Source organism: Zingiber officinale, chromosome 8A (genome assembly GCF_018446385.1).
Source record: "Zingiber officinale cultivar Zhangliang chromosome 8A, Zo_v1.1, whole genome shotgun sequence".
In the NCBI taxonomy this organism is placed as follows: domain Eukaryota; kingdom Viridiplantae; phylum Streptophyta; class Magnoliopsida; order Zingiberales; family Zingiberaceae; genus Zingiber; species Zingiber officinale.
Genome location: NC_056000.1, coordinates 5,092,627 through 5,164,715, shown reverse-complemented (window position 1 = coordinate 5,164,715; position 72,089 = coordinate 5,092,627). Strand labels below are relative to the sequence as shown.

The 72,089-nt window shown below is 42.6% G+C and overlaps 1 protein-coding gene across 1 annotated transcript; it reads right to left on the bottom strand.

Moving 5' to 3' along the window:
* Positions 1-34,174: 34,174 nt before the first annotated feature.
* LOC122012054 (wall-associated receptor kinase 2-like) lies at positions 34,175-62,868 on the bottom strand. The gene is made up of 5 exons (XM_042568514.1): positions 62,731-62,868; positions 61,707-62,624; positions 61,165-61,599; positions 35,880-36,035; positions 34,175-35,658 (listed from the first exon to the last, which is right to left on the bottom strand). The coding sequence occupies exons 1-5, from the start codon at positions 62,768-62,770 to the stop codon at positions 34,427-34,429; spliced, it is 2,781 nt and encodes a 926-aa protein (XP_042424448.1). The 5' UTR covers positions 62,771-62,868; the 3' UTR covers positions 34,175-34,426.
* Positions 62,869-72,089: the final 9,221 nt, after the last annotated feature.

Below are 72,089 nucleotides of genomic sequence, written 5' to 3'. Positions count from 1 at the left end.
TCCTTATTTGTAGATTGAAAGGAAGATTTTAATTTTAGAGAAAAATTTCCTTTTTGTAAATCATCCACATATTTTAATAGAGAGATTTTAATTTATAAAAGTTTCCTTTTATAACTAACCATGAAGGGAAAAATTATTAGAAAAATTTTTATTTTAAAAATTTTCGGAAACAAATAGGAAGTTTTAATTTTGTGTTTAAAACTTGCCTTATTTGGAGCACATGAGGTGGTCGACCATGATAAGGGTTAAAATGAATTTTTAATTAAATTTTCCTTATTAACCAATGACAAGGAAAATAAGAGAATATTAATTATAATTAAATTTTCTTATATGCCAAGACCAAGGAATATAAAAGAGGGGGTAGAGGTGCCTCACCTCACACAACAATCTATCTTGTTTGGTTCCTTTCTTCCTTGGTTGGTGGCCAACCCCTCTCTTCCTCTCCATCTCCTATTCTTCTTCCTTGGCCGGCGATATCTTCATCTCAAGGGTGGTGGTTGGTGGCCGGATTTTGTTAAAGGAAGAAGGAGAGATAGGTGGCTTTGTTTCTAGCATCCCTTGGAGCTTGGTGGTGGTGACCGAACCTCATCTTCTCTTGGAGTTCTTGTGGTGGTCGAAACTTGCTTGGAGAAGAAAGAAGCTTGGGTGGTTCTCGTCTCGGTAGATCGTCGCCCACACGACGTCCGAGATAAGAAGAGAAATACGATAAAAGATCAAGAGGTTGTTGCTTACAAAGAAAGGTATAACTAGTAATTCTATTCCGCATCATACTAGTTTTCTTTGTATAGTTTTTGAAATACCAAACACAAGAGGCATATGATTCTAGGTTTCGAATTTGTGATTCGAGTTTGTGTTCTTTTGTTTTTTGTTCGATCTTGTGATTTGATTGTTCTTTTTGATTAAACCTAGGGTTACTATAAGGAGATTAAATATTGAATTTCATTGAAAGGCTTTATCGAGGCAGTGGTGGATGTTCCCATACCCAAGAAGGTCAAGTGCCTCACCATGTTTGACCTGGGAGCTGATCTCTGAAATAGGTATTTAATCGAATTTGTAACAGGGGTGAGTTTGGATCAATAATGCTAAGTATCGTTTGTGATCCAAGTCTAAACCTCTAAGAACAGATAAGTTAAATTTGGAATCAATAATGTTAAGTTATGTTTGCGATTCCATATTTAATTTATAAAGAACACAATAGGTTGTTAGGATAGGTTCAGGACTTGTATTAAATTTTTATACAGGGGAACCGGTACGACATTCCGAGTAGCAACCAACAATTGGTATCAGAGCTAGGGTTTGCCTCTGTGTGTTTGGTATATAGTTTAATTATGCACATGTCATACATAATTTAGGCAGAATAATAGTAGGATATGCTAACTCTGTGGTTGTAGGCTCCAACTATTATTACTTATGGTTATTGTGTGTGATTGGACCCATGGACATGTCAAGGGCATTTTATTATGTGTGCATGATTGTATTTAACTAATACAACAAGAGCTGTATTAGCCCTAGGATTTTACATTTATGTTCGATCTAGACTTGATGTACATTCTCTTGTAGAATATAGGATTCATGTATGTAAAATTTTATTTTTTCTGTCACGGATCGTATCCTTGCCAGGCGTGGTGCTATAGGAGGACCAGAGGCGCAGCGAAAAAGGAAGCTCGATGGACCCGACGGCATGAACCCTAGGGCTGGCAGCACGTGAAGGACAGTGATGGAAAAGGTCATAATAGTTGAAAAATTAATTTTCATATTTATTGCTTTTATTTACTGTGATGTATGTGATGTGTGCTTGCTAGGTTAAAATTCCTCACCTTAAATAACTAAGTGGGAGAGGAATTTTTAAAATAAATTTCACGGTCTCCATTACTAGTTTGTAAGTGATGCAAACAAACTTGTGCATTGTCTCTGAGTGCCTTCCTCCATATCAGATGAGTTTGTTTGCGGATCACTAAATCAAACTTCCATTTTGGATGATTATAGAAAATTAATTAGGAGCGTGTGATCTTCCCCATCAGAAGGAGCACAATCTTAATTAATGGACTAAGTATCAAGTAATGGTATACACTTAGGCACATTTAATAGTATCCTCCCCATTTGAGTCACTGCTATTATTTGTGTGACCGAAGGAAAACCAACTATTAATTTTATTTGTCATAAAGTTAGGTTGACAAGAATAAAATTAATGGGTAAAACCTCCTCTTACAAATGTTTGATTTTGTATACGTCCACACTATCGTGCCATGCAAAATTCACGGTGTTTGAGGTGTTGGTGAATTTAAATGATATTATTTTGAGGAATCAATATTATTTTAAATTCAAAATTTTGACCAAATATTTGATCAAAGTCAGACTAACTATTAATTTTATTTGTCATAAAGTTAGGTTGACGAGATAAAATTAATGGATAAAATCTCCTCTTAAAAGTTTGAATTTGTATACGTCCACACTAACGTGGCATACAAAATTCATGGGGATTTTGAGAAGTTGGTCTTAACCAAATATTTTGGGATTCTTAGGACTTCAAATATTTGTCAATCCCCTAGATATTATACTATAGAATAGACTTAGTAGTCCCAATTATAATAATTAGAAACAAAACTTGGACTCTAAGGTGAACTATCCTCTCAGAAATGAGAACAATAAAAGTGTATTTTATTCATTAGTTGTTGAAACATATTTAGAGGTGTTATCTACCGATACTTGGTGTGTAGATATGGGAGTCACTGATCATGTCTGTAATTCATTGCAGGGGTTCTAGGAAACCTGACAATTATATAAAAGGGAAAATACCGTCTACATGGGCACCACTACAAAAGTAGCAGCTATTGTAGTGGGAGATGTTTATCCTTTGAAAGGAATAAAACATTGATTGTCTTTACGTACCAAGTTTTAGAAAGAACTTGATTTCAGTTTCTACAACTATTTAAGGATAGATATTCTATCTATTTTGATAACAAAGTTGTTATCAAGAAAAATAGGGAAGTTATCAGTTCTGGTACGTTGATTGGCAATTTATAATCCAATAACTCTCACAATGCAACAAATGAAAATTAATAACACATCTTCTAACTCTAATAAGAGAAAGCTACCTTCAGAAATGAACCAATCATATCTTTGACATCTAAGGCTAGGTTATATTAACTTGAGTAGGATTCATTGGTAGCCGATGAACTTTTGGGTTCATTGGTAGTGGAAAATTTTTCAACCTGTGAGTCTTACTTGGAATAAAAAATAACCAAGAAGTCTTTAAGTCTAAGGGGTAAGGAACCAAAAATGTGTTGGAATTGGTTCATTTTGATTTGTGTGGACCTTTGACTATCCAGGCAAGAGGTGGTTTCGAATATTTCGTCTCTTTTATAGATGACTATTCGAGATACGGGTACATTTACTGTAGGACCGTTGGGCCGGCTAGAAGGGGGGTTGAATAGCCTGAAAAAAAAAACAAAGACCCTTCTCGAACTTTCAACAGAACACTTGCATAAAGTAAATTAGCAGTAAATAAAAAGCAGAAAGAAGAGGCTCACAACTTGACTTGGTTACAACCAAGGAGGTTGTTAATCCAAGGAATGAACGTGCACTAAAATATCTCCTTCAGGCGGAGAAGCCTCTTACAGCAGTGAAAGCACAAAAGACAGAAGCTTAACTAGAACAGAATCGCACAAGTGTTTGGAATGTAAATCTCTGAGATTGTTTGAAGCTTCTGGACCAAGGCTATATTTATAGCCTTAGTCGGGGCGCCTGGATGGGTTCCGGGTGCCTTGGGGGGATAAAACTTTATCCCCTAACGTCCAGAACGCGAAAGATGCGTTCTGGTCAAACTTCACGTTCCGGGCGCCCCGGACTGTTCCAGGGGGCCTCGGGCTGCTCCGGGCGCCCCGGAGCAAAAAGTCAACTCTGGTTGACTTTTGCGTCCGGGACCTCTGCTCCGTTTCAGTCCCGCCTCGGTCCGGGTCTTCTCCTCCGGATCCGCTCGCTTGGGTGATCTCTGCCATCCGGAATAGGGCTTACCCGAACCCAACTTCCGGTCTTCTCGAGCGTGCTTCCCTCCGGCTTCTCGTCCCTCGGAATTGCCGCATGTTTCTTTCTTGTCCGCCAGCGTACTCATCCGCAGTCTTCGTCCCTCGGTCGTCGGCCTTCTCACCAGCTGCGTCTCTTGCTCCCCGAGCAATCTTCCGCTCCGGCTTTCGTCCCTCGGAACCACCGCGCGCTTCCTTCTCGTCCGCCGGTGTACTCTTCCGCAGCGCCTCGTCCCTCGGACGCACAGCGTGCCGTCCTTCTCGCTAGCTGCGTCTTCCGCTCGAGTACCTGTGCTCCTAAGCTCCTGCATACTTAGACACAAGGTTAAATACACACAGGATCTAACTTAACTTGTTGATCACACCAAAACAACCTTGGGGTTCCAACATTTACTTGATGCACCACAAGTCTAAGTGTTTTGATAAGTTCAAAGAGTACAAAACTGATGTGGAGAAATGTCAAGGTAAAAGTATTAAGACATTACGGTAAGATCGTAGTGGCGAGTACCTCTTAGGAGAGTTTAGGAGCCACTTATCAGAAGTCGGGATTCAATCCCAACTATTTGCACCTGGTACATCCCAACAGAATGGTGTGACAGAACGAACGAATATGACTCTTATGAAAATGGTTAGATCAATGATGAGTTATTTAGAATTACCAAATTCATTTTAGGGATATACTCTGGAAACGGATGTGAACATAATACCTTCTAAATCAGAACCCTCTACTCCCATAGAATTGTAGAATTGGCGTAAGCATAGTCTGAAGTATATTCTGATTTGGGGTAGTCCAGTACATGTGCTGAAGGGAGACACTGATAAGTTGGGATTATGAACAGGAGTTCACTTGTTTATGGGTTATCCTAGAGAAACAAAAGAAAGTTTTATAGTCTTAAAAAAATCAGAAGGTCATTGTTAACATCAATGCCCGATTTTTAGAAGAGGACTATGTAATGAACCACAAGCCCATGAGTAAAATTATTCTTAAGGAAACAATAAAGAACACGTTTAAACTAGTACCAACTGTACAAGATGTGATACCACAAGAAACTGCAACACGTGTCACAAATGATGCACAATGCAGACAGTGCCTCATCGTAGTGGGAGGGTTTTTAGGCAACCTGAAAGATTCATGTTTTGGGAGAGTCTTTGGGCTTGATCCCTAGTGAACATGAACCTGATCCCTGGACATATGACGAAGCACTCCAAGATAAAGATGCAGCATCTTGACAAAGAGCAATGAATACAGAATTAGAATATATGTATTCTAATAAAGTCTGGGAGCTTGTAGAATCACCAAATGGTATAAAAGCCATGAGGTCTACAATAGAAAAAGAAGGACAAGCGGGAAGGTGGAAACTTTCAAAGTAAGGCTTGTTGAAAAAGAGTATCGATTATGAGGAAACCTTTTCACCGGTAGTCATGCTTAAGTCTATCCGGATACTCTTATCTATTGCTGCTCATATGGATTATGAGATTTGGCAAATGGATGTCAAGACAACTTTTCTTAATGGAAGTCTTGAAGAAAACATCCAGATGAAGCAACCAGAGGGGTTTATTGCAAAGGGTAAAGAGCATCTAGTATGTAAGCTCAATCGGTCTATTTATGGACTAAAGCAAGCTTCAAGGTCTTGGAACATCCGATTTAATGAAGTAATCCAGTCATATAGATTTATTAAGTGTCTGAATGAGTCTTGTGTATACAAGAAGTGTGATGAAAATGTGGTGGTATTTCTTGTACTATACGTAGATAACATTTTTGATAGTTGGAAATAATATCAAAGTGTTGTCGGAAGTAAGAGTATGGTTGTCCAAGTAATTCAATATGAAGGACTTGGAAGAATATGCACATATTTTCGGGATCAAAGTAATAAGGGATCGCAAGAAAAGAATATTGTGCTTATCTCAAGCTTCATATATCAATACGATCCTAGCTCGTTTTAGCATGCAAGACTCCAAGAAAGGTTTTCTACCATTTAGACATGAAGTAGCTTTATCTAAAAAGATGTCTCTAAAGACATCAAAGGAGATAGAAGACATGAAGGCAGTTCCTTATGCTATCCGAAGCCTAATGTATGCTATGCACGAGACCGGATATCTGCTTTGTCGTGGGCATGGTTAGCAGATATCAAAAATAACCCTAGATAGGGACATTGGACTGCTGTAAAGCATATATTAAAGTACCTGAGAAGGACTAGAGATTATATGCTGGTTTACCAAGCAGATAATTTGCTCCCTGGAGGTTACATAGATTTTTGACTTCCAATCAGATAGGGACAATAGTAAGTCGACCTCAGGGTTTTGCGTTTACTTTAGGAAGTGAAGCCATAACAATGGAGGAGTGTTAAGCATAGATGCTTTTCGGACTCCGCCATGGTAGCTGAGTATGTGGCAACCTCTGAGGTAGCCATAGAAGCTGTATGACTCATAAACTTCTTGATGAACTTAGACATGATTTCTGGTTTGCCCAAAAATTATTACAATTTATTGTAATAATAGTGGTGCAATAGCAAATTTGAAGAAACCATAAGTCCATAAGGCAAGTAAACACAATAGAGCGCAAGTACCACCCAATATGAGACATCGTATAACGATGAGAAGTTGTTGCCGCCTAGATTGCATCAGGTGATAACCTAGGAGATCTTTTCACTAAGGCCCTTAAGGCAAGAGCTTTTGATGGGCATGTTGAAGGGTTGGGAATCAGATGTATGGTAAGGTATATGGTAGCATAGTCTTTTAGTGTAAGTGGGAGATTGTTGGAATGTATACTAAAAGCCTAGCTTTTTGTATAAATATTTACTTAGAAATAAGAAACACATTGATCAAATTATCTACATTTATGCTAAGTGTAGTTGTTCAATTAATTTATATTGTAGATAACATGGTGTGTGGTGTCACACACAGAAGATAATGTTATCAATTCCTTATAAATTATAAACAGTAGCTCACGACTGAGATAGAAAGGAACAAACCATTGGAATAGTCGTAGTGTAATTAGGTATTAGTTTATCTTGACTGATAAATTACACTAATACACTCTGAGTGTATTGAGCAGGACCATTTAAAGTAAGTTCTTTTTATACTGCCTGAATAAAAGAACAAGACCTTTGTTATTATGGAAGTGTGTGCTCTTAATCATGATATAATAACAAGCACATATACTTAATATTCATTTCTTTGATTTATCAAAGGGTGCGATTTAGTTTGATAAATCAATAGGCCCGATAAGTTGGGAAATGATATTATTTATATGGTGTGTTGTTGATTATAGAATGAAACTGTGTCATAGTAATTTAGGTTGAGAATGACCCCAAGAGGAGCTCATAATGATTGTCATGTTAAATCCTGTAGGTGGACTTAGTCTGACACGACAATAAGGTTGAGTGATACTACTCTTGGACTAAGATATTAATTAAAGTGAGTTGTCAGTAACTCATTTAATTAGTGGACATTCGACATCTTAAACACAGGGAGATTAACACACTCATAATAAGAAGGAGCCCAAAATATAATTTGGGATTGGTGCGATAGTTCAATAATAATTCTTTAGTGGTATGAATTATTATTGATGAAATTAAGTTGGGTGTTCGGGGCGAACACGGGAAGCTTAATTTCATCGAGAGACCAAAATCAATTCCTCCTCTCGGTCCCTATCGTAGCCTCTCATTTATAAAGTGTTATACCCACCTTCCTACCCAACCTTAGGTGGCCGGCCAAGCAAGCTTGGAGTCCAAGCTTGGGCCGGCCAAGCCAAAGGTTGAGCCAAGTAAAGGTGGCCGGCCCTAGCTTAGAAAAAAAAATGTGGAACCGCCACATCAGCGGCCCCCCTAGAGCCGGTCCCACGGATATGGAGGGAGGTAAATGCAGGTACACAGTTGAAAGCGCATAGCCGGGACGTTAACCCCAGGCAATGACACCCCGAGGATCGAACCCTGGACCTTTCGACCACGAAACCATGCACCCCCAGCTGTGCTAAGCCGGCCCTAGCTTAGAGCCCAACCTTGGTGTGGCCAACCATATAAAAATAAAAGGGATTTTATTTAAAATCTTTCCTAATGTGGAAGCCATGATTTTAAAAGAGAGTTTAAAATTTAAATCTGTCCTTTTATAACTTTCTACAAAAGATTAAGAGAAAGGTTTGATATCTTTCCTTATTTGTAGTTAAAAGGAAGATTTTAATTTTTTATAAAACTTTCCTTTTATGAAACCATCCTCATGATTTTAAAAGAGAGTTTTAAAATTAAATCTTTCCTTTTATAGTTTCTACAAAAGATTAAGAAAAGATTTGATGTCTTTCCTTATTTGTAGATTGAAAGGAAGATTTTAATTTTAGAGAAAATTTTCCTTTTTTGTAAATCATTCACATGTTTTAATAGAGAGATTTTAATTTATAGAAGTTTCCTTTTATAACCAACCATGAAGGGAAAAATTATTAGAGAAATTTTTATTTTAAAAATTTCCGGAAACAAATAAGGAAGTTTTAATTTTGTGTTTAAAACTTGCCTTATTTGGAGCACATGAGGTGGCCGGCCATGATAAGAGTTAAAAGGAATTTTTAATTAAATTTTCCTTATTAACCAATGGTAAGGAAAATAAGGGAATATTAATTATAATTAAATTTCCTTATATGCCAAGACCAAGAAATATAAAAGAGGGGGTAGAGGTGCCTCACCTCACACAACAATCTATCTTGTTTGGTTCCTCTCTTCCTTGGTTGGTGGCCGACCCCTCTCTTCCTCTCCATCTCCTATTCTTCTTCCTTGGCCGGCGGTGTCTTCATCTCAAGGGTGGTGGTTGGTGGCCGGATTTTGTTAGAGGAAGAAGGAGAGATAGGTAGCTTTGTTTCTAGCATCCCTTGGAGCTTGGTAGTGGTGGCCGAACCTCATCTTCTCTTGGTGTTCTTGTGGTGACTGAAACTTGCTTGGAGAAGAAGAAAGCTTGGGTGGTTCTCGTCTTGGTAGATCATCGCCCACACGACGCCCGAGATAAGAAGAGGAATACGATAGAAGATCAAAAGGTTGTTGCTTACAAAAAAAGGTAAAACTAGTAATTCTATTCCGCATCATACTAGTTTTCTTTGTATAGTTTTTGAAATATCAAACACAAGAGACATATGATTCTAGGTTTCGAATTTGTGATTCGAGTTTTTGTTCTTTTTTTTTTGTTCGATCTTGTGATTTGATTGTTCCTTTTGGTTAAACCTAGGGTTGCTATAAGGAGATTAAATATTAAATTTCATTGAAAGGCTTTGTCGAGGCAGTGGTGGATGTTCCCATACCCAAGAAGGCCAAGTATTTTGCCATGTTTGACCTGGGAGCCTATCTCTGAAATAGGTATTTAATCGAATTTGTAACATGAGTGAGTTTGGATCAATAATGTTAAGTATAGTTTGCAATCCAAGTCTAAACCTCTAAGAACAGATAAGTTAAATTTGGAATCAATAATGTTAAGTTATGTTTGCGATTCCATATTTAATTTCTAAAGAACACAATAGGTTGTTAGGATAGGTTCAGGACTTGTACAAAATTTTTGTACAGGGGAATCAGTACGACATTTCGAGTAGCAACCAACAGTGGAGACTGCTCAGGTACTCACAAGACTCGAAGAAGCTGCTGAAGTTTGGTGGTTATCTCCTCCTGGAGTGAGGAGAATTTGGTGTTCATCTCTCCCCGAAGAGTGTTGAATCCATCCGAGACCGACTGCCAGAGTTATGCGGAAGACTCCTCAAGTCATGCTAGCGGTCCTCAATGGATAGTGAGGTCGAGGGCTGTTAGAGTGTATACTAAAAGTCTAACTTTTTGTATAAATATTTAAGAATCACATTGGTCAAATTATCTACATTTACTGCTAAGTGTAGTTGTTCAATTAATTTATATTGTAGATAACATCGTGTGTGGTGTCACACACAGAAGATCGTGTTATCGATTCTTTGTAAATTATAAACAGTAGCTCACGACTAAGATGGAAAGAAACAAACCATTGGAATAGTCGTAGTGTAATTAGGTATTAGTTTATCTTGACTAATAAATTACACTAAGTACACTCCAAGTGTATTGAGTATGACCATTTAAGGTAAATTTTTTTTATACTGATTTAATAAAAGAACAAGACCTTAGTTATTATGGAAGTGTGTGCTCTTAATCCTAATATAATAACAAGCACATATATTTAGTATTTATTTATTTGACTTATCAATGGGTGAGATTTAGCTCGATAAATCAATAAGTCCGATAAGTTGAGAAATGATATTACTTATAGTGTGTGTTGTTAATTATAGAAGGAAACTGTGTCCTAGTAATCTAGGTTGAGAATGCCCCCAAGAGGAGCTCATAAGGATTGTTATGTTAAACCCTGCAGGTGGACTTAATCCGACATGACGATGAGGTTGAGTGGTACTACTCTTGGACTAAGATATTAATTAAGTGAGTTGTCAGTAACTCATTTAATTAGTGGACATTTGACATCTTAAACACAAGGAGACTAACACACTCATAATAAGAAAGAGCCCAAAACATAATTTGGGATTGGTGTTGTAGTTCAATAATAATTCTTTAGTGGTATGAATTATTATTGATGAAATTAAGTTGAGTGTTCGGGGCGAACACGGGAAGCTTAATTTCATTCGGAGACCAAAACCAATTCCTCCTCTCAGTCTCTATCGTAGCCTCTTGTATATAAAGATTTATACCCACCCATACCCACTTTCTTACCCACCTTAAGGTGGCCGGCCAAGCCTAGCTTGGAGCCTAACCTAGGGCCGGCCAAACCAAGGTGTGAGGTGGTCGGCCCTAGCTTGAGTCCAAGCTTGGCGTGGCCGGCCATAATTAATTAAAAGGATTTTATTTTTTAAAATTTTTCTTATGTGGATTCCATGGTTTTAAAAGAGAGTTTAAAATTTAAATCTTTCCTTTTATAACTTTCTACAAAGGATTAAGAAAAAATTTAATATCTTTCCTTATTTGTAGATTGATAGGAAGATTTTAATTTTGATAAAACTTTCCTTTTTTTAACCATGTTCATGTTTTTGAAAGAGAGTTTAAAATTTAAATCTTTCCTTTTATAGCTTTCTACAAAGGATTAAGAAAAGATTTGATATCTTTCTTTATTTGTAGATTGATAGGAAGATTTTAATTTTGATAAAACTTTCTTTTTTTGTAACCATGTTCATTATTTTAAAAGAGAGTTTTAAAATTAAATATTTCCTTTTATAAGTTTCTATAAAAGATTAAGAAAAGATTTGATATCTTTCCTTATTTGTAGATTGAAAGGAGATTTTAATTTTAGAGAAAACTTTCTTTTTGGAAATCATCTACATGTTTAAAAGAAAGATTTTAATTTATAAAATTTCCTTTTATACCAACCATGAAGGGAAAAATTATTAGAGAAATTTTTTAATAAATTTCTGGAAACAAATTAAGAAGTTTTAATTCTTGTGGGAATTAAACTTTCTTTAATTGGAGCTAATAGGTGGTCGGCCATGTTAATAATGAAAAGGAAATTGTTTTTTTAATTAAATAAATTTTCCTTTTCATGGCAAAAGGAATTAAGGAAGTTTATATTTAAATTTCCTTATTTGCCAAACCAAGGATTATAAAAGAGGGGGTAGAGGTGCCTTCATGGGTAACGACTCTATTCTATTTCTTCCTCTCTTTTCCTCCTTGGTGGTGGTCGGCCCTATTGATTTTCCCTCTTCCTTTTCTTTCTTCTTCATTGGCCAAACCTCATAATCTCTTAGAGCTTGAAGGTGGCCGGATTCTAGCTTGGAGAAGAAGGAGAGAAAGGAAGCATCCCTTGGAGCTTGGTGGTGGTGGCCGAACCTCATCTATTTTTGGAGTACTTGTGGTGGCCGAACCTTGCAAGGAGAAGAAGGCTTTGGGTGGTTCTCATCTTGGTAGATCGTTGCCCACATAATGTCTGGGATAAGAAGAGGAATACAGTAGAAGATCAAGAGGTTGTTGTATACAAAGGAAGGTATAACTAGTAATTATTTTCCGCATCATACTAGTTTTTCTTTTGTATGAATTCCAAACACAAGAGACATTAGATTCTAATTTTTCGAATTGTAATTCAAGTTTGTATTTTTCTTTGTTCTTCGGATTTGTGATTCGATTGTTCTTTTTGGTTAAACCTAATGTTATTTTAGGAAATTAAATATTGAATTTCTATTAAAGGCTCTGTCGAGGCAGTGGTGGATAATCTCGTACCCAAGAAGGCCTAGTGCCTCGCCATGTTTGACTTGAGAGCCGATTTTAGAAATAAATATTTAATCAACTTTATAACATAGGCGGGTTTGGATCAATAGTGTTAAGTTCTGCTTGCGATCCAAATCTAAACCATTAAGAACAGATAAGTTAAATTTGGAATCAATAATGTTAAGTTCCGTTTGCGATTCCTAATTTAATTTCTAAAGAACACAATAGGTTCTTTAGGAAAGATTCGACACTTGTACAAAATTTTTGTACAGTGGAACCGGTACGATCTTCCTAGGACCAACCAACAAGGGCTGGGTCGAGGTCAAGGGCTAGGTCAGAGTCAAAAGCTGTCCAAAGAGCTCCTCGACCGTGAATGTTTGCAACTCCTCTCCCTCGGCTGAAATGATCGGCAAAATGCATATGGTCAACACTCGATACAGGATATAGTCCTAGACCCTAAGGGAGAGTGACCTAAAATCAGTCACAATAGCTAGGTAGTCTCTCCTAAAAAAATATATATATGTAGATATTATCTAATGTAATATGGGGGTTCACTAAATGGTAAATCCTTACTAGGGTAGCACAAAAATGGACAAGTTGACCCCTTGAGATCTAAGTTATCATACAATAGAGTAGGGGAGAAGTGAAAGTCCTTCCCACCAACTCTAGAGGAATAAGTCAGATCATCAACCTTAGCTAGATTGTTGTAAAACTGTGCGCACAAGTCTAGATTTTCTATATGGCTGCAGTAGATTAACCTATCTAACTGGTAGTAATCAACAATCTCTATGATAGGTGCACAGTATCTGGTAAAGAAAGACCTACTCAAAAACCTAGATTTTAATGTAACATATGTATGCTGTTAAAAATCTAACCTAAGTCGTTCAGTGGGGAATCTAGCATCAGTAGCTGGGGTATTGCCAGGGCTAGGGTTAACATGTCGTCATTTTCTAAAATAATTGATATATGTAAAATATTCATATAACAATCAAATAAATAACCAAAAAGTAGCTATTAGTTGAGTTAGGGTGTACCGAGGAGGCATTGTCGAGGTTTAGAAGGAGTAAAACGAAGAAATAGTGGAGATTGGTTGTGGGAAGGCGCCTTCACGTTGTTAATTTTACGAACAGAGTGTCGCTCTATTCGCTAGAAAAACTAGGATTGAAGGCACCTTTAGCCTCATTGAAAGCGCCTTTAAGGTGTTATAGAAGACGCCTTCAACCGACTAAAGTTGCCTTTAGTCGGTTGGGGCAGGAAATATCCTGTCCTTGCGAAGGCGCCTCCGATTGACTTAGAGGCGCCTTCGGTGGTGTAATTTTTTAATTTAATTTTAATTTAAGTTTTAGTTTTAATTCTTAATTTAAGTTTTAAATTTAATTTAAATTTAAGTTTTGAATTTAATTTAATTTTAAATCCTTAATCATTTCACCCAATTTACATTTTCAATCAGAGAATCCTATAATATTGTGAGATGAATTAGGTTAAATTTTAGGGTTGAATTTAACTTCATGTTAGATTCAAGTTTATCTTTGGATTCAACAAATAGGCATTCTTCAGATAAACTTCTAAGCTGTGGTGAGTCACTTAGACATCATTAGAGTAACTACATCTTCAAAATTTTTCAAATAGTCCTACCACTGAACTTAATATAAAACTTTGGTCTAACCGGTTAGAATTCGTAAGGGGTAGCTTCAGTTATAACCTTGGTTGATTTTAGCTTAGAGGGGTTAGTTTTTGATATTAAGGTTGATTTATTTAGTTTATTCGTTTTTAGATGGAGTATTTTATTTTTAGGTCCGTAGTATTGATTGATTCTTACTTGCGTGATTTGGCACGGTTTCGAAACCTAGGCTTTGGTTTGATTTTATGTTGGTTGACTAAAGATATAAACATTTTGTTAGTTGAGCTGGACTTGTATCCAAGTTTAGACTTAATGTACACAACTTTTTGTGATCCAAGTATCATATCCAGATACTTAGATCTTATTGTGAATTTTTCTAATAGTTATTTTAGTTCAAGTACTTCGCTTTTAATTTGGAATTATCCTTCTCAAGTTGTGCAACTTGAGTCAGAATTTCAGGTTGAATTTGTTGGTGCAGTGGGACCGGCAAGAGGGGGTGAATTGCCTGTCACTCAAAAAGTATACCCTCCTCAAAGAACTTTAACTCAAAATGAAAGCAACAAAAGTATTATAAATTAAATGATAGAAACAAAAAGAGAGACGACTCAGCTATTTGACTTGGTTACAACCGAGACGATTGTTAATCCAAGTCGGTTGGAAAGCGCACTAGAAACGTCTCCTTCTTTGAAGGCGAAGAAGCCTTTTACACTTTGAGAGCACAGAAGTTGCTAAGAATGAAAGTGCAGAGTTGATTTTTCGTTGCTTGCTCGAGGCCCCTTTATATAGGGGTTTTAGAGCTTATCAGATCACCTGATCTTCGGGATCAGGTTTTGACTCGAGAGGGATCGGTCGACCGATCCCCAGGTTCAGTCGATCGAACCTGATGAACTCTCCCAGCTTTCCGTCTGTAGGTTCGGTAGACCGATCCTTGCATTCGGTCGACCGATCAGCCAACGGTCTCCCTTAGCTGGCCCGATCAGCACGCACGACTAGGTCTTCTGGTTTATCTTCGGTTCGGTCGACCGATCAGAGGGTTCGGTCGATCGATCAACCAACGGCTGGTTGCTGACGTGGCTGCAACAGCTGGCTACTAAAGATAGAGGTTCGACCGACCGATCATGGCGTTCGGTCGACCGAACACTTGTCAAGTCAACTCCCGGTTGACTTGCTCTGGTTCGGTTTGCTTGGGTGATTTCGGCCAACCAGAATAGGGCTCACCCAAACCCAATTCTTGGTGTTCTCCTCGAGCAGTTTTCATCCCGGCTTTACGTCCCTCGAACGCCGCGCACGTTCTTCACGCCCACCGATGTACTCTTCCGCAGCTCTCTCGTCCTTTGGGCGCACCGAGCCCGCCGGCTCCCTTCCCGTGCCATCCTTCTCGCTAGCTACGTCTTCCGCTCGACTTCCTGCGCTCCTAAGCTCCTGCACACTTAGACACAGGGATCAGACAAACAGGACCTAACCCAAACTTGGTTGATCACATCAAAACAACCACGGGGTCCAACAGAATTGGCTTAATTGTTGAGTTTGAATTTAGTTATTCATTAAGTATTTTATTTTCTTTGGTTAGTTTGTTTATTTATTCTTCAGATACAGTCAATTTCATATGTAAGCATGCAATAATTTTAAAGAACCTTTTGCTTAAGATAGACTGTACCTCATCGGAACATTCGGAAACGAGTGCGGACTCATGGCTCGATTCAGGGTCGGACCCATCTTCTGATTCACTCTCTGATTCTAGTCTACACACCATCAGTGCGAGGTAGTTAGTGTACCCTGGTTTATCACCATATGCTACTCCACGAATGATTCATCTCACATTGATTTGAGGGCTTTCTTTTTCTTGAGATTTGGGCACTCGTTCTTGTAATGTCCCTTCTTGTCAAAACACGTGACGTTGGTCTTGTTGTTGTTGGAATTTGAAGTGAAGTTGATTTTCTGCAGGTCTTTTTTGGTGAAGTTCTTCTTTCTCCTGGTGAACATCTTTCTTACCAGGTCTACCAGGTATTCTTCATCGTTTGAGTCTTGGTCAGACTCAATTTCAGATTCTGATTTAGTTCTGAATATTTCTTTTGATGTTCCTGTAATAAGAGCAATACCTTTCTCGGGTTGGCGTTAGTCTATTCGTGTAGTTCTAATTCACAGAAAAGTTCATCTAAGCTACATTTGGATAGATTCCTCGAGATTTTATAGGCATCCACGATGGATGCCCACAACACATTTCGAGGGAAGACATTCAGGGCATACCTTACTAGGTCTCGGTTCTCCATCTGATGGCCAATTGTGTGAAGCCCGTTGAGGATGTCTTTTATCCTCGCATGTAACTGACTAGCAGATTCTCCTTCCTACATTTTGATATTAAATAATTTATTTTAAAGTAAGTCTCTATTTGTTACCTTTGTGTCATTGGTCCCCTCATGTAGTTCTATGAGCTTGTCTCATAGTTCCTTTGCATTTTCATGTGGGCTAATGCGGTTCATTTTCTCCTTTAGTAGTCCGCACTGATTGTGTTTGAGGGCCCTGAAGTCAATCTGGGCATTTTTCTTCATCTCCGGATTTCAATTTTCTGGGCCCATTAGAATTCTGGTGTTGTGGTCGACTGGCGCCTTGTATCTTTTGGCGACGTTGAACCACTCGTCAAAGTCAGTCTTCAGATAGACTTCCATCTGCTTCTTCCAGTATGAGAAATCATCTTCGTTGAATAGGGGTGGACGAATAGTGTTGTATCCTTTGTTTTGAGTCATTTGTCACTAAAATAGGAAACTAGAGAAAGGTACCAACACTTATCTTCAAATAGCAGAGTTTTAAGAAAATAAAATATATTGAGGAATTAGAGTGGTGTTGCACCAACTTTGAGTAAAAACTGAATAAAAAATAGTTATTTAAAGAGGCAAATTTTTACCGATTCAAATAGAATGTGAAAAACTAAAATCCAAAGAAAATAAAACAATCCTCTTGGCTTGATTGGTGGTTGCACCAATTCAGAGATGAACCTTACTTTTATACCACTTGTTGGATCGAGTAGCGTGTGAGAAGGGGAGGGGGGGGGGGGGGGGGGGGGGGGAATCACATGGTTTTGAAAAATAAATCTTTTTCATTTTTAAGACAAAGTACGCAACAAAAAATACAGAAATTAAAAAGAGCAGAGACAGACATGGTTAATTTTACTTGGTCCGGAGCCTTCGACGACTCCTACTCCAAGACCCGGGTTCCACGGACCTATCAATGGGTAATCCACTAAAATTCCTCTTCTAGTACCTCCGGAAGAGGAAATCGAGTACAAAGAAAATTTGGAACAGGTGCAACACACTGCACTTGTCCTTTTGCAATAATTAAGTGTACAAAATAAAAGATTACCAAACACTCTTTCAAAGAAGGTCGGCTTGAGCTTAGTGTTTGGGCGGCTTCTTAGCGGTAGACGAGTGTGGTAGCATTGCAACAGAGTTGTAGCAGGAAGCCAGAGCGTTCGAAAGTCCAATTGGAAGTGCAGATGATCGTTTGAGTGAGTTGTATGATGGCTTGGGTGAGTACCCTTATATTGAGCATGGAAGGCGCCTTCAAAGGCCTTGAAGGTGCCTCCAATGTGGCAAATCTGATCCCGAATAGTTCGATCCTTATCTTTGATGAATTTTAAACTTTATCCTGCAAAAGGCACCTTCCATACATTGAAGGCGCCTTCTATGAACAGTGCTAAGGCGCCTTCAGTGCTTGAAGGTGCCTTCCATCCCCTGGAAGGTGCCTCGGGTACTGTTCACCCAAGGCTTTTTGTGCTCTTCTTGCCCTGTAAAGCGTATTAGTCCAATAAACTAAACAATAACCTACAAGATAAGTGTTAGCATAATAATACTGAGCAGTAATTAGATCCTGTCTTCCCGAGACCAAGATCTAGTCAAGGTCTCAGTTTAGTGGTCCGAAATAGGCCTAAACTGGACTGACACCTACTGTCCCTCAATCGGGGCATGCCCTCACTGAGTTACTCTCCTCCAGTGACTTAACTTTACTTACCAACTTGCAATTGGTTGACTAGCCTCTTGACCCACCAGGTCTTCATGCCAGTTGTCAAGTCCGCTGACCCAACTGGATTTCTGTCGGCTGTCAGGTCCTGCAGACCTAATTAGACTTTCTACCAGATATTAGGTCAGCTCGTTGACCTATTTAGGCTCCACAGCAGCTATCCGATCTCTCAAACCTAGCTATATTTCAACCTGGTGTCAGGTCCTTCAGACCCGTCAATTTCTGCACACTTGGTAAAGTACTTAGATCATAAATACACCTAACTTAACTCATTTGTCATTCATCAAAATCTGAGTTAGACCGTTAATGCAAACTGCACCAACAGATTGTATGACCAGGGGGCCCTAGTGACAAGGGTATCCTTTTAACCAGACATTTAGAGTATCACCTTGAAAGGGAGGACAATTCTCCACAAGGAAGCATCTAATTAGGCTTAATGGATTATCTCTAATCCTATGTTAATAAGTGTCTTGTGTAATCTAGCGATTATATGATCGGGGGTCTTAGTGACAAGGATATCCCTTTAACCATATTTGCTAGGTTATCTCTTCAACTTATTAGCATCGGATATCAATAGGGGTAGCACTCTGATATGACCATCATGGGGTAGTGTCGGTATTTAGTTAGACTTACTATATATACATAAGGGTGGAGGTAAGGAGATGAATAATACATAAGGACATTAACTAGTATCATAGTGAAACTAAACTCCTAGAATCATTCCCTCAAATCCAACTTCATCTTCACTCACTCACGCTCGCTCTCTCTACTTTTTTTTTTCTCTCTATCTCTTCCCTCAACCTCTCTATTCCTAGAATTTGTGAACCATATTTCAATTGTCTAGATAATTTGTTGTGCGAAGTTAACTAGTACTTAATCAATAGTTCTCATAAGATCGATATTTTATTACTTGATGACAACCGTGCACTTACGGATTGTATACATCATTTACTTGCTCAGGAGAGTCATCGACCTGGGGTGGTTTGCCTTTACGAGCATCCTGAACGGGCGTATTCTCAGAAGACAATCCTTGCGTCTTCTCCACTCAGCCATGTTCCCCCGAGGGTGTTCGGAATAGTGTCCTATGATATGGGATCGGTGCATTTGGCACCTATGGTAAGCTGGTCGGCGGAACGGGTGCTTGTTGGAAAGTGTCCGCCGACGAGTGCCTTAGCTTACGCCCGACGGGACCCTCCGCTCGAGTCCTATGTTCACCTTGTTGTCCGGTCGCGGATATGGCCAAGTCGTTCACGTTCGACACTGCAGCTGCTTGTTGTTGTTGCACCATCTTTGCAGCCCGGACATTGATCAACATTTCTAGTTCTTCTTGTGTCAAAGTCATTGTAGTGAGTTGTCGAGCATCCTCCATCTTCAAGTTTTGGATGCAAGTGAAGTTTCTACAGACGACGCTAATCCTGTCCAAAAGCTGAGAAGATGGTCTGCTAGGGATGTGGCTCTACGGTTGACCAAATGAAGACTCTACGCTGTTCTGCAACACAAAGAGTGTTAGTGTTAGGCTAGGGAAGGGGTCCCGATATTGATCCTTCGGCGCTCAAGCCAATGATTGATTCAAAAGAAAAAAGCAGTAAACATGAACTGTAGCAAGGACCTTATCTAAATAAGAAGCATCACATACCTCCGCCTGTGGATGGGGTTATGGGAACCCCTTTTTATACTGACATTGTTGCATCTATGCACAAGTTCCATAGTACTGCTGAGAAGTGACAGGTCATAAAGTAACTCTGACACATGTCCTATGATAGATGTGCAAATCTTTGCGATTTGATAGGATAGAAGTTTTGAAAGCATGATGTGCCTATAGGATATCCTTTGTCCTTTGTAGTACATACTTTTAAAAAAGTATGATATGATAGGTATGTTGGTTAGTCCTAAGAAAATCGTACCGGTTTCACTGTACAAAATTTTTTTGTACAAGTGTTGAACATTTCCTTAAATAACCTATTGTGTTCTTTAAAAGTTAAATTAGGAATCGCAGACGGAACTTAACATCATTGATTCCAAATTTAACTTCTCTGTTCTCAATGGTTTAGATTTGAATCGCAAGCGGAACTTAACACTATTGATTCAAATCTACCTAAGTTATTAATTCCATAAATATTAATTTCCAAAATTGGCTTCCAAGACTGCATGGCGAGGCACATGGCCTTCTTGGATATGGGAGCAACCACCACCGCCTAGGCAAAATCTTTTAAGGAAAGCTAATATTTATTTCCTTAAATAACTCTAGGTTAACCAAAAAGAAAAATCGAATAACAAATTCAAAAAATAAGAAAACACAAACTCGAAAAACTATTTCGAAAACTCTAGAATCATATGCCTCTTGTGTTTGGTATTTCCAAAAATAACAATACAAAGAAAACTAGTATGATGCGAAAAACAATTACTAGTTATACCTTTCTTTGTAAGCAAAAATAATCTCTTGATCTTCTACCGTATTACTCTTCTAACCTCGGACGTTGTGTGGGCAACGATCTTTCGAGACGAGAACCACCAAGCACCTTCTTCTTCCTTCTAGGTTTCGGCCACCACAATTCTGCAAGAGAAGTAGAGGTCCGGCCACCACCACCAAGCTCCAAGGGATGCAAGAAACAAAACCTCCTTTCTCTCCTTCTTCTCCTAGCTAGAACCGGCCACCATCAAGAGCACCAAGAGGGGTTGCCGCCGACCACAAGAAGAAGAGAAGAGGGAGAAGCTAGGGCCAACCACCAAGGAGGAAAAGAGAGGATGATCCGGCGGTAAGAATAGGGGGCCCACCCTCTGAAGGGTCCCAGCCTAAGGACGGATGGAAGGCTGGTCAAGCGGGTAATGGTCCGAGCGGAGCTAGAGATAACCCATCCATGGGCTTGGGTTTCCGACGCCAAGGCAGGAGGATCGAAGGGCCGAGCGGGAGCCCGATCGGCTGGGACCGAAGGGCCGAGCGGGTGGTCCGTTCGGCCAAGATAAGGGCGAGGGTACAAAGGTAGCTGAGCGGCCTATGCGCTTGTCTTGGGATATGGGATGTCAGAGAAGGCATATCTGATGATTAGGCCGTACACAAGATTGCACGATGGAAGATCTCGCCGTCACATCAGGGAGAGGTGGATACAGTAGCAGTATGGCCTCATATATGCTCTTCTGACAGGCCCATACTTGGGTATGGTCTAAAGCAGATGACTGCTTCGATTGACGTGCCTGGGCTCTTTCGATAGTTCTATATAAGGCCTCCATTTCTTCACCGGAGGTACGCGCGTCTGGATCTCTGAAGCCACTTCTTTGCTATTTCCTCGCCTGACTTGAGCGTCAGAGGGCCGTCGCCGGGACACCCCTCCCGGCTCGGTTTTGTTGCAGGTTCGCCGGAGCATCTGAGGATCTAGTAGGGAGCGCCACGTCCCCAGCGTTCGTTGACCACTGGTTCGGACAGGATCAATTTGGCGCCGTCTGTGGGAATGCACCTGCATCTGAACAGAGACAATGGACGAGGCTGGAAGAATACACAATGTGGCACTCTCACAAGAAGAGTTGGACGCTCTGGTCGAGATGAGGGCCGCCAAACTTGTGGAGCAAAAACAAAAAGCGTCAGCCGAGCAGCCGGAGCAACAAGCAACATTTGCATCGGGTGGCCGAGCGGACGCACCTCAAGCCACCATCGCATTCCACCGGGCCTTATTTCGCACCCCTGAAGCCGCACCAGCTCGAAGAGATAGAAGTTCTTCTTCAGACGAAATGCCAAGGCGGGATGACAGAAAAGGGAAAGCCCCCCGGGCGGACTCATCTCCCGAGCGGATCAATCGCTAATTCTCGGAGGCTATTCTACGAGACCCTTTACCCAAGCACTACGTGCCTCCGACGATCAGAGAGTACAACGGAACAACGGACCCGGATGATCATCTGGGTAAGTTTGATAACACAGCTACACTCCATCAGTATACAGATGGAGTAAAGTGCCGCGTCTTCCTTACAACTCTCTCGGGATCGGCTCAACGGTGGTTTCGGAGGCTGCCGGACGGATCCATCACTAGCTTCAAGGACTTCCAAATGGCCTTCCTCCACCACTTCGCTAGCAGTCGGCGTTATCAGAAAACAAGTGTCAGCTTGTTTGCCATCAAGCAAGAGTCGAGAGAATCGCTTCGAGCCTACATCCAGCGATTCAACCAAGTGGCGATGGATATCCCAACGGCCACATCGGAGACGATGATGAATGCCTTCACGCAGGTCCTTGTGGATGGGGACTTCTTCCGGTCGCTCATCCGAAAGCCGCCCCGAGATTATGATCATATGCTACATCGGGCCAACGAATACATAAACGTGGAAGAAGCACAAGCCGCCCGGAAAAAGGAAACTCCTACCGAGCGGGCACCTATTCATGCCGAGCAGAAACAGCACGCCGCTCAGCAGCCACCTAGAGGACCGAGAGCCGAAGCAATCTGATCTCCCCACGCCAGGTCGCACGTACAAGAAGTGGCTGCCGCTCGGCCCAAGCCAAAGAAGAGGTGGACCCCTATGTTCTGCTCCTTCCACCAGACGGATACGCACAACACGAAGGATTGTCGAAGTCTTCCCTTCGTGGCTAATCCCGTTCCTAGGAAGGCCGAACGATGGTCACCTCCCACCGACAGGAGACAAAGGACTCATGAAGCTGACCGGACCGGCACCGAGAGGCGACATCAACAGACACCCGATCGGCACCAATCTCCGAGACAGGATAATCGCCGGGCGTCCAGAGAACGGTCACGACCGTCCGCTTGGGAAGAGGAGAATCGAAGCAATATTGCCAGAGGCGAGATCAACGTTATTGCGGGTGGGCCGACCGGAGGAGACTCCAATCGAGCCAGAAAGGCGGGCGTCCGGCAGCTGCAGATCCACGCAGTCGGCTGTAGCCAAGAGCGGGCAAGTGGACCGGAAATCACTTTCGGGCCCGGAGACTTAGAAGGAGTCGAAGTGCCCCACGACGACGCGCTGCTCATTAAAGCGGTAATAGCAAATTACACTATTCACCGCATATTTGTTGACACAGGGAGCTCGGTCAACATCATATTCAAGAAGGCTTTCGATCAACTGCAAATTGATCGAGCCGAGCTGCTTCCCATGACAACCCCGCTCTACGGGTTTACGGGTAACGAAGTCCAGCCGGTCGGACAGATCCGGCTGGCTACCTCGCTGGGAGAGGAGCCGCTCAGGAGGACCAGGACAATAAATTTTGTGGTGGTCGATTCTCCCTCGTCCTACAATGTCATTTTGGGCCGACCAGCGCTCGGCGAATTCCGAGCAGTCATCTCAACCTTCCACCAGAAGATGAAGTTCCCCGTCGAATACAAGGTGGGAGAGGTACGGGGAGATCAGTTAGCAGCTCGGCGGTGTTACATAGAGATGGTCCGAGCAGAATCCAACTCCGCTCGGAAGGCGCCTCGAATCGAGGTAAATGCTATCACTGAAAAGCCACCCGCCTTAATTTACGAGGAAAAAGAGGAGGTGCAGATTCATCCGACCCGATCGGAGGCCACGACTTTTGTTGCCTCTGATCTGGAGGAGAGGCAGAAGGAGGAGCTGATCCAATGCCTCCGGCGAAATCATGATGTATTCGTCTGGTCAACACATGAATTGCCTGGAATCTCGCCGAGCATAGCACAGCATGAGTTGCATGTTCGACCGGACGCTCGGCCGATAAAGCAGAGAAAAAGAGATTTCAGCGCCGAGCAGAACTCCATCATCCGAGCGGAGGTCGAGAAACTACTGGAGGCCGGCCACATACGAGAAGTGCAGTTCCCGAGCTGGCTGGCTAACATAGTATTAGTCTCCAAGCCGGGCGGCAAGTGGAGAGTCTGCATCGACTTTCGAGACTTAAACAAAGCATGCCCCAAGGACTTCTATCCTCTGCCCCGGATAGATCAGCTGGTGGACTCTACGGCAGGCTGCGACTTAATTTGCATGCTTGACGCCTATCAAGGATATCATCAAGTGCCGAAAGTAAGCTTCGTAACAGCCGACGACACATATTGCTATAATGTGATGCCGTTCGGATTGAAGAATGCCGGGGCCACCTATCAACGCTTGATGAACAAAGTGTTCAGGGAGCAGATCGGGCGGAATCTGGAAGTCTATGTGGACGACATTCTTATCAAATCCGTCCGAGCGGCCGATCTCTTCAAGGACATGGAAGAAACCTTCCGAACGCTACGCAAATATGGAGTCAAGTTAAATCCCCAGAAGTGCTTGTTCGGAGCAAAAGGGGGGCGTTTCTTGGGATATATAGTGACCGAGCGGGGAATTGAAGCCAATCCCAGCAAGGTGAAAGCTCTGCAAGACATGCCGCCTCCAAGGAATACAAGGGAAGTGCAACGGTTGACCGGTCGGATAACTGCTTTGTCCAGATTCATCTCCAAAACCGCCGACCGGAGCTTACCATTCTTCAAGATCCTGCGCAAGGCTACTAAGTTCCAGTGGGATGAAGAATGTGACCGAGCATTTGAAGAATTGAAAACATATCTAAATTCTCTGCCTGTACTTGCCAAGCCGATCGGGGGTGAGTCACTTTATATGTATCTGTCGTCAACTGAGCATGCTGTAGGCTCGGCACTTGTGAGGGCGAGCGGCGAAGAGCAGCCGGTGTATTTTCTAAGCCACATTTTAAAAGATGCTGAATCTCGTTACACCGGGCTAGAGAAGTTGGCCTTTGCTTTGGTTCTAGCCGCTCGGCGCCTTCGACCATATTTCTTGGCTCACACCATCATCATTCGGACGAACAGCCCACTAGGAAGAGTGCTGTTGAATCCAGAAGCGTCCGGACGGCTCATCAAGTGGACGACAGAACTAAGTGAATTTGACATCCAATATCAACCCCGCTCGGCGATCAAAGCGCAATCCTTGGCTGATTTTGTGACCGAAGTGCAGAGGCCAGAGCCGGAAGCTCTGTGGAGAATATATGTGGATGGGTCTTCCACTCGGCTCGGAAGTGGAATTGGAATATTGCTGCTCTCACCTCAAGAAGAAAAGATGCACCTATCCGTCCGACTGGATTACAAAGCCACCAACAATGAAGCAGCCTCATAGCCGGATTGCGGGCAGCACGGCATGTGGGAGCCGGTCGGGTGACACTCTATTCGGATTCACAGTTGGCCGCTCAGCAACTTTCTGGTACCTTCGAAATCAACAGCGTTCGGCTTAAGCTCTACGCTGAAGCCTTTGAAAAACTCAAAGCCACTTTCCGAGAGGTCCTTATTCAAAAGATTCCCCTAACGGAGAACCAGGCAGCCGATGAGTTGGCCAAACTAGCAAGTTCTATAACGCCGGTCGCCATTCAGCAATTGAAAAATATCTGGTGGCGCACGTCGACCGGATGGAAGGCCTCACATTTCCAAGCGACTGGAGAACACCCATCATAGAGTTCCTCCGCTCGGGAGCCACACCGGCCGATCGGGATGAAGCCCAGCTGCTCAGGAGGAGGGCCGGTCGGTTCACACTCATCGGCGATCAGCTCTACAAGAATGCTCTCTCTCGCCCGTTGTTGAAGTGTGTGAGCTCGGAAGATTCGGCTTACATCCTCCAAGAGGTACATCAAGGATCGTGCGGAGGACATCCGGGCGGACGATCACTAGCCAAGAAGATTTTGCTAGCTGGATACTTTTGGCCGACCTTACAAATAGATGCCGCTCGGACAGTATCTACATGCCTTTCGTGCCAGAAGTATCACAATTTCTCCCACCGACCGGCAGAGGAGATGAAGGCATCAACCGTCTCATGTCCGTTCGATCAATGGGGAATGGATATCGTGGGTCCATTTCCGATGGCGACCGGGCAAAGGAAATTTTTGCTGGTGGCGGTCGATTATTTCTCCAAGTGAGTGGAGGCCGAGCCACTAGCCAGGATCACCGAGCAGATGGTCAAGAAATTCATCTGGCAATACATCATATGTAGGTTCGGTATACCTCGCCGATTGGTTTCCGATAACGGGCGGCAATTCACAGGGAAAGTGCTGGAAGATTGGTGCAAAAGCTACGGCATCGAGCAACGCTTCACGTCCGTGGCTTACCCCCAAAGCAACGGTCAAGCCGAAGTAGCCAACCGGGAAATTCTCCGTATTCTGCGCGCTCGGCTCGACCACGTGGGAGGACGTTGGCCGGATGAAGTGTCGGGCATTTTATGGGCCATCCGAACAACTCCTAAGGAAGGAACGGGCGTTACACCTTTTCATCTAGTATACGGCGGTGAAGCTGTCATTCCGGTTGAAGTCGACGTCGAGTCCGTCCGGGTCCAGTGTTATGATGAAGGCAACGCCGAGCGGAGAAATATGGAGCTGGATTTGGTTGACGAAGAGCGTGCCAAGGAATCCGTTCGGCTGATGGCATACCGTCAACGGATGAAGCAAAACTACAACCGGCGTGTCATTCCCCGATCATTCCAGGTCGGCGACCTTGTCTGGAAGAAAGTCAAGCCGGTCGGCGACGTCGGCAAGCTTGAGGCTCCGTGGGCAGGTCCCTTTAAAATCATCGAAAAGCTCCGCTCGGGCGCGTATTATTTGGAGGATGAGGACGGTCGGCAGCTAGATAGGCCGTGGAGCGCAAACCACCTCCAGCCTTACCGGGCGGGATGAAAGGTGTACCACTGTAAATCATCCTGTGTATTTTTTTCGACTGAATACTTGAAATGCAGAAATGAAAAATCAAAAGAACAAATATAAGGCATCGTCATCAAGGAACGAAGGCCTCGCGCCGCTCGGCCGGTGGTAAATGGGTCGAGCCAAGCGCTCGAGGAATGAAGGCCCCGTATCGTCCGGTCGGAGGTACTTGCGATGCAGGAAGTAGAAAGATGAAAGCACATTGAGTATTCTCTGCTGAAAGGAGGCCAAGGTCGCTCGACCTGGTAAGGAGTTAGCCTTAAAGGCCGTCTAGCCCAGACGTTAAACCGTAGAGCCGCGCCGACCGGCTATAAATAACCGCGCCATCGAGCACCGACGTTAAAAATCGAGAGACGAGCCGGCGTCTATAAATCCCCGAGCGGAAGATCGACGAGCACCGTCGTTAAACATCGAGAGCCGCGCCGACCGGCTATAAATAACCGCGCCGTCGAGCACCGACGTTAAAAATCGAGAGACGAGCCGGCGTCTATAAATCCCCGAGCGGAAGATCGACGAGCACCGTCGTAAAACATCGAGAGCCGCGCCGACCGGCTATAAATAACCGCGCCGTCGAGCACCGACGTTAAAAATCGAGAGACGAGCCGGCGTCTATAAATCCCCGAGCGGAAGATCGACGAGCACCGTCGTTAAACATCGAGAGCCGCGCCGATCGGCTATAAATAACCGCGCCGTCGAGCACCGACGTTAAAAATCGAGAGACGAGCCGGCGTCTATAAATCCCCGAGCGGAAGATCGACGAGCACCGTCGTTAAAGATCGAGAGCCGCGCCGACCGGCTATAAATAACCGCGTCGTCGAGCACCGACGTTAAAAATCGAGAGACGAGCCGGCGTCTATAAATCCCCGAGCGGAAGACCGACGAGCACCGTCGTTAAAGATCGAGAGCCGCGCCGATCGGCTATAAATAATCGCGCCGACGAGCACCGTCGTTAAACATCGAGAGCCGCGCCAATCGGCTATAAACATCCGCGCCGACGAGCACCGTCGTTAAACATCGAGAGCCGCGCCGATCGGCTATAAACATCCGCGCCGACGAGCACCGTCGTTAAACATCGAGAGCCGCGCCGATCGGCTATAAACATCCGCGCCGACGAGCACCGTCGTTAAAGATCGAGAGCCGCGCCGATCGGCTATAAACATCCGTACCGACGAGCACCATCGTTAAAGATCGAGAGCCGCGCCGATCGGCTATAAACATCAGCGCCGACGAGCACCGTCGTTAAAGATCGAGAGCCGCGCCGACCGGCTATAAATAACCGCGCCGTCGAGCACCGACGTTAAACATCGAGTCGGTCCGGCGACTATAATACCCCAGGCGGATGAACGAATATCAGAATAAGAAACCGCGGAAACTACGAATATTAAAACATTCAGGCCCGATCGGGGGTTGGTCCTTTGATACTTGGCGTTAGCTGAATTCACGTAAGCCAGTTACGTGCAGCGCGAGTAGTCTTCCCCGCTCGAAATTTGTTTAACGGATTAAGCCGATCGGCCGCGTGACGGAGAACGCTTAAGAGCATGACTGACTCTAAGCATAAACGTTAAGCAAACAGAAGAATATTATAGATAATGAGTACGAAGACAAAGGCAAAGGAGCTGCGTTTCATTAGAAGAAAAATTATGCCGACCGGCACATACAAAAAGTTTACATCCGCTGAGCGGATGAAATACAGGAAGTACTTAAAAAGGAACCCGCATCACTCCGGATCCTCAAAATTAAAGAAAGCGTCCGGGATGTCGTCAATCATGGCCGCCAGATCAGGAGGGGGAATGCTCAGGTCAGCAGGAAGGTGCCCCCCCTTCTTAAAATATGCCATTGTGACCTTGACCGCCTCGAGGAAAGTTGAGGAGACGTTGCCACCGAATTTTGTGCCGAACTGCTCCGAGCGGAGGTATTCTTGGCGAGCTGCTGCTAGGCGACTTGACTCTCCCTCCTTATATTGTCTGAGCGCCGCCCGGGAGGCAATCAGCGAATCTTGAAGAACTTTCTGGTCCACCTCCGCTTTGGTGCGTTCAGCTGAGCGCCCATCCCGTTCGGCAGCTAGTTGGGCTTCCAGATTCTTAGACTGCTGATCTAGGGCTCAGACTTCAACTTTCATTTTGTCCAGATCAGCAATCGCCTGCTTCTTCCGGGCAGTAGCGCGTTTGGCATCCGCTTCGCACTTCTTGACTTGGCCCTCTAGCCGAGCTACCTCTGTAGCCAGTTCGGCGGACTTCTTCTGTTCGGCCTCAAGGGTTTGTTTCTCCCGCTCGGCCGATGGACCCCCTGACACTTGGAGTTTCTCCAGGAGATCCTCCAGCTCGGCTAGCCGATGGCTAGTGGCGATTTTCTCAGCCCAGCGCTGTAAGGGAAATAATAAAATGAGGAACCGGACAGTAGCATAGCACAGAAAGAAAAATGAATTTACCTGAGTGGCCTGCTGCATGTTGTTATCGCCGAGCTGCTTAGGCGTCATGAGGGCCACTTGAATCTGGGCGTCCTCGAAGAGCTTGGCGAGCGGACCCGTCAAGGTTATTTCGTGAACAGGGCTCGAGGGCCGATCGGCAGACAGTAAATATTCCTCCGATGGGAATCGGAGGGTAGTCTTGATGGTCGGATGGCCGGACAGTGCTTCTTCAGTCGCGGCCGCCTGATGCGAGGACTCCCCCATGGTGGAAGTTTCGCCCAACCGACGTAAGCGACGATGAGTCCGGGGAGGAGAGCCGGAGGGCTGTGCGGTAGGCGAAGCCACGGGGGTCCCGATCTGTGATGGCGTGCAAGCAGGCGAAGTTACGCCGATCGGCGACTGTGGTGCCCCCTCTTGGGTCGGTGGAAGGCTGGAGTCTCTTCGACGTTTCCGCCGAACCTCCAATGGTGGATCTCCGACCTGGGGGACGCCCAGCTCGGCGGGGGCTGAAGAAACAGGATCCTCCTCAACCTCCGTTGAAGCGGATGGGGCAGCTTCTGTTTCAGGGGCGGACTGCGCCCCCCCCCCCCCCTCTCCTGCATCTGCCGGGCGGCTGGGGATGAGACCCCGCTCGGCGAGCTCTTTTTTGGTGGCTGCTTCAATTTCCACAGACTTTAATTTCAAATGAGCGGTAGCCTTAGAGCGCCACATGACTTCAGCTGCAGTAAAAGAAATTAAAATCAATTAGACAAAAAAGACTAAGAGTAAAGAATCCTTACTCATGCGGAAGGGGAGATTCGCCCGAACGGGAGACAATCCGAAAATATACAACACCCCCTTGAGAAGCAACTGGTCGATCTTGTACCGCTGACTGGACAACCAGTTCGCCGCATGAAGGTAAGCCGGGTTGCTTCTGAATTTGCCGAGCTCCGGCTGAATCGGCACAGCGGTCTGCCATTTGGTTCGGAATGCTGGCCGCTCGGGAAGTCGGATGTAGAAAAACTCCTTCCAGTGTTTGTTGGAGGTCGGCATATTATCAAAAAATCTAAAGCCTATTCTACTTTGGAAGATAAAAGTGCCCGGCTCGGATTATTTAGGGTAGAAAAAGAAGTGGAATATTTTGGGGTCAAGAGGGATACTGTGCAACTTAAAGAGGACGACTACCCCGCTCAGCAGCCTAAAGGAATTCGGCACAAGTTGGCCGAGCGGGATGCGAAAATAGTTACAAACCTCTAAAATAAAGGGATGGGTAGGAAATCTAAGGCCGCCCTGGAATTGGTCTAGAAAAAAACAAATGGTGCCGATCGGGGGGTCATGGGGCCGGTCAGTCGGGTCGGCTACAACTATTTCATAGTTATCGGGAATCCCATACGTCCGAGCAAGGCGCCGAGCACCCTCCTCATCAAACCGACTCTCCATGGTCAGATACCAAGGGCCATGAACACCAACAGCGGGTTCGGAGGAGCTTGCCATCTCGAAGAAGCAAAAAGATAGCGAGGAATCGAAGGAATGGGAGCAAAAGAGGCAAAACAAGTTGGGAAGACCTTGTAAACGAAGGGAGAAGACTCACTGAGAAGGAAACGGACGGAAAGGATCACCGGTGAGATGGTAGCCGCCGAAAAACAAGAACTGGATCGTCGGAGGTCACGGCAGAGGAAGAAGCAGAGGGCAACGCACAAGCGAATATGCGGCGAAGAAAGGAGACGGAGGCTTTATACGGCTGAGGTCGGTCGGCCTCCGCCGTCAGATCCAGGTCACGACAGACAAGGACGCCATCGGGCCGTCCATTTTAAACGGGGGCGTCCCATCGTAAGTGACGCCGCCGCCACACAATGGACGACACGTGGCGCTCTGTCACCAAGCGCAATTAATGCGCCCATACCGCGCACGCTTCGCCTTAATGAAGAGGATTTGCGTGATTTTCGAGAAGATTTAGACAAGCAAACATCCACGTTGAGCGACAAGACAACCATAACTAAGAGCCGAGCGACTGAATTTGGCAAAAGGGCCGAACGACCCCAGGGATATTATGAGCGACTGAAAGGCGGCGACCGCCCGCTCGGACACATAGTCCAGTCAGTCGGACTCACTGCCTCCTTCGACTAGACTTCAAGGGAAGGCAAGTGATCCGGCGGTAAGAATAGGGGGCCCACCCTCTGAAGGGTCCCAGCCTAAGGACGGATGGAAGGCTGGTCAAGCGGGTAATGGTCCGAGCGGAGCTAGAGATAACCCATCCATGGGCTTGGGTTTCCGACGCCAAGGCAGGAGGATCGAAGGGCCGAGCGGGAGCCCGATCGGCTGGGACCGAAGGGCCGAGCGGGTGGTCCGTTCGGCCAAGATAAGGGCGAGGGTACAAAGGTAGCCGAGCGGCCTATGCGCTTGTCTCGGGATATGGGATGTCAGAGAAGGCATGTCTGATGATTAGGCCGTACACAAGATTGCACGATGGAAGATCTCGCCGTCACATCAGGGAGAGGTGGATACAGTAGCAGTATGGCCTCATATATGCTCTTCTGACAGGCCCATACTTGGGTATGGTCTAAAGCAGATGACTGCTTCGATTGACGTGCCTGGGCTCTTTCGATAGTTCTATATAAGGCCTCCATTTCTTCACCGGAGGTACGCGCGTCTGGATCTCTGAAGCCACTTCTTTGCTATTTCCTCGCCTGACTTGAGCGTCGGAGGGCCGTCGCCGGGACACCCCTCCCGGCTCGGTTTTGTTGCAGGTTCGCCGGAGCATCTGAGGATCTAGTAGGGAGCGCCACGTCCCCAGCGTTCGTTGACCACTGGTTCGGACAGGATCAGAGGAGAAGAATAATAGAGTCGTTTTTTTTTTTAAGGCACCTCTACCCCCTCTTTTATAATCATTGGTCTTGACAAATAAGGAAATTTTAATAAAAACTTCCTTAATTCTTTTGCCATGAAAAGGAAAATTTTAATTAATTAAAATTTAATTCCTTTTCTCAATTAGGCCGGCCACTTATTTCCCCAAAACAAGGAGAGTTTTAATTAAAACTTCCTAATTTGTTTCCGAAAATTTATAAAAAATTTCTCCAATAATTTTTCCCTTCACGGTGGATTATAAAAAAGAAATTTTATAAATTAAAATATTTCTTTTAAACATGTGGATAGTTTCCAAAAAGTAAAGTTATCTCTAAAATTAAAATCTCCTTTCAATCTACAAATAAGGAAAGATATCAAATCTTTTCTTAATCTTTTGTAGAAATTAATAAAAGAGATTATTTAATTTTTAAACTCTCTTTTAAATCATGAACATGATTAAAAAAGGAAAGTTTTCTCAAAATTAAAATTTCCTTTCAATCTACAAATAAGGAAAGATTTCAAATCTTTTCTTAATCTTTTGTAGAAAGCTATAAAAGGAAATATTTAAATTTTAAACTCTCTTTTAAAACCATGATATCCACATAAGAAATAATTTTAATTTAAAAATAAATTCCATTTTAATATGGCCGGCCAATCAAGCTTGGGCTCCAAGCTATGGGTGACCAATTAACTTGGCTCAACCTTTGGGTCTTGGCCAGCCCTAGCTTGGGTTCCAAGCTAGCTTGGCCGACCACTAAAGAGTGGGTAAGAAGGTGGATATGTGATGAGTATAAATCTCTATATACAAGAGGCTACGATAGGGACCGAGAGGAGGAATTGGTTTTGGTCTCCCGATGAAATTAAGCTTCCCGTGTTCGCCCCGAACACACAAATTAACTTCATCAATAATAATTCATACCACTAAAGAATTATTATTGAACTACCGCACCAATCCCAAATTACATTTTTGGGCTCCTTCTTATTATGAGTGTGTTAGTCTCCCTGTGTTTAAGATGTCGAATGCCCACTAATTAAATGAGTTACTGACAACTCACTTAATTAATATCTTAGTCCAAGAGTAGTACCACTCAATCTTATCGTCATGTCGGACTAAGTCCACCTGCAGGGTTTAACATGACAATCCTTATGAGCTCCTCTTGGGGACGTTATCAACCTAGATCATTAGGACACAGTTTCCTTCTATAATCAACAACACACACTATAAGTGATATCATTTCACAACTTATCGGGCTTATTGATTTATCGAACTAAATCTCACCCATTGATAAATTAAAGAAATAAATATCAAATATATGTGCTTGTTATTATATTAGGATTAAGAGCACACACTTCCATAATAACTGAGGTCTTTGTTCTTTTATAAAGTCAGTATAAAAAGAAACGACCTCTAATGCTCCTACTCAATACACTCTAAGTGTACTAGTGTAATTATATAGTTAAAATAAACTAATATCTAATTACACTACGACCTTCCAATGGTTTGTTCCTTTTCATTTTGGTCGTGAGCTACTGTTTATGATTTATAAGGTGCTGATAATATGATCCTCTGTGTGTGACACAACACACCATGTTATCTACAATATAAATTAATTGAACAATCTACATTTATCATAAATGTAGACATTTGACCAATGTGATTCTTATTTCTAGATAAATGTTTATTCCAAAAGATAGGCTTTTAGTATACATCCTAACAAGGTAGATGGGCCCTGTTGTATGCCGATCGACCATCACTTGGGGGTACCTACCAACCCAACCTTGGGGCTTACCTTTAACGACTCAATCATCACTTAGTCACTTGATCATAAAGAATTAAACAAAATGCGCAACCGACCCTCATCCCGGACCTGCTGAAGTCGCAAGTCGGATGCTTGGCTAGCAGGACACCTGCCTACCCCAGGTTGAGACCCAAGGTTCAGCAGAGCGGGAGACCCGATCAGCCGCTCACATCTGTCTGGCCATGCGACCCATTTGGGCAGGCCCACCCATTGTTGACTTATTCTTGACTTTGACCGTCATGTTCGTCAGTCTTCTCAATTATTGGAGGGTCCGTATTTATTGTTGCATCAACATGTAATTCAGTTTTTCATGAGCGGATGAAACATATTGAAATTGATTGTCACATTTCTCGTCATTATTTTTAGATTGACACCACTACATTATCTTTGTTCTTTCAAATCTATAAATTGCTAATATGTTTATCAAGACACATTTCGCTCCACGTTTTCTTTTCTTATCTAATAAATTTTCAATTCTTCTAGCTATATATTGTGAGTTTGAGGGGATGTTAAATTATATTTATTTATTTACAGTTTTTATAATTTATGGATTCTGAATAGCTATACTGACTTAAACCTAATAAGATATTAATTACTATCCCAGAAAAGATAAGTAATGGGGTATGAATTTGTAAACCTCCTAGGCCAATATAAATACCGATCTGCTATATGTAAAAGAGTAGCATTCATGAAGTTAATACCGATCATTACATTAAGCAAACACAAACTTTGACATAATAAATTGTAGCATACACACTCCAACTTTAGTTTATGATGCATCCTACTTTCTCCGTAGACAGAGAAATTGTTCTGGAAGAAATTCACATGTCATGGTAAGCATCCTCGCACAACAGATTAACTATAATGATAGTTTGCAGAGCATTCCAGCTGGTTTAGACAACAAGCAGTACAGACATGATGCTTTGAGAAAGCAAACTCATCGAGGCGAGTATGGTCGTTGGTGCATCATCTCTTTCTCTGAGCTGTAACTAGTAGAAGTACCTTGATTTCTTTGGTCCACCAATTCTGTTGAAGGATCAAATGCATCACTTAGGTTTGTCTCAGTTCCTTCATTGTCTTCTGCAAAAGAAGGTAGCCTCTTTTTCGTCATTCTTATCCTTCTCAGCCCTTGCAATTTGTACTCAACTTCTTTCATCGTAGGTCTCTCCGCTCCCTTCAACCTCAAACACATTTCTATCATCTGCATTATTTCCAAAAGCTCTTCTTTGTTTCCTTCTTTCAAAACACGATCCTCCACAACATCAAGAGCATGGTTTTCTCTCATTGCTTGAAGAAACTGCTTTGATAGGTTCACCTCATCACCATGCTCGTTTGAGTAAATAGGAGCTTTTCCTGTCAAAAGTTCTAGGAGAATGACTCCAAAACTATAGACATCGCTCTTTTCTGTCAACTCACTTGTTTGATAATACTCAGGATCCAAGTATCCGAAGGTGCCTTGTACAGCAGTGACTACATAATTTTGATCAAGTGGAATAAATCTTGAAGCTCCAAAATCAGATACTTTCGCAACCAAATTATCATCTAGAAGAATATTTGACGATTTAACATCTCTATGAAAAATAGACATAGAAACATCTGAGTGTAAGTAGGCAAGTGAGCCCGCAACTTCTATAGCAATCCTCAAGCTATCATCCCATGATAATTTAGATTGTCCATTGGGAACATGGAGATGATGTGATAGGGTGTCATTTGAAATAAATTCATAGATCAGTAAGGGGATTTCAGTCTCTAGGCAACATCCAAAAAGCTTTAATATGTGCCTATGATTAATTTGAGAAAGAATTGCTACCTCATTAATGAATTGCTCTATCTCACTTTTTTTCAAATTTGTGGATTTTTTTATGGCAACAACTCGTTGATCTGATAAAATTCCTTTGTAAACTACCCCATGCCCTCCACGACCAATCATGCGAGTTTCATCAAAATTGTTTGTTGCTTTTTCTATCTCTTCCAGTGGAAATAATTTAGTTCTCTCAGCATCATGTTCGCTTGTAGAGATCAGTTGTTGCAGCAATAAACCATGATTCTGGTGAAAGTTCTTTTCTCTTATTTGCTTTTGCATTCTTTCCTTCCATTTCTTTTTTAGGATGACCAACATTACACACAAGATTAGTAGGCACACATTGCCTGCAGCAGCGATGATGAGAGCTGTACCATATACAAGAAAATTATTTCGTGTTGGTGATACCTATTATGAACTACATGTTATAACACAGTCAACCTTTGTATCTTTTAATAGTGTTATGCTAACTTTTAGTAGCGTTGTACTTTTGTTTTTATTTTTCTTTTTTGGCACAATTGATTTAATCACATAGTCTATATATGTTTAACCAAACCTAACATCTCATTCTCAAGTTTCAAGGACTTACCTAGCATAAGAGTTCTCTTCTTGGTATGAGGGATGCAGCCTCCGATCTTTGGATCACCATATGTTCCAGGTTTACATGTGCAATTGTAACTACCCTCTGTATTTGTACAAGTTCCCATGCAATTATATTCCTTAGGATTTTGGCACTCATCGATATCTAAAGAATAACAAAAACATAGGTGAGATAATTATGCACACCAATACCATAAAAAATAGAGGGACCTGTAATCAAAGTGATTTTACATGAAACCAATTAATAAAACTTATTTGGCAATAGAGTTATAATTTATGTTTTGCACTTGTAGCTATTTTTTCCCCAAAAGTTTACAGAAATTTGAAGATAGAAGCCTTATTTAGCTAGAAAAATTTTACTCACCTTGTCTAGTTAAGACATCAAAATCTCTTCTAAACCTTTTTTTAAATGGTGGATGAAATCCCTCAACCCTATGCTGTAGATTTTGAACCTAAGTATTAAAGTTTCTAGATTGCAATATATATGTTGAGAATGGTCATATGTACTTATATTCTAGTGAATTGATGTAGTTGATGAGCAAGAAAATAAATGTAATTCGTCTTCCTTTTGATATTTTTTGTTACCATATTCTGCTTCTTTCCACCTTTCTTTCTGGTTATTTCTTTGTTTGGATAAAATGTTGTTGGTTTTTGTTTGTCAATCTTGTTTCTTGGTTTATAATTTACTTGAATATTATAAAGAATGCCCTTATTTATGTAATGCACTTGTAGTAGAGTATTTTATGGTCCTAATTGCATAGTTCAAATTGAGTTGTACTCAGAGATCATTTTCCTGCAGTTTCTTCAAGTAATGATAATGCTGCAAAAGTCAAGTTTGATGGAGTAGAAAGAGTATTAGAGACGAATGAAAATAATTGTTTTTCATAAAATTTAAATGATAATTATTTTTTCATAAAATAATTGATTTTATTTTCTATAAAAGTTGTGCGATTTTAAAGACATTTGTAATTGTCTCAATAAAAAGTTTTAGAGACAAATAATTAATTATCTTTAAAAGTGAATATATTTTAGAGACGGTTATAATTATTTATAAAGTTTTTTAGTAATGATTAAATAATTATTTCTATGAATTATTAACTTCTTAAGACAATTATAATTATTTTATAATTGTAATTGTGTGTATCTATTTTAAGGAATTATCTTTAGTAAATTACCAAATCAGGTAGATGAAATTTCGAAATTCTCAAATCATGTACCTAAGTTTTAAATTTACTAATTTGTGTATCCCTTCACATTTATTCTCATAGATTGTTACAGTGTGACAATCAAATCAGGATATTGTTCAGGAATACAATAAGGTCCTTAATCGATTGCTACATTGTAGCAATTGATTAAAAAAATTATTTTATATTTAAAAAATTATTGCTCTCAAAAGAATATGTCAAATTGATATTTGTATATGTATGGATATAATCAGGAGAACTAGACGAACATATAAGATTTGGTTTTATGTCATTTAGAGCTTTCTAGGTCCATTAGTCAGTTTCGACTGAAATCAACTGATAGATCTGGAGAACTTAAAATGACATGGAGCCATATCTTATTTGTTCGTTTGTTCTCTTGATTATATTTATGTCCTCAAATATCAATTTGATACACTATATTAATAGCAATGATTTTTTGAATACGAATTAGATTTTTTAAATATATTCATGTTTACAAAATCACTGCTCTCATATTGTGTGTCGAAATGATGTTTGAGGGAATGTGTCTCATGTGGTCAAAAGTGGTGCTGAGTTGTCAGTTAAAGTCAATGTGAGTTAGACATGACCTAAAGAGTTTCGGACCCAACCTATATGAGATTCGGGTATGATCGAACTGACTTGGCACACACATTCCAAAGATTCGTGTCTGATCAAGGGCAAGTCATATATTATGTCTCGGGCTCAACCGTCGATATTGCCCTCGGCTCAGTCTCAGATCCCGGCATCCTCCATGTTTTGGTCGTCGACATCGCTCCCGGCTCAGCTTCAGATTCTAACATCATCCAGATCTCAATCATAGATCCCGATACCACCTGGCCTTGTCTCGGTTTGTCATTTACATCCTCCATGTCTCGACCTCAGCTACTGTCATCGCCTCATCTAACCTAAGATCTTGACATCATTCAAGCTTCAGTCTCAATCGCTCGCGTCGTCCATCCTTCGACCTCAACTTCGTTTACTCTTAAGGTCACTCTACATCATCGTCATTTCCTCATCTCCTTAACCTCGGATCAGGCTCATACCCTACGTGGCCTGCTATAATCATCTCCTTAACGAGATCATTTCTCCGTAAATATTCCAGAACATGTGGCACCGGATGAATGGAGAAATAGTTAAGGAGTTATCAGATCTGGTCCCCTCACTTGTGTATTCGAGAATGATGAAAGAGAACGCAACGCCACATCTGACATGGATATGCTCTTTTTCCAACTATATAAACATTAGAGAAGGCAATTGCAAAGGATTCCCTATTCTGAACTCCCCCTTTGACTCCATTAGGTCTTGTCCTTCTTCTCTATCTTCTTCCTTCGACTTTCATACCTCAAGCAAATCCTAACTTGAGCGTCGGAGTGACATGCCAGGATCTCCTCGACGCTAGTCTAACTCTCTATTGAAGTGCATTTCAAGTTCTCATCCTCTTCACCAATGACCTCCGGAGACTGATGGCTTGACCATCTATGGTATTTGGAGGCGGGTACCTTGACTTATCTTTTAGATATGTCATTTGATATACATAGTAATTTTTAACAAGTAGTAATGATTATGTTTTATATCTGCATCAGTTTGTCACTACCAGATATCTGTTACATGCTTGCTTTGCTTACCTGTTTTGCATTTCATTTTAGTACCCACCTGATTATATATGCTTATAAAGGTAGTGACATAGCCATGTCTTATTATGTTTAGGACCTAGGTTTTTATACCTTATCTGATCTGTGTACCTAGACTATTGATTGGATCTATTTATCCTATGGTACACATTATGTAGAGATGGATAGGATCAAGATATTTTCATGCTTAGTGTCATGCACCATCTCGCATGATTGCATGTTGTGCGATAGTCGGCTCCATTATTGTTGAGAACATCGCCAGTTACATAAATCTGCACACGCCACCACTCATGGGTTAGTGGTATGTCAGGCAGGGTGTGTGGCAGTTCTGCAGTTAGGCTCGGCTGATCCGGTGACTCAGTGTGGTAGCCGGAAGACAATTCTGCTCTGTTAGGCTCCGCTGGTCTGGAGACGCAGCGTGGTAGTCGACAGACAGTTTTGCTCTGTTTGGCTCCGTTAGTCCGCTCATGGGTAGTGTGACGTAGCATGGTAGCCGACAGAAATCCCTCCTCTGGACTAACTCAGGGAAATGAGAGCATTGAGCTCCCCCACTTATGATTTGGGGTAGGAGGATAGGTGTACTTCGACAGTATCTCGTCCACTCGGTCACTCAGGAGCAGTGATGGCAGAGTGCACGGTTGTCACAGCCCTAACCACTCGGTCTCACCATCGTGTGTGAGACGACTGACTGGCAGTAGGGGTAACCAGGACATGTCATTGGCATCATACGCATTGATGCATTTATTGCTTGTGTTTGCTGCACTTATATGCTGCATATTTGGTGGATGCATATGTTTGACATGCATACTGGATGAGGTTGAGGATGAGATGTGGGCAGCGTCGGTTACATGATGCGGATACTTGGGTTTGTACTGCTGACAGACAGATTACAGATATCACTGAGATGCACACGACATAGCGCAGGGGCGGACGTGACCAGATACATGGAGGTGGAGCGCTATGATATTGACACTTTGTTACCATCCTCATGAGCGAGTGCCTTGGAGTATGCGACGGATCTGGGTGGATGACATTGCTTGTATGTGGGCGGATGGTATAGTGATGGCATATGTGACCGGAGGTATTTAGAGAGTTTGGTGCAGTGAGAGTACACGATACTCTCACTACATGCATATGGACTTTTACAGTCCACACCCATGCGAGGATGGATGTATTTTGAGAGGTTGGTACAGTGAGAGTACATGACATGTATATGAGCTTCAAAGTCCATACCTCAGATTGCCAGCAGGATCTGACACTTCGTCAGAACCGACTGGATATCCTAGGTCATGTAGATTGTACACCTTTTCTTGATAATATATAATTTACTTTTCATCAAAAAAAAAAAAGGGTTGCATTAGCTGCAACACTGTGGGATGCCTTTGCAATTAATGAGGTAAGGTGTGCTCGCGACTTGAGGAGGATACTATATATCACCCATTAATGCGACGGAACAATGTTCCAATCATAAGGCTAATACACGATCTCACACGTTTATTAAATGTGACACCTTATCTCTAGACGATCAAGACCTGGTCAACTGTCCCATTGAAATGATGATACCTCAACTCAGCATTCTAGAAAGGTAAGTTTGGTAAGCAGACGATAATTCAGTAAAGTCTAGCAAATCAAATTACCTTCTTTTGATTAGACTTGAAGGAGAGACTTGTGGTGTGACGAAATCCTATAACCCCCATGTGTCCCATGTGGCCAAAAGTCATGTTGATTCATCAGTCAAGGTTAGTTAGACATGACCCAAAGGGGTTCGAATCCAGCCTGGATGAGATTCGGGTCTGATCGAACCTCCTTGACAAACTCATCCCAAAGATTTGAGTTTGATAAAGGGCAAGTCAGATATTATGTCTCGGCCTCAGCCGCCGACATCGCCCCTGACTCAACCTCAAATCTTGGCATCATCCAGGCATCGCCCTAGCTCAGCCTAAGATCCTGCTATTATCCAGACCTATATCCATTGTTGGCTTCAACCATCCTTCAACCTCGACTTTGTCTGCTCTCAAGGTCATTTTGCATCAACATCATTTCCTCATTTGCTCACCTTTGAATCGGGCCTGATATGGATGTATCTCAGGGGCCCTAAGGGAATTAGAGAGAGGGAGGAGGGAAATTGGGTTAATTCACTATTAGGGCTTTTAGAAGGGGGCTCGGCTTGTTGGAAAAAGGAGAAAGGGGGGGCGGGAGTTGTGTTTTTTCTTTGCTGTTGCTGCCATCTCTTCCAGAGGACCCACGAAAGCAACCAAGGAGGGAGGCCACCGCCATCGTTTTCTCCCTCGTAGCCAAGGAGGCCACTTGCTTCCTCCCTCTCACCCTCCTCTTCTTGGAGTCTTCTGTGCCGCCGCCACAAACAAGGGGGCTCCGCCGCCACCAAGGACGAGAGGAGGTTTTTCTACCGCCAACACTAGATTCTCCCGCTGGAGCCGTCGCCACGAACAGAGGAGGATTTCTGCGTTGTTACGCTTCTGCAAGTGCATAGATTTATCGTCAGTAATAAAGATTATCGATCCCATGAGGACTGGTTATAAGCACTAGTGATGACACACTTAGGATTAGCTACACTATCTATGGTTGTAAGTAATTTAAGAAAAGATATTAGAAAGCGGAAATGAGAACTAGCAACGAGAAGAAATCAACCTGGTTAATGAAGAGTTCTACGAGTTCGGTTTCATTGTGGTGGTATTGATGTATCACATTCTATCCTATACTCATTGTCCATCAGCATGTATTCGCCAGAAGCTAAAGCAACTATCCTTAAGTCCTAAACAAAGACGATCCCTATGAAATCATGTTACGGTTAACCCTATCACTAGAGCGCCTCGATAGATCACAAGGACACAACTCTAATTGATGTTATCAAAGATAGAATTAAGGAGCTTAGTTTGGTCTCTTACTTCATTGTGGAGGAGTTGCCTCTCCTTTCAAGGAAGTACCCTAGATGTCCATGAACGGATTACCCCTGTCACTAGGGCCCCTCGGGTGTACAATCTAAGGTATTTCCTCTACGAGATTGGCAATTCCTATACAATCAATCAACACGACATAGAGATCGAGTAGTCAAAATAAAGCAAGTGAAATCATCCAATGAATATAAGCATAATATGACTCTTACATCAAAACCAATCCACAATTACTCCCTCATCCCAGAACAATGACTCTACTCCATAGACGCCGGAGAAAAATCCGAAGACATGATGTATTTAAACATACAAATTCTCAAACACGAAGAGAGAAAGAAGAAGTATGCTTATCCAACGACGACAAGTGATCTTCGGATCTAATCCTTTGCTTTTGGAGTTGATGTGGTGATGAAAGATCGCTGGACCGATGTCCTGGACAGCGTGGAATGGTACCAGAGTGATTCTCCTGTTGACGGCCCACTTCCCGACTCTCCCCTCCGAGGAAAAGGGGTTAAAACCCTTTTATAGGCTAGGGTGCGGCGCGGCGAAGCGGCATGGCCATGCCCTTTCTTGGCTCTGGGTGCACTACACGGCTGTGCCAATTGGCATGGTCGTGTGATCCTGAGACTCGGCTCTGGGGGCACAGGCGTGTACTGCCTGGTTGCGGTCATGAGGGGCACAGTCGTGCAAGTATGCACGCCCATGCTCTGATCTGCCTCTGGGTTGGCCGCACGGCCGTTCAAGGGTTGCATGGTCGTGCACTTCTCCTCTCCTGTTTGGCCACACGGTCGTGCAAGGTTTGCACGGTCGAGTTCTCTCGCTCGCTCCGGTGCATCGACAATCATTGTTTTCGCTCTAAAAGTTGTTCTTGTCAATACAAAACCAAACAAAGAGCAGATATCTGTGCAAAAGAATATATATGATGAATACATGATAAAAGAGACTATCATACAAAGAATATGTATGCATAAAGCAAGTGAATGTGCGTAAAAATATGTATAAACTATCATAATATTTACGCACATCATGCGTCTCTCGCCGCCACCAGCGAGTGACGCCAGCTAGTGGCGATTGTCTTCGAGTCGTCTCCTTCCTTCCTCCAACCTTCTTGACGCAGACCTCGTCGATCAACACCGCCACCATCGTTTTCCTCTCCACGCCTGCAACCTTACACACGCCTCCACTCCTCTGCATGTAGCCATTGTCGAAGCCAACAGCTGCCTCCCACCTTTTTCTCCTCTCTCTCCCTCACCTCTCACCGGCGGGCGTCTCCGGTCGCTCCTTCTCCTCACCCACGCGACCTCGTCGCCAACGCCGTCGCCGCTTCCTCTCGCGATGCCGTAGTCATCGCCTCTCCACCTAGGACATCGCTGCCTCCGTCTCCCTTTCTCTACGTCAACACCCTCGCGAGCAGTCTCCTCTTCCCTTTCCTCTCACCGGCAGCCTAAGCGAGCAACCCAGCATCAATGTAGTCTTCAGCATTGGGGCCGCTACCACTGTCTCCTAGCGTGGGCAACCTCCAACGCCATAGCCCCTTCACCGGTTTCATTCCCTTATGGCTGCCACCTCCAGTAACCGCAGGTAGACCCATGGCTTCGGCCAACCTCACAGCATCACTGTCGCTTCCTGCATCCCCATCGTCAGATCCGATCATCCGGCGCCCTTGCCCTTAGGTCTGGCGTTGATCCAGCCCCCGATCAGTGTAGTCATGTGCTGTTGATGCGATACCACCTCCCCCGAACTACTACCATTGGGCACCTCGCTAATGTGTGCCAGTTCCGTGCCAATGTAGCGTTCCAGCCTTCGTGACGTTATTATTATATCCCGGCCTACGTGCCGCTATTATTTCCTAGTCTGCGTGCCGCTATTATCTCCCGGCCTGCATGTTGCTATTATCTCCCGGTCTGCGTGTCATCTTTCGGATCCAGGTTAAATTCGGCTCCGTGCCACCAAACACAGCTCAACATCCGACTCCCGTTCACCTGCTCTTCCGGGTCATGACAACTCGAGTAGCGTCTCATCTGAGGACGCCCTTGGGCCAGGGTACGCTCTCCATTCATGTTCTACACGCATTTCATTATTTTATGTCATTATCTATTACTTATATACTCATTGGATCTGCCTCGAGTATCGGGGTACCAAAGATCGGGGCGACCCGGTCGCTGGCTGTAGGTAGCATTGACTAGAGGACTTCTGATGACTTGGTCAATATAGAAGTCATCTCAGCATACCCCCCTCCGGGACATCGTGATTCGATCAACATTCCATCCACCTCACCCAGCAATCTATCTGACTCAGATTCCGGATATGATCAATTTGGTGTCATCTGTGGGAATCTTCTCCACCTATTCTGGAATGTGAAGATGGGAGACGTCGGGGGGTTTTCTGCCATTATCACAGCCCCAGAGGATCCTGACAAACATACTATCTTCTCCCTCTCTCCACGGATATTCGGGAGTTCAGGGATTGAGTTGGAGCTTCAGTTGGCCGATAGGTTAGTTTTTTCATTATATTTTTTCCTTGACTCCATAGGTATTCGAGAGTCAAGGGACTGATAAAAACCCTCAGCCGGTTGGCACGACTCCTTTATCAGGTACGTTACGGGCTCTACTCCCTTTTTACGGTTATAGGATCTGTTATAGCTCCCTGATAAAAGAGTAAGATCCTAGTTCCTTGACCAAAGACTAGGGCCTTCGATCTTTGATCGGACATTAGGGGCCCAACTCCCCTATCAGATATTAGGGGCACAACTCCCCTATCAGACACTAGAGACACAGCTTCCCGATCAGTGACTCGTAGTGCAACTTCCCGATCAGGATCTAGGGGTCTTACTCTTTGATTACATGCTAGGGGTCTTACTCTCCGATCAGGGACTAGGGGCTTAGCTCCCCAGTCAGGTGTGTTATAGGCTCTGCACCCTTCACCATGGGGCTCTACATCCTCTTACTATTATAGGCACTGCACTCTATTACTACTATATACTCTGCACCCTCCATCAATGGGGTTTTGCATTCTCTTACGTGTACAGACTCTGCTCCCTTCACCCATGGTGCTCTACTTCCTTCTATTGCTACGGACTTTGCTCCCTTATATTGCCATGGGCTTCACTCCTTTTGACGATCAAGGCTCAGATTATTATCTTCTCCCCTCGCTCCACGGGTATTCGGGAGTTGAGGGATCGAGACAGATCCTCAGCCAGTCGACATCACTTTGCGATCAGGTATGACAAAGGCTCTGCTCCCTCATATTGTTATAGGCTCCACTTTATGGACTTCAGGATTAACTTCCCCAGTTCGAGGTTAAGCGGTCTTCACTGGTCTCGGACCAACTTATCAGATCCCTTATCTCCCCCGTTCGGGGTGAGCGGTCTGCACTAGTCTCAGACCAGCTTATTGGATCCCTTATCTTCCTTATTCGGAGGCGAGCGGTTTGTAGTGGTCTCGGACCAGCTTATCAGATCTCTTATCTCCCCTATTCAGGGTCGAGCTGTCATCACCGGTCTTGAACCGGAGTATCGCCATCGGTCTCGGACCGGAATATCGCCATTGGTCTCGGACCGGAGTATCGCCACCGGTCTCGGACCGAAGTATCGCCACCGGTCTCAGACCGGAGTATTGTCACTGGTCTCGGACCGGAGTATCGCCACCGGTCTCAGACCGGAGTATCGCCAACGACCTCCCGGTCGGGCTCCAGACTCTCGTCCTAGTGCAAGTTATAAGTGAGCATGTTCTCATGACCAACGACCTCTCGGTCGGGCTCCAGACTCTCGCCCCAGCACGAGTTATAAGTGAGCATTCTCTCACGCCTCCAGACTCTCGCTCTAATGCGAGTTATAAGTGGGCATGCTCTCACGCCCAACGACCTCTCGGTCGGGATTCCAGACTCTCGCCCCAACACGTTATAAGTGAGCATGCTCTCACGACCAACAACCTCCCAGTTGGATTCCAGACCCTCTCCCCAGCGTGAGTTATAAGCGAGCATGCTCTCACGACCAACGACCTCCCGGTCGGGCTCCAGACTCTCACCCCAACGCGAGTTATAAGCGAGTATGTTCTCGCGACCAACGACCTCTTGTCGGGCTCCAGACTCTCGCCTGAGCACGAGTTATAAGTGAGCATGCTCTCACGACCAACGACCTCTGGTCGGGCTCCAGACTCTCGCCTGAGCACGAGTTATAAGTGAGCATGCTCTCACGACCAACGACCTCCCGCTCTGTGTTTCAAACTCTCGCCCTAGTGCAAGTTATAAGCGAGTAGGGCTCTCGCGCACAACTAGTCGGTCAGGTTTCCCTCCTAGTTGGTGTCAGGCACTCACTTCACTTGCCGCTGTACCCAGCACTCACCATTCGCATTTCACTCGCCGCTCTGCCCAACACTCATCACACTCACTTCACTCGCTACTCTGCCTTGCACTCACCATTTGTGTTTTGCTCACCGTTGTTGCTCGATCGACGCTCATCTCACTTGCTGCATTGCTTGACACTCGCGTCTCACTCGCTACTCGGCTCACGAGCTTTTGCGCCCACTCAGATCCCCGGTTGTGCCCCCTCTTGTATTCACCTTTGATGAGCTTCGCGCCCACTCAAGGTATTGACATTGCGCCTTTCAATCTCTTGGGACCCGCTCTTGCTTGATTCACGAGCTCTGCTCCTTCTCGGCTCAAGGGCTCTGCTCACGTTCGCCTTCGATTTTATAGGCTTTACACCCACTCCGCTCACGGGATACACTTCCGGTCACGGGATCCGCTTCCATTCATGAGATTCGCTTTCGTTCGCCATCGACCTCTTAGCTAGACCTACTTGGCATTCTCCCTATTGCTTGGTCAGCATTTTTCGATCATCCAGTCGTGGTTTATTGTTACCCGGTCGACATTTTTCGATCGCCCGGTCTCAGGTTATTGTCTCTCGGTTGACATTTTCTCAGTCACGCGGTCTATACCGTGCACCTATCGTCTTTCCACTTGCTCGACATTCTCTCGATCATCCGGTCGACATTCTCGTCGTCACCCATTCGACACTGTTTGGTCATTCGCTTTACATCGCACAACATTTTTCATTCGCTCGCTCGACATTTGCCCTATCGTCAGTTCGGCATTTGCTCAATTGCCAACTTGGCATCCGCTCGGCATTATTGTTTGTCGTTCAGTCAGCACTTGTCCTACTCATCGCTCGACTCATTGGTTTCACGCTCGCTCGGCTCATGACTTTTTATCCCATGCGCCTTTGATTTCACGAGTTACGCTCCCACTCAGTTGTTGGGTTCCATACCCGCTCAGCTCATGGGTTTTGCTCGTGTTTATTTTTGATTCCACGAGCTACGCTCCTGCTCAGTTGTCGAGTTCCATGCCCTCTCGACTCATGGATTTTGCTCCTATTTATTTTTGATTTCATGAACTATGCTCTCGCTTAGTTTTCGAGTTCCACGCCCACTCGACATCGTGCGACATTCTCTCAATTTCCTAGTCGGCATCAGGATTTGCTCTGCATCTTGTTCGGATTCGCTTGGTTGCTCGCTGTCCACTCGCTCAGCATTCTCTCTATTACCCGGTAGACACTTTTCTGTCGCTTGGTTGCATTTTACGGCCACTCGGTCGACACTTTAGTCACTCAGTTGTGGTTTATTATCACTCGGTTGCGCGCTCGGCACGACTCTCCTAGCATCTCTCTACCCGATTAACGTTCTCTCAATTTTCCAGTCGACCTTTTCTCGGTCACGTGCTTGGTTTCACTTGCCCGTTCTCATTCCACCCGCTCAGCATTCTCTCTATTACCCGGTCGACACTTTCCAATCGCTTGGTTGCATTTGATGGCCACTAGGTCGACACTTTTCGGTCGCTCAGTCGTGGTTTATTGTCGCTCGGTTGCGCGTTCGACACCGCTCGCCTGGTATCTCTCTACCCGATTGGCGTTCTCGTGATTTTCCAGTCAACTTTTTCTCTGTCGCGCGCTCGGCTTCGCTCACCCGTTCTCATTCCACCCGATCAACATTATTTTTGTTGCCTAGTCGATATTTTTCTCAGTAGCACGTTGGACATCGCTCGCCCATTGACTTTCGACCCTCTCGGTATTTTCTCTATTGCCCAGTCGATATTTTTCGGTCGCTCGGTCGCGGTAACTGTTGCCCGATCGATATTTTTATCGGTCGTGCGCTCGATATCGCTCGCATATCAACTTTCTGTAGGACCGTTGCGGACAGCTAGAAGGGGGGTTGGATAGCCCTGTAAATACAAAAAACAAAAACCAACCCTTCTCGAACTCTTAAGCTAACACTTGTATAAATAGATAAACAGAAAATAACTCAGAAAAGTAAAAGGCACACCGAGATTTACTTGGTTACAACCGAGGAGGTTGTTAATCCAAGGAAAGCGTAGCACTAGTATCTCCTTTTAGGCGGAGAAGCCTTTTACAGCAATGAAGCGCACAAAAGAAGTTAAACTACAAAAAAAGCTCACAAGTGTAGAAAGAATGCTTGAGTTCTGAATTGATGAAAAGCTTCTGGACCAAGGCTATATTTATAGCCTTGGTCGAGGCGCCCCGAAGGGTTCCGGGCGCCCTGGGGATAAACTTTATCCCCCAACGTTCAGATCGAGTCAAAACTCGATCTGGTTAAAAGTCAACTCCGGGCGCCTCGGTACGGTCCGGGCGCCCCGGTACGCTCCGAGGGCCCGGGCGAGAAAGTCAACCCCGTTGACTTTTTTCAGCCCGGGTCTTCTGCTCCGGTTTCGTTCGCCTCCGACCAAGTCTTCAACTCGCTTGGGTGATCTCTGTCATCCGAAATAGGACTCACCCGAACCCAACCTCCGATCTTCTTGAGCAGGCTTCCGCTCCGGCTTCTCGTCCCTAGGAATCGCTGCGTGATTCCTTCTCGTCCACCAGCGTACTCATCCGCAATCTTCGTCCCTCAGTCTCACTCTGTGCCGACCTTCTAGCTGCGTCTCTTGCTCCTCAAGCAATCTTCCGCTCCGACTTCTTATCCCTCAGAACCACCGCACGCTTCCTTCTCGTCCGCCGGTGTACTCTTCCGCAGCGCCTCGTCCCTCGAGCGCACCGCGTGCCATCCTTCTCGCTAGCTGCGTCTTCTGCTCGACTACCTGTGCTCATAAGCTTCTGCACACTTAGACACAAGGTTAGAAAAACACAGGACCTAACTTGACTTGTTGATCACACCAAAACAACCTTGGGGTTCCAACAATCTTCCCCTTTTTGATGTGAGCAACTCAAGTTAAGTTAGGGTAAAATAGACATGAAAATAAACTAACTAAATTTTGCAATTAAGTGCAAAAAGATAGAAAAGTTAATTTTGTCTACCTCCCCTAGACTTATACTTTTTCTTCTTCCCTTTTGATCATATAAAAATTGGGGTTCCAAAAAATTTAAGGGTTAAAAAACTTCCTAAATAAATAAATTCTAAGTTAGAGAATTTGCAAAAAAAATATTTCTAACTTAAATTTAAAATTTTCCAAAAAAAATTTACGCATGAAATTTTTTTTCTAAGTATAAAGATATTATTTGAAAAAAAAATCTAACTTAAAAAAAAATAAGTAACAAATTTAAGTAAGAAAATTTTCTAAAAGAAATTCTAAGTAAAAAATTTGAAAGAAAAATGTTTAAAAGACTTTTTAAAGCATTATTAAATTTTCACTTTAATGTTTTTATCAGAAAGTTAATTAAACATTTTTAGTTCAATATTTTGGCTTCCAGGTCGTGGTGAGACACTAGGTCTTCTTGGCTATTGGAGCAACAACCACTTCCTTAGACAAAGCCTTATAAAGAATTTCAATGTTTAATTTTCTCACTGAAAAGCTCTAAGTCTAATCAATAGTTTAATTTAAATAGGACTTAGGAATCCAATATAGGTTCCAACCTACTAGATTGATTAAAAATTTCTTAGGGACATATTTTCTAGAGATATTCTTAATTTGTCCCTGGTGATATCTATAATACCAATTTAAATTTTCTAAGATTAAATGAGTATGCATGGTTTTTCAAATTATCCACTTGAATTTTCAGATCTTTATTTTCTGATTTCAATTTCTCATTTTTCTAATTTTGATTTATCTAATTCTTCTAAGGGATAGGACATAGCTAGAATTACTTTTAAATTTTTATTTTTATTTTCTAATTTACAGCAATCTTTTGTTAAAAGTTTAACGAACTTAAACATTTTATCGGGAGGAAGAGATCGTACCTGACTTACCTTGTCGATCTCGTTGTCCGTTTCTCCCCCTGAACTGCTGCTTTCTTCCGACGTGGCTCCCCCTTCATCGATGCCCATTTCGGAAGAGCTTGACTCGCAGTCATCATCTTGATGACTTGCCATTAGAGCAAGTCCAGAGAATGCCTCGACTTCCGACTCCGACGACGTATCGTCCTACGTCGCCTTTAGGGCCTTTCGCTTTTGGATAGGCTTCTTACCCTTCTCCTTGTCCTTGTTCTTCAGCTTGGGGCAGTTGTCCTTGATGTGCCCTTCTTCGTCGCAGTGGTAGCAACGGATCGTCCTTTTCTTTTTCCCCTATGGATGGCTAGTAGATCTAGATTTACAAAGTTTCTTGAATCTTCTTGCCATCATTACCATTTCCTCATCGTTGAGAGAAGATTCTGACTCAGGTTCGTCTCTCGAAGCTTTGAGGGCGACATTGTTCTTGGGCTCCTTCATTCCTGCACATCTTGACTCATGCACTTCAAATGTTGAAAAGAATTCTTCTAATGAAATTTTTTCTAAATCTTTCGAAATGTAAAAGACATCTACTAGTGATGCCAATTTTGAATTTCTAGAAAAAGAATTCAGTGCATACCTGAGCGAATCTCGGTTACTTACCTTTTCTCTGAGATTCGAAAGTCCGGTAATGATTTCTTTGATTCTAGAGTGCAAATGTGTGACTGCCTTGTCTTCCCCAAGTCGCAGGCTGGTGAGCTGATTGCGAAGCAGATCTCGTCTAGCGAGCTTGGCTTTGGAAGTTCCTTTGTGCAGCTCGAGGAACTTCTCCCAAAGTTCCTTCGTAGAGTTGTAGTTGCCGATTCGATTGACTTCTTGTGGCGGAAGAACGCTTAACAGATGGTATTCTACTTTATCGTTCGCCACGTAGTCTGCCTGCGCCTTTTTTGTCCATTGATATTTTTCCTTGCCCTTTGGAGCTACAAAGCCAAGTTCCATTGTTAAAATTAATTCAAAATCTGTTGTAAAAAATACCTGCATCAGTTTTTTCCAGGTAGCGAAACCCCCTTCATATTTTGGCGGGTGGATGCTTGGTCCGGCCATTATCTTTACTTCAATTGGCGGTTAGTCCTCCTGAAGCGCCTCGGCTCTGATACCACTTGTAGGACCGTTGCGACCGACTAGAAGGGGGGGTTGGATAGCCCTGTAAATACAAAAAATAAAAACCAACTCTTCTCGAACTCTTAAGCTAACATTTGCATAAATAGATAAACAGAAAATAACTCAAAAAAGTAAAAGGCACACCGAGATTTACTTGATTACAATCGGGGAGATTGTTAATCCAAGGAAAGCGTAGCACTAGTATCTCCTTTTAGGCGGAGAAGCCTTTTACAGCAATGAAGTACACAACAGAAACTAAACTACAGAAAAAGCTCACAAGTGTAGAAAGAATGGTTGAGTTCTGAATTGATGAAAAGCTTCTGGACCAAGGCTATATTTATAGCCTTGGTCGGGGTGCTCCGAAGGGTTCCGGGTGCCCTGGGGGGATAAATTTTATCCCTCAATGTTCAGATCGAGTCAAAACTCGATCTGATCAAAAGTCAACTCCGGGTGCCCTGGTACAGTCCGGGCGTCCCAGTACGCTTCGGGCGCCTCGGGCGAGAAAGTCAACCCCGTTGATTTTTTTAGCCCGGGTCTTCTGCTCCGGTTTCGTTCACCTCAGACCAAGTCTTTCGCTCGCTTGGGTGATCTCTGCCATCTGGAATAGGGCTCACCCGAACCCAACTTCCGGTCTTCTCGAGCAGGCTTTCGCTCCGGCTTCTCGTCCCTCAGAATCGCTGCGTGGTTCCTTCTCGTCCGCCAACGTACTCATCCACAGTCTTCATCCCTCAGTCGCACTCCGTGCCGACCTTCTCGCTAGCTGCGTCTTTGTTGGTTGGTCCTAGGAAGATCGTACCAGTTCCAGTGTACAAAAATTTTATACAAGTGTCGAACCTTTCCTAACAACCTATTGTGTTCTTTAGAAATTAAATTTAGAATTACAAATGGAACTTAACATTATTGATTCCAAATTTAACTTATCTGTTCTTAATGGTTTAGACTTGGATCGCAAGCAGAACTTTACACTATTGATCCAAATCCACCTATGTTATAAATTCTATTAAATATTAATTTCAGAAATTGGCTCCCAGGTCAAACATGGCGAGGCACATGACCTTCTTGGGTATGGGAGCATCCACCACTGCCTCGACAAAGCCTCTTAACGAAATTCAATATTTAATTTCCTAAAATAACATTAGGTTTAACCAAAAAGAACAATATAATCACAAATTCGAAAAATAAAAAAAAAACAAACTCGAATCACAAATTTGAAACTCTAGAATCATATGTCTCTTTTGTTTGGAATTCATACAAAGAAAAACTAGCATGATGCGGAAAATAATTACTAGTTATACCTTTCTTTGTATGTAACGACCTCTTGATCTTCTACCGTATTCCTCTTCTTATCTCGGACGTTGTGCGGGTAACGATCTATCGAGATGTAAACCACCCAAGCCCTTCTTTCTTCTTCATCAAGTTTCGGCCACCACCACCAAAGCTCCTCCAAGGATGTAGAGGTTCGGCCACCACCACCAAGCTCCAAGGGATGTTAGAAACAAAACCTCCTTTCTCTTCTTCTTCTCCTAGCTTGAACCGGCCACCAAGGACTTCTCTTGTGTTGATGCCGCTGACCACAAAGGAGGAAGAGAAGAGGAGAAGAAGAAGCTCTAGGGCTAGCCACCACCAAGGAAGAGAGGGGGTAAAAATAGAATAGAGTTGTTAGCCATGAAGGCACCCCTACCCCCTCTTTTATAATTCTTGGTCTTGGCAAATAAGGAAATTTAATTATAATTAAAATTCCCTTTATTTTCCTTGCCATTGGTTAATAAGGAAAATTTAATAAAAAATCCTTTTAACCTCTATCATGGCCGGCCACCTTAAGAGCTCCAAATTAGGCAAGTTTTAAATATAAAATTAAAACTTCCTTATTTGTTTCTGGAAATTTTAAAATTAAAATTTCTCTAATAATTTTTCCCTTCATGGTTGGTTATAAAAGGAAACTTTATAAATTAAAATCTTTCTTTTAAACATGTGGATGATTTCTAAAAAGGAAAGTTATCTTTAAAATTAAAATCTCCTTTCAATCTACAAATAAGAAAAGATATCAAATCTTTTGTAGAAACTTATAAAAGGAAATATTTAATTTTAAAACTCTCTTTTTAAATCATGAACATGGTTACAAAAAAGGAAAGTTTTATCAAAATTAAAATCTTCCTTTCAATCTACAAATAAGGAAAGATATCAAATTTTTTCTCAATCTTTTGTAGAAAGATATAAAAGGAAAGATTTAAATTTTAAACTCACTTTTAAAACCATGGAATCCACATAAGAAAATTTTAAAAATAAAATCCTTTTAATTTTCTTAGGGTCAGCCACACCATGCTTGGGCTCCAAGCATTGGCCGACCACCTACTTGGCTCATCCTATTGGTCTTGGTCGGCCCCTAGCTTGGGCTCCAAGCTAGCTTGGCTGGCCCCATTAGGATGGGTATAAAGGTGGGTATAGGTGGGTATAATACTTTATAAATAAGAGGCTACGATAGGGACCAAGAGGAGGAATTGATTTTGGTCTCCCGATGAAATTAAGCTTCCCGTGTTTGCCCCGAACACCCAACTTAATTTCATCAATAAAAATTCATTCCACTAAAGGATTATTACTGAACTACCGCACCAATCCCAAATTACATTTTGGGCTCCTTCTTATCATGAGTGTGTTAATCTCCCTGTGTTTAAGATGTCGGATGTCTACTAATTAATTGAGTTACTGACAACTCACTTTAATTAATATCTTAGTCCAAGAGTAGTATCACTCAACCTTATTGTCGTGTCGGACTAAGTCCATCTGCAGGGTGTTAGAGTGTATACTAAAAGCCTAGCTTTTGTAAACATTTATTTATGAAATAAAAGAATCACATTGGTCAAAAGTCTATATTTTATTTGTTAAGTGTAGTTGTTCAATTAATTTATATTGTAGATAACATGGTGTGTGGTGTCACACACAGAAGATCATGTTATCAGTTCTTTATAAATTATAAACAGTTGCCCACGACTAAGATGGAAAGGAACAAATCATTGGAATAGTTGTAGTGTAATTAGGTATTAGTTTATCTTGACTAATAAATTACACTAGTACACTCTAAGTGTATTGAGTAGGATCATTTTAGGTAAGTTCTTTTTATACTGACTTAATAAAAGAACTAGACCTTAGTTATTATGGAAGTGTGTGTTCTTAATCCTAATATAATAACAAGCACATATATTTAGTATTTATTTCTTTAACTTATCAAAGGGTGAGATTTAGTTCGATAAATCAATAGGCCCGATAAGTTGGAAAATGATATTACTTATAGTGTGTGTTATTGATTATAGAAGGAATCTGTGTCCTAGTTATCTAGGTTGAGAATGCCCTGAAGAGGAGCTCATAAGGATTGTCATGTTAAACCCTGCAGGTAGACTTAGTCCAACATGACAATGAAGTTAAGTGGTACTACTCTTGGAGCTAGATATTAATTAAGTGAGTTGTCAGTAACTTACTTAATTAGTGGGCATTCGTTATCTTAAACACAGAGAGACTAACACACTCATATATGAAGGAGCCCATAATGTAATTTGGGATTGGTGCGGTAGTGCAATAATAACTCTCTAGTGGACTGAGATATTGATGAACTTTAGTTGTGTGTTCGGGGCGAACACGGAATACTCAAGTTCATCGGAAGGCAAAAACAAATTTCTCCTCTAGGTCCCTGTCGTAGCCTTATTAAAGCCTCAAGTCCACCCATATAAAGCTCTTCTTGGTGTCCAAGAAGAGGTCGGCCCATGGCTTGGTGACCAAGCCAAAGGGGTCGGCCAATCTCCTTAACAAAGGGGTCGGCCCTTTGCTTGGTGTCCAAGCAAAGAGGGGTCGGCCATAATAAATTCAAATAGGAGGGGTGTTTTGAATTTTTAAGATCTTCTCTTTATAGAAAACTATAAGTTTTAAAAGAGAGTTTTTAAAATATAAAACTTTCCTTATTTGAATTAGGCCACATGGTTTAAAAGAAAATTTAAAAGTTTTAAAACTTTCCTTTTTAAACCATCCTCATGGTTTTAAGAAAAAAGGAAAAGAGGTTTTAAATTTGAAATTTTCTAACCATGTTAAAAAAGGAAATTTTAAAAGAGAAGTTTTAAATTTTTAAAATGTGGTTTTAATTTTTAAAACTTTTCTTTTTTAACATTCACTTTAGGAAGTTGAAAGAGAGCTTGTAAAAATTTTATAAGAGTTTTTCTTTGCTTATAAAATTTTTACAAAGAATATTTCTTTCCTTTTATTGTGGTCGGCCACCCTTGCTTGGTGCCCAAGCAAGGGGCCGGCCAATCAAGTTAATCAATCCATGATTGTTGATTAAATCAATCAAGAGGAAAGAAAAGGAAAAATAAAAAGGGAAAAGGGAAAACAAGAGGAAGATTTTAATTTTTATAAAAAGTCTTTCCTTATTTGTCTTGGGCAAGTAATATAAAAGAAGGGGAGAGGAGGCCTCATGAGATAACAATTCTTATTCTCTTGTTGGTGATCCTTTTGTGGTCGGCCCTCTCTCCCTCTCTTTTCCCTTTGCTCTCTTTTGCTCCTTGGTGATGGTGGTGGCCGAAACATAGAGAAGAAGGAGAAGCTCTTTTGGTGGTGTTCATCTTGGAGGTTCGTCGCCCACACGACGTCCAAGGCGAGGCAAGGAATACGACAGAAGATCTTGAGGTCATTAGCATACAAAGAAAATGTATAATTAGTAATTTTCTTCCGCATCATGCTAGTTATTTTTCTTTGTATGAATTCCAAACACAAGAGGCATTAGATTCTAGTTTTTCGTATTTGTTTCGAAGTTGTGTTTTTGTTTTTCGAATTTGTGATTCTATTATTCCTTTTGGTTAAACCTAGAGTTATATAAGGAAATTAAATATTAACTTTCCTTAAAAGGCTTTGTCTAAGCGGTGGTGGATGCTCCCATACCCAAGAAGGTCATGTGCCTCGTCATGCAGTCCTGGAAGCCAATTTTGGAAATTAACATTTAATTGAATTTATAACATAGGTGGATTTGGATCAATAGTGTTAAGTTCCGCTTGCGATCCAAGTCTAAACCATTAAGAACAGATAAGTTAAATTTGGAATCAATAATGTTAAGTTCCGTTTACGATTCCTAATTTAACTTCTAAAGAACATAATAGGTTATTTAGAAAAGGTTCGACACTTGTACAAAATTTTTATATAGTGGAACCAGTACGATCTTCCTAGGATTAACCAACACAGGGTTTGACATGACAATCCTTATGAGCTCCTCTTGGGGATATTATCAACCTAGATTACTAGGGCACAGTTTCCTTCTATAATCAACAACACACACTATAAGTAATATCATTTCTCAACTTAAGCTAAATCTCTCACTTTTGATAAGTCAAAGAAATAAATACTAAATATGGCACACACTTCCATAATAACTAAGGTCTAGTTCTTTTATTAAGTCAATATAAAAGAACTGCTCAATACACTTCGAGTGTACTAGTGTAATTTATCGTCAAGATAAACTAATACCTAATTATACGACTATTCCACGGTTTGTTCCTTTCCATCTTAGTCGCGAGTTCGTTTATAATTTATAAGAATTGATAACATGATTTTGTGACACACACACCATGTTATCTACAATATAAATCGAACAACGTTGTTCGATTAATTTATATCAGATAACACCTTCCATCTCGTGAGCTCATAATTTATATTGATAACATGATCTTCTGTGTGTGACACCACACACCATGTTATCTACAATATAAATTAATCGAACATCAATTTATATTATAGATAACATGGTGTGTGGTGTCACACACAGAAGATCATGTTATCAATTCCTTATAAATTATAAACAGTAGCTCACGACTGAGATGGAAAGGTGTTATCTACAATATAAATTAATCGAACAACGTTGTTCGATTAATTTATATTGTAGATAACATGGTGTGTGGTGTCACACACAGAAGATCATGTTATCAATTCCTTATAAATTATAAATAGTAGCTCACGACTGAGATGGAAAGGAACAAACCATTGGAATAGTCGTAGTATAATTAGGTATTAGTTTATCTTGACTGATAAATTACACTAGTACACTCTGAGTGTATTGAGCAGGACCATTTAAAGTAAGTTCTTTTTATACTGACTTAATAAAAGAACTAGACCTTAGTTATTATGGAAGTGTGTGCTCTTAATCTTAATATAATAACAAGTACATATATTTAGTATTTATTTCTTTGATTTATCAAAGGTGAAATTTAGCTCGATAAATCAATAGGCCCGATAAGTTGGGAAATGATATTACTTATAATGTGTGTTGTTGATTATAGAAGGAAACTGTGTCCTAGTAATCTAGGTTGAGAATGTCCCCAAGAGGAGTTCATAAGGATTGTCTTGTTAAACCCTGCACGTGGACCAATATGACCAATATGATTCTTATTTCTATGTAAATATTTATACCAAAAGCTAGGCTTTTAGTATACATTCCAACAGTCTCTTGCTCCTCGAGCAGTCTTCCGCTCCGGCTTCTCATCCCTCGGAACCACCGCATGCTTCCTTCTCGTCCGCCGGTGTACTCTTCCGCAGTGTCTCGTCCCTCGGACGCACCGCGTGCCGTCCTTCTCGCTAGCTGCGTTTTCCGCTAGACTACTTGTGCTCCTAAACTCCTGCACACTTAGACACAAGGTTAGAAAAATACAGAACCTAACTTAACTTGTTGATCACACCAAAATAACCTTGGAGTTCCAACACTTTCGACCTGCTCGGCATTCTCCCTATTACCCAATCGACATTTTTCGATTGCTCGGTTGTGGTTATTGTTGTTTGGTCAACATTTTCTTGGTCACGCGCTCAACACCGCTCTCCCATCGTCTTTCGGCCCTCTTGGCCACCCATTTATGTCGTTTGACATTCTTATGACCATCCGCTCAGTACTGTTTCCGTCACTTGGTCGACATTGCCACAACTACTAGTTCGACGATAGGCCCAGCCATCTGTCTTTGATTCAGGAGCGATTCTGTTTTATGTTAGACTTGGTCTAATCAGTCGGATTCGTGCCTCCTTCGACTAGACTTGAAGGGGAGGCTTGTGATATAGATGTATCTTAGGGGCCCTAAGGGAATTAGAGAGAGGGAGGAGGACAATTGGGTTAATTCACTATTAGGGCTTTTAGAAGGGGGCTTGGCTTGTTGGAAAGGGGGGAGAAAAAAGCTACGTTTTTCTCCGTCGTCACCACCATCTCTTCCTGAGGACCCACGACAGCGACCAAGGAGGGAGGTCGCCACCGTCGTTTTCTCCTTCGTTGCCAAGGAGGTCACCTTCTTCCTCCCTCTCACCCTCCTCTTCTTGGAGTCTTCTGTGTCGCCGCCACGAACAAGGGGGCTCCGCCGCCACCAAGGATGAGAGGAGGTTTTTCTGTCTCTGACACTGGATTCTCCCGCCGAAGCCGCCGCCACGAACAAAGCAAGGTTTCTGTGTCTCTCGCCGCCACCAGCGAGTGATGTCAGCCAATAGCGATTGTCTCCGAGTCGCCTCCTTCCTTCCTCCAACCTTTTTGACGCAGACCTCGCCAATCGACACCGCCACCATCATTTTCCTCTTCACGCCGGCAACCTCACGCACGCCTCCACTCCTCTGCCTCCAGCCGTCGTCGACGCCAGCAGCCGCCTCCCCCTTTTTCTCCTCTCTCCCTCACCTCTCGCCAACGGGCGCCTCCAGTCGCCCCTTCTCCTCACCCACGCGACCCCGTCGCGAACGTCGTCGCCGCTTCCTCTTGTGATGTTGTAGTCACCGCCTCTCCACCTAGGACGTCGCTGCCTCCGTCTGTCTTTCTCCACGTCAACGCCCTCGCGAGTAGCCTTCTCTTCCCTTTCCTCTTGCTAGCAGCCTGAGCGAGCAACCCAGCGCCGACGTAGTCTTCAACGTTGGGGTTGCTACCACCGTATCCTAGTGTGGGCAACCTCCAACGCCATAGCCCCTTCACTGATTTCGTTCCCTCGTGGCTGCCACCTCCAGCAACCTCGGGCAGACCCATGGCTTCGACCAACCTCACAGCGTCACTGCCGCTTCCGGCATCCCCATCGTCAGATCCGATCATCCAGTGCCCTTGCCCTTAGGTCCGGCACTGATCCAGCCACCGATCCGCGTAGTCATGTGCTGTTGATGCGATACCACCTCCCCCGGACTATTGCCTTCGGGCACCTCGCTAATGTGTGCCAGTTCCGTGCCAATGTAGTGTTCCGGTCTTCGTGTCATTATAATTATTTCGGTCTACGTGTCGATATCATATTCCGGTCTACGTGTCGATATCATATCCCGATCTGCGTGCCGCTATTATATCCCGGCATATGTGCCGCTATTATCTCCTGGCCTGTGTGTCGTTATTATCTCCCGGCCTGCGTGTTGCTATTATCTCCTGGCCTGCGTGTTGCTATTGTCTCCCAGTCTGCGTGTTGTCTTCTAGATCTAGGTCGAATTCAGCTTCGTGCCGCCAGACACAACTCCACATCCGACTCTCGTTCACCTACTCTTCTCGGGTCATGATAACTCGAGCAGTGTCCCATCTGAGGGCGCCCCCTTGGGCCAGGGTACGCTCTCCATTCATGTTCTGTACGCATTTCATTATTTTATGTCTTAGTCTGTTATTTATATACTCGTTAGATCTGTCTCAAACATCGGGGTACTAGGGATCGGGGCGACCTGATCGCTGGCTGCTGGTAGCGTTGACTAGAGGACTTCTGACTACTTGGTCAACATAAAAGTTATCTCAGCATACCCCCCCCCCCTCCGGGACATCGCGATTTGGTCAACATTCCATCAACCTCACTCGACGGTCTGTCTGACTCAAATTCCGGACAGGATCAGAGCCCATACCATACATGGCTATAACCACCTCCTCAATGAAAACGTTTCTCCACAAATATTTTAGAAAATGTGGCATCGGATGAATGGAGAATCAGTTAAGAGGTTGTTAAATCTGGTCCCCCATATGTTCTCCTTCAAACACGTGGCACTTGGTGAATGGGGAGGCAATTAACGGTTGTCAAATTTGTTCCCTCATTGGCGCATACAAGGATGATAAAAAAGAATGGAGTGCAACGTCTTACGTGGATATACTCTTTTACCAATTATATAAGTCACAAAGAATGTAATTACAAAGGATCCCTAATTATGAACTCCCCTTTTTTATTCCACCAAGTCACGTCCTTCTCCATTTTCTTCTTCCATCTTTTGTACCTTAAGTAAATCCTAATTTAAATATCGGAATAATATGTCTATCTATGATATTTGATCGGAACAATTACCATTATAAAAGTTTTAAGAAACAAATGAAAAAGTGCCTCTATCCATCCTTCAACTTCGACTTCGTCTACTCTCAAGGTTCCTCTGCATCAACATCATTTCCTCATTTGCTCACCTTTGAATCGGGCCCATACAATACATGGCTATAACCACCTCCTCAATGAGATCCTTTCTCCACAAATATTCTAGAAAATGTGACACCGGATGAATGGAGAATCAATTAAGAGGTTGTCAAATCTAGTCCCCCATATATCCTTCAAACACGTGACACTTGGTGAATGGGGAGACAATTAACAGTTGTCAAATTTGTTCCCTCATTGACGAACAAAAGGATAATGAAAAAGAATGCAGCGCAACGTCTTATGTGGATATACTCTTTTACCAATTATATAAGTCATAGAGAATGTAATTACAAAGGATCCCCAATTATGAACTCCCTTTTTTTATTCCACTAGGTCATGTCCTTCTCCATTTTCTTCTTCCATCTTTTGTACCTTAAATAAATCCTAATTTAAATATCGGAGTAATATGTCATCTATGATATTTGATTGGAACAATTACCATTATAAAAGTTTTAAGAAACAAATGTGAAAAAGTGCCTCTAGTACTTTTATAAGTATTAGATTGGTTTGGGAGGTATGTTGGTAAATTAAAAGTTGTCGTTAAATATTTTAAGTTAAACCAGTAAGTCACTAAATTTTACTTTTTTTTATTGCAGTGCTCGTTTAATTGGATAAGAATGGATGTTGTGAGTAGTTCCTTTGCATGTAACAATAAACAATATTCATTTTTTAAGGAATCATACCTCTGAAAGAAATTTCAAATGGGCAAAAGTTTTACGGAAATATAGGAACTTTTAGAATGCACAAAAAAAAAAAAAAAATAACTCGACTGATATCTGAAGATAGGTAGGGAGAATTTTTAATTAGGTACCTTGGCATCCATTCAGTACGTACGGATTTCCTTTATAACCTTCCGAACAATTGCAACGGTATCCCAATTGATCTCCGGTTGCATTGTGGCATGTGCCGTGCTCGCTCACGCATGCGTAGAGCGACTTATTCCTTTTAGCATCCTCGCAGGAATGATAGGGGATCAACCAACTGTAACGGCCTTCAGTGAGAGTAATGACTCGTGAAGAACTTCTCACTTCCATGAGGTGCAGTTCTCCATTTGCCATGTCTACATGGGTCACAATTTTGTCCTGATATTGGAGAACGGGAGGTGTCGTTGTTTGGTTGCAAAATAGTGCAAATAATGAAGATCTGTAGCAATCCGATTCATTTTCTAGTCCAAATGGAAATGGTATATCAACACTTGCGCATTTTCTTGTACACTTGTCGGCTGGATGTATGTTGGCATAAATGTCTGTTGAAAATCGTGATAATCAATGCAACAGAGAAGCATCATTAATTCTTTCCATCCAAATGAACTCAAGAAAACTAATTAAGAAGGGAAATGAAATTGTTAATTACCGTTGCAGCCATCAGTTAGGTAGGGATTGCCTTCGTTTCCACCATGACAATTACAATAATATCCGACTGTCGTCTCATCGCTGTCACCAGCAAGGGCATCGGCGCAATAACTGTTGCTGCTAATGCAAGCGTAGGTCTCCGTATCGTTCGCTGCCTCTGTACAGGAAGAGTGATCGTCCATGTACCAAGACAGTTGGGACTCCAACCTGCGGGTAGAGGAACTCATGTAGGCGCTGACTGCAGTGGCATTAACCAAATGCAACAAAGTCTGGTCGAGTCGAGTTAAACGAACTCCTAACAAGACACGGTCCGGGATTCCCTTCCCAATCTGAATCGTGCAATTTTTTTGCCGGATTACTGCGCGCGGCAAATCTGGACTGTCGTCCGAGCAAATGGTGATGCAAAAATCTATGATGGTGTTGTTGTTGAGATCGACTAGACCGGCATAAACATTACAACCAGAGACAAACAGAACGTTGTCTGTTGACCAAAAGTTGAAGTTGTGGTACTTTTGCAGATCGATCAGTGGGGCGGTGATGGAACTCTGGTCGACGCTTATTCTGATAACTGGCAATTTGAAGTACACGTACCCTGAATAAAAATCTATACGAGTGACCTCGAGTGTGTCATCACCCATGAAGAGCCGGCCTGGGCCGCCTGGCACAGTGTGATCGTATTGCTTGCGGCAGGTAAGGTTGAAGCCGGGAAGGTAGCAACCACGGCCGATGCCGAAAGGGTATCGGATGCTGATATTGCCACAACTTGTTGGACAGTTGGATGGGAGTGTAAAAATTCGTTTTTTAATTGACGTTGTTTTGATCTGTTGTGCTCCGGTTGGAGCCGCGGAGCAACTCCAGGGAGATCCCCAGGTAGTACCAAGTGCGAGTAGTAACACGAACACTTTCCCCCACGCCATCTCTGGACATATAGAAATGAGTACGTTTCATTGATCACTCAACTGTTCAAGACCTGTTTGATTGAGCTACATTAATTATGTTGACTTGAACGAAAAAAGGAGACTCACCTTGGCTTTGTGGAGCTTTGAAGAGAAGTACGCACGTCATTGATCGATCGTCAGGCTGTTAGTCGATATAGAAGACGGTGAACTTAGAAGACGATGACGAGGTCTTCTTAACATAGTACAGTGGACTTAGAAGGCTGCGACGGGGTCTTCTCAGCAAAGTCAGTCAACTTAAAAGCAGGTTCATACTTTGCTGATAAGTAAGGAGCACCAAAAATAAAGTGAGCAGGAAATGTGACAATGCAAATTAAAATGGAGAAACGCAATAACTGTATGATCGAGATCCTCGGTCTGTCGTTTCTTGGTTGCGTGATAAAGTGTCACAATATAATTGGTTACATGATTAAGCTCCCTCAGAATGATCTAGTGGCTAGCGCATAAAATATTATCATCATGAAGTCTAAGATTCACACCTCGACAAAGTCGAAGTAAATGTCTCCCTTATGTGCTAGTCATTATTCCAAAGACCAGTAGCCGCCCGTGATTTACCTCCTTCGTGTTGGCCCTGGGACGGGTTGGCAGGAGCGCTGGGGACGACCGGACGAGTGTATTTGTCTTTTGCCATCTTGGTTGCATGATAAAAGTTGTGTTGGTTCTGAGATGGATTGGTGGAAGCACTGGGATGAGTATATTCATCATTTGTCACTTTAATTGCATGACAAAAGAGTCCGGGATTATGATGTCGTGATAAGATATTTAGGTTATTATCTAGGTATTTATGGTTTAAATGAAACTTTAGCTATGGTATATTTATAGGAATGTTTTCTCTAAATAGGAAGCACAATCGAAGGATGTTGGGCTCTGGACTGGCCGCTATGTGTACTTCTCGATTTATCTTGGTGGTTGGTGGAAAACTTCTGTAGGACCGGATCAGTCATCTCTAAGGATAATTAATTAGACTAACTGGAATTATTATTTTTTTTAGTTACATAACAAAAGTGTTCGGGAAAAGATTGAGTTGGTGATGCAGGATCAAGTTAGTATTATAGGATAAGGATTTAAATTTTGATAAAGCCTAGGAAAAAAGATCCTTTTTCGTACTAATCAACTATAGTTTTTTATAGATAATCATGGGATTGATCATATAGAGTCACTGGAATAACATATTCCATCTTTTGCTACTATTAGTTCCATGACAAAAGATCAGCAAATAGAGAAAAATCAGAAGCAAACCCATAGTTTGAAGGAAAAGTTATAAAGTTGGCAAAAAAATAAAAAGGTACATGGGCCAACCCTCTTTTTCACATTAATCTTGTAAATAGGGATGCCAATTAAGATAGATTGAGTGAAATTAGATTGGATTAAAGATCGATTATGATCCCTTTAAAAGCGAGGAAGATGATATGTTGATTAAGTGGCTCCGATGTTGACTGTGAGAAGACTCCATGCAGAAAGAACCTGGTGTTGTGGATGATCATGTGTGGCAAAAATAAGAATTGAGAGAAGAAAATGCTAATAACAGGGTCAGGGAGGGGTTTCTATAGGACACTCCGACGCTCAAGTCAGGCAAGTGGTGGAGGAAGAAGAAAACGAAGAGCAAAGATGATGAATAGTAAACTCTAATGACAAAGCTTCCTATGTCTGTAGGTGGAGATCCCTTTATATATGTTACTTTTTCTCTCTGTATGAATATTGATGCATTATCAAAATAAGATTGACTGTTCTGACATTCTAATCACTTTCCTAAAATAGTCCCACCATTCTTGTACTTTGCAAAGTAAAAATTTTTGTTGTACGACTCACGCGGAACATATCCCTTTAATTATCTGACAATGGTTACATAAGATGTAAAAAAGGAATATTAGACTGTTGATCTGATGGGTCATTAATATGCTTTGCTAGTAGGTCGACTGAGCCCATTTAACGTCTACTCGGACCTTGTTCTCAAACGGGGTCGAGTCGATTAAAGAGTGATGGCTATCTTGAGAACTCAGCTTCTTTGAAGACTTGGCCCCTGGAGGACTCAGCTCTTTTGAGAACTTGACCCTTCTAAGGGTTTGGCTCTTTTGAGGATTCAGCCTCCTCAAGGGCTTACCCCTTCTGAGAACCTGGCTCGGGATTCTGTCGAGTCGGGAGGGCTCGAGATCTGATCGGACAAAAGATTAGTGACTGTGCCACTTGGTTCTAAATTGAATTAGGACTCAGCTCGAGATTCCGTGGAGCTGGGAGGATTCAGGGATCTAATTGGACAAGAGGTCTGATCAGTTAGAAATTCGATAGAGCAGTATGTCCATGTCGGCTCCGAATATTAACCCCTTTTTAACTTTGACAGCTACATCAACTAATTTTCTTGACTTTGGCCCTGCATCAAGAGCCCTATCTTATTCACCTTATCTGGTTATTAAAATAAATTCCAATTTAAATAGGACCAGAACTCGAATTTAATTCAAAAATATTAAATCCGAATCCAAATAATCTGACCAATCCGAACAATCCGCCCAATCCAATTTTTATTATTATTATTTTCCTATAATTTTTTTTATTTTTATCCTAATATTTCATTATACTTATATTAACATTTGCTATTTATATACTGATACCTTAATTTTAAAAATAAAATTTAATTTAATCATAATTTTAAATCCTAAATTCGGATGAATTCCAATCCTATCCAAATTTAAACCACCAATCCAAAAACCTTCAAATCCAAACCCAAAAATTGTCAACCTGAATTTTTTTTTAAAAAAAACAAAAAAAACCACTCAAATCGAATTGACGAGTCAACTTCATTTTCGACGCCCCTTTGGCCCAGGTAACAACAAGACGATAGCATATCTGTGACGCCAAGATTATTATAAGCATTCGTCACAGCGTAGCCCTAGCAGCGAGATTGGAACTAATCGATGGATTCTACTGCTTACTACCTGTAAAAATGAAAACGAGTAAACTTTTTTTATTTAAATCGTAACGTTTTTTTAAAAAAAAATGTAATACTTAAAAAAAAATTGACGGTAAATTTTATAAATTAAAATGATAAAATATTATCAATTTTAATTTGATCAAGCATTTCTTCTTATTGAGTTTCAGGCTTTCAGCCATCGTTCCATGGACTCGATCCTCTCCACGTTGGTCGAAGAAGTCTGCAAACGGGAAGCGGCTGGAATTCCTGTCAGCGAGTTCTGGCCAAGCCTTCGTCCCTCCATCTCGGCTGCGGGCCTTCCCTTAGGCGAGGCAGTCAAGAAAGCTATTTGGGTCCGTCTGTTCGGTCACCCTATGCTTCGGCTTGAAACTAATGGCACGGCTCTCAGTTCCGAGGACCACCCTTCTATTCAGTCCTTTGAGGGAGAAGAACGTATTGGGGCGAGTATAGTTGCGAAGGACCAAAAACACACACCAATTTATCATGATTCTAATTAGGATCTCCCTGATTTAAGAATGCAAACAGTTTGCAAATGGGACCAGTAGTGATGAGATTAAGATAAATCACAATTTAGCCTTCAAAAGATAGAGTAATTTTTTTTGAAGGCCATAATTTTTTATTCGGAATTTGGAGTTAGGCTCTATCAGTACTCAGAGTATTCAAAGACCTAGGTTTATTACTAGAAAATTCATAACCGTCAAATTTTAGATCTCAAAAGTACTATTTAGACCCTTTTCGGAACCTCTAAATATCATTTACTATTTTTAAAAAATTTTATTTTTATAATGATATTCAAAGACCTAGGTTTATTACTAGAAAATCTGTAATCGTCAAATTTTAGATCTCAAAAGTACTATTTAGACCCTTTTCGGAACCTCTAAATATCATTTACTATTTTTAAAAAATTTTATTTTTATAATGATACAGTGATGAAAAGGGGTCTCGCTAAACATGGGTCAAAGAAAGGAAGACTAACTGACATGGAAGTCAAAATCAATGAAGGAGTCAAAGTTGGCCGAGCGGGCCAGTTTTGGCCGAGCGGACGACATGTTTGAGCGGACGAGCAAGGCCAATGGATAGTGCGAGGCTAAGAGACAAATAGGCAATGCGTCTCCCGGCCCCATCCCTGTCGAGCGAGAGGCATGTCCGTCCGGACAAGAGGCAACCCTCTGACAACGGAAAAGCTAAGTGAAGGGAGATTGCTTAGTGCAGTACAGCTGAGTGGGGGTGGGGCGTGTCTCGGCCGAGCAGCCACCGGTCAGCCTACTGCGGGACCCGTCCGTGTATCTCCTCATTCCCTTTTGGAGGTTTGTACCACTGACAATATAGCATGTTCCACAGGTAAATCGTACTTCGAAAGCTTCCAGCCTATCGCATCAGAGATATGGATGCTCGTTTAAGAAAAAGTGTCTCTGACACTTTTTGACTTGTCTTTTCAGATGATATTTGGGAAAACGTATGTACGTTTTGAGATGCGTGCGTAGATGCTACAGTGATACTATAAAAGGAGATTTCCATCTACAAGAAGAGGTATGCGAAACTTTGTCATTCTACATGCTCTTTTGCTATTCTCCACATCATCGGGAAACTGACTTGAGCATTGGAGGGTCAACGCCGAGAACCCCTTCTCGGCCCAACATTGATACTTTTGTGTTGCAGGACCATGTGGAATCTTCGCTTTGTTAATCTTCAAGCCACACCACTAGCTTTTCGTCTTCTCCACTTTTGGGTAGGAACATATAGTATTTAAGATATTTTAGTATTATTGTCCTGCATTTTGTTGGGATATGTCCGATATGATGTGTGCTAAAAACACGTTTCGTAAACATACATAGCGAAAGACTTAACGATAAATAAATAAATTTATTATGTTACACACACCATACGCATGCAAGATACAATCGCTCAGACAATATCATAAAATAAAACGAAATCAAATAATAATAATTCTAGGTATACCTTATGTTGGATCGTGATCGTTCGATAGAGGGGGTGAATATCGAATTAAAATTTCGTCGAGTAAACACAGCGGAAAAGAAAAGAAACAATGCTAACAGAGTCAATTTACTTGGTTCGGACCCTTTGACGACTCCTACTCCAAGGCCCGCACGCAAGGGTTCTTTCGATGGGCAATCCACTAACAATTCGAATATTGATTACAAAAATTAAGTACAGAAATGCTAGAAAGAAAATACCGACAATAAACAATAAGAAGAAAAATGTTAGGATCGTCGTACTCGGCTAGAGAGAGGGGGTGTGAATAGCCGCCCCAAATTCTCGTTTCTTTCTACAAACTAGGGTTAGCGCAGCGGAAATAAAAACAAGAAACGAAACTAGGAAGGAGAAGAAAATCAAACCTAACACGATGATGTAACGAGATTCGGAGATAAACTCCTACTCCTCGGCGTGTCCGTAAGGTGGACGAAGCCTATCAATCCGTCGGTGGATGAGACCCCGGAAAACCGGCTAATAACAACTCCTTCTGTGTGGAGAAACCTCGCCACAATAACTTGCAACAACAAGATAGAAATACAGCAAGAAATACAAACAATATGAATGTAAAACACCTTGCTTGCCTTCGACTGGTTTCCATTGACGAAGCAGCAACTTCACGGAAGAACAGCAGCAGCTAGCAGCTGACCAGCCGGGGAAGCTCACACGAAGCTTCAAGCAGAAGCGAGCTCAGCAAAGCTCAGATCACAGCAGTGAAGTAGAAGAAGAAAAAAAACTGTACAGGCCCTCGAACTCCTTTTATAACCTGCGAAGAAGACACAGAAGAAACTAGCCGTTGCTACGCAACGGCTAGGATGTGGACCGATCAGGCTTCATCCTGATCGGTCCACAAGGGTCCTGATCGGTCACAAGACCGATCAGGCCCTTCCCTGATCGGTCATGGAGACCGATCAGGTCCTTCCCTGATCGGTCCCATGACCGATCATGTCCTTTCCAACCCGAAAGTGATCTCCTTCTGATCGTCTACTGATCGATCACTGATCGGTCTGCTGACCGATCAGATAAGCAACAGAATACTTCTGTTTGGTTACTGATCGGTCACCAGACCGATCAGATAACCCAGCGTATCACTGGATCGGTCACCAGATCGATCCAGGTTTAGAGCTCCCAGCCCTAAACCCTACTTGGTCCTGAGAACGAGCTACCGAGCCCTCTCCGACTTCGTCCGGTCCAGAGAACGAGCTACCGAGCCCTCTCCGACCACAGTCCGGAGAACGAGCTACCGAGCCCTCTATGACTTCGTCCGGTCTAGAGAACGAGCTACCGAGCCCTCTCTGACCACAGTCCGGAGAACGAGCTACCGAGCCCTCTCCGACTTTCCGTGCCAAGTCTCCATCTTGGTCTTCTCCGTGCCAAGTCTCCATACCTGGACTTTTCCCGTGTCAAGCTCCCTGCTTGGACTTTTCACCAGATGTCTGGTCAACCTTGACCCATTTGGATTTCCCTTGCCTGGCTTCACTCACCAGGACTACCAAACTGCCTAGCTTCACTCACTAGGTCTTTTACCTGGCTTCACTCACCAGGGTTTCCCATCTGCCTGGCTTCACTCACCAGGACTTTCTCCAACTGCCTGGCTTCACTCACCAGGACTTTCACTTTCACCTACCTTCACTCACTAGGATTTTCACCTGGCTTCACTCACCAGGATTTCCCGAACTGCCTAACATCCCAGTTAGGACTTCCCAGTCAAGTATCCGGTCAACCTTGACCTACTTGACTCTTCTTCATCCAACCTGATCAGACCCTGATCAGTATCTCTCCGCTTTGACAACTGCACCTGCATTGTCCATGTCTACATGTCTTTCTGTATTGTCAAACATCGAAACCATGACCAAGGTTTACGCTTGGTCAACTAGGTCAACCTTGACTTAGTGGAAATTGCACCAACAATCTCCCCCTTTTTGATGTTTGACAATACCTTTAAGTTAGGCTAATCCAATAGCCTCCTAAGTTACATAAGTTACAACCTTACATTTTCCTTCTAAGAAGGCAACCTCCTTCTTAGATAATGAAGGTCTAACTTAAACCCTTCATTCTCCCCCTATTGGCACACATCAACAAACTCTCCCCCTGAAGAGTAAGTTATTGTTGTTCACAACTTCACTCGTCGTGATCAACAAACTCTCCCACTAACTCCAATGTTCTTCCTTGAACATTCTCTAGACATTCTTCCCCTTTTTGACACACATCAAAAGGAGTGAATCAAGGTCAAGAGTTTCTTCCTAATGAAAGTCACATACCTTTCATTGAAACCCTTAATTTCCCCCTTGAAACTAAATTCAACAATTAACTTAGTGATAATCCCATATCACTCATCCTCAAAAATTTCGACGAGTAAAAACTCCCCCTAAAAGTCAACTCCTCCTTGACTAATAGGTAAAACTCCCCCCTAAAGGTCAACTCCCCCTTGACCATTGCACCAACAATATTTTTGAGAGTTTCAAACCTTTAGAACTCTAAAGCACCACTCCCATAGCTGCAATTTCAGACAAACAGTCGAAATTCAGCAGGTTGGCACGCCCTGATCGGTCACCAGACCGATTAGGCTTCTTCTGGATCGGTCACAGTGACCGATCCAGGCTCCCCTGGACCGATCAGAAACCCTTCTGATCGGTCCACAACTCTGATTTCTGATTTCTTCTCCCGAAATTCAGAAACCTCTAGAAAATTACAGAAAACTTCAAAAAGTGTGAAATTTTGAGGATGCATTCCTCATAACATATACTATCATGGAAAAATAATTTTCTATGAAAATAAGTTTCATTTTCAAATCTTGATATAAAGTTCAAAAGTCTTTGAAATAGCTCAAAGTTACTTATCTTTGTATCAACTTGTTCAATGATGAATGCTATCACTAGAAAAGCTTCATCAAGGTTTTTCAAATCAATTTTGAAATGATTTTAAACCCTTCAATTTAGGATCATAATCTTAGGGCTAAATGTACATGACTTGTACATAAGCTTTCCCTATGATCCCCAATTAGAATTAGGCTCATCTAGGTACAAGAACTATGTACCTTGATCCTAACTCACAATCCTAATATCTCACACACATCTAGGGTGTATCAAACACATCCAAGTCAATTTTGATGTGAGATATGGGTTTAGGTCATCTTAGGCTAAGTTCTCATGCATTTTCTAAACAACAATTTGATCTCCATATCAAATTGTGTTTTTGTCCTTAAATCAAATTAATTGATTATAAATGCAAAAGATGATGACATGGCATATAATGATATCATAAGTGAAACATGTGTCAATGTCATGATGTCATGGCATAAAGTATGAAACTTAAATAAAGCATGACATTTAACTAACCTAAGCATGATCATAAAATAAATATGATGTCATGACATGGTATATGGCAAACAATATATGGCAAATAGCACATAAAGGTATAGAAAATACCTAATTCTAGCCTTAGTTGCCATTTTTGATAGTTTTGATCATTTTGTCATAGGTTCTATATTCCTAAGTGTAATAGACCTAGCATCTTATACCAAAGATTTTTAGATCACTATGTGCCAACTAGATTGACTCTAAAAAACTTTTCAAATTTGATTGGCACATTCTAATCACCTTAGGAATAATTCTTAATTTCATTTTCAAGACTTGATTATACCTTGAAAATTCCTAAAGTGCCACCTTTTACCATGATTAGGTTAACTACCTATTCAAGTAAGGTTGGCACACCCTAACTCATCTAGCGTGATGAAATCACGCTCCTAGGAACCCAATACCTATTGGAGCTCATTGGGTTCACTAAATATTCACTAGGGATGACTTCCCTAGCAACCCTCCTAATGACCCTCCTAGGCTTTGAAGCCTTGGTCATTTGGGACTCATCAAGATCAACTCTAGGGGTGACTCCCCTTGTGACCTTGGTGATGGTCTTCCTAGCCCTAGATTTTGTTCCATAATCGAATGGAACATTGTGATAAGTGGGCTTGACCACTTGGGACTTAGTTTGTGACCCAAACCTTTCTTGTCCTTGGACTTGGATTTTTGACCCCTAGACCCTAGAGTCAAATCCTCAAGAGTCTTTTCTAGAGAGTCAAGTCTTGACCTCAAGACTTGATTTTCTTTCTCTAATACCTCAAGCTTTAATTTATCATTTTTCTTTGAGGTATTCCTAGGCATATGTCTAGATGATTTGGGATTTCTACCTAGATTTTCCTTAGCCTTAGATGAGTTAATTCTAGGGTTAACATTTCTAGAATTGTCCTTATCTAGGCTAACATGTTTAGCACCTAAGCATGCGTATCGATTTCTAATGTTATCATGCTTACCATTATTAACAATAGCAATAAGGCTACTAGCATGTGTCTTATTATTATTGCAATAATGTGCCTTAGAGATTACCTTAGGGTTTGCCTTAGCTCCCCCTATCGATGTGCTCGTCTTCTTGTCCTTGTGAGTTTGCCTCCCCCTCGGACATTGGCTCCGATAATGTCTCCTTCGCTTGCATTGGAAGCACACCACGTGCTCCT

What these genes read in the sequence shown, in the direction of transcription:
- LOC122012054 (XM_042568514.1), bottom strand. Translation starts at nt 62,770, where the DNA reads ATGACGTGCGTACTTCTCTTCAAAGCTCCACAAAGCCAAG. An exon ending in CCTAACTGATGGCTGCAACG is followed by an intron (nt 61,600 to 61,706) that starts GTAATTAACAAT and finishes GATTTTCAACAG; the next exon opens with ACATTTATGCCAACATACAT. An exon ending in GAAGAGAACTCTTATGCTAG is followed by an intron (nt 35,659 to 35,879) that starts GTAAGTCCTTGA and finishes TATATGGTACAG; the next exon opens with CTCTCATCATCGCTGCTGCA.